General features: G+C 39.0%; 1 protein-coding gene across 4 annotated transcripts; it reads right to left on the bottom strand.

The window, feature by feature from the left end:
- Positions 1-19,736: 19,736 nt before the first annotated feature.
- Positions 19,737-60,388, bottom strand: FAR1 (fatty acyl-CoA reductase 1). 4 transcript variants are annotated; one of them, XM_074150011.1, is made up of 12 exons: positions 60,255-60,388; positions 48,196-48,390; positions 44,279-44,454; positions 41,944-42,123; positions 38,912-39,089; positions 37,817-37,861; positions 37,585-37,703; positions 36,943-37,010; positions 35,226-35,397; positions 26,684-26,813; positions 25,118-25,245; positions 19,737-22,705 (listed from the first exon to the last, which is right to left on the bottom strand). In XM_074150011.1, exons 2-12 carry the CDS (start codon positions 48,382-48,384, stop codon positions 22,543-22,545), a joined length of 1,548 nt encoding a protein of 515 aa, XP_074006112.1. In that variant the 5' UTR covers positions 48,385-48,390; positions 60,255-60,388; the 3' UTR covers positions 19,737-22,542. The 4 variants fall into 4 exon arrangements, with proteins under 4 accessions (XP_074006112.1, XP_074006113.1, XP_074006110.1 ...); XM_074150012.1 differs by having other exon boundaries at positions 19,742-22,705; positions 60,171-60,320; XM_074150009.1 differs by lacking the exon at positions 60,255-60,388 and adding an exon at positions 60,003-60,115 and having other exon boundaries at positions 19,742-22,705.
- Between the last annotated feature and the right edge of the window lie 11,701 nt (positions 60,389-72,089).

Below are 72,089 nucleotides of genomic sequence, written 5' to 3'. Positions count from 1 at the left end.
GGCTCGGCTTTTAAAAATGTTTCCAGTATTGCTGCCATCAGCAGTGCCAGTTCCGCGTCACTTCTATGGCTAAGCTCCACTTTTAATAGCAATTTAAGTGCAAGTCTCTTAGAAGGCGATTCAAATCCTAAATAAGGAACAACATCAGCAGCTAAATTAAGAGATTTCACAAAACAGAAAGCTTATCAGCTCATTTCAGATTTATGACAGAGTGGCAACACTTACTGTGCAGCAGCCAAAGAGGTCAGAAAGAAAAAGCATAGAAGGGCACGTTCTGTACAACCTGCTCCTTGTCTGGGATGACAAAACAGAAGTGCAGGGTTTCTTGTTCTACTATTCTTTGTTCTCCTATTTTGCTCCCTCTTTATCTTTCTCCTGAAGCTGTTATCTTTGCCCTGTGTGCAGACAGAGGCACTAATGACTTTGCCTGTTTCCCCTACTGGATAGTTGCTAGCACTCCAAAGACTCACAGCTTTGGAAGGCAGCCCCACCAGCATCACTCCTCAAAGAAAGGCAAAGGTCAAACCTTACGACTTGATCTCCATCCATGCATGTGCTCCAAATCTCAATGCAGGGCTGGCCTCATGTCCTGTTAGCATCCTGTACCTTTGCAGTAAGACAAATCAAAGCCAATAAATCAACAAGTGTCCAAAATGACCGTGTGCTTGAAATCTAGGCCTGATTCATGTTTTAGCAGGTAAAGCCAGTCCCTAGCCCCAAAATAATGGTACTAATTGATGCTAGTCAGTCTGGGCTGTCTTCTTTTGCTGTGCATTTAATTTACAAGCATTTTATACCCCAAAGTATGCTTGATGCTGTAGAAATACATATAGTTGCTTCTTCCTCTGAGATTACTAAAAAAATAAACACTCACACATACAAATAAGTTTAAGACCAAGATAAAGCAAAGAATATAGATAATATTGAGCATCAGAACCTTCCAGAATGGTTGCTCTGTTCTGGTTTTGAGCGATTTTTAAAGGGGGTCGAGAGCTGGTGAGAGAAAACACAGGCTGCTTTTGAGTGAAGGTTAGTGGACCATCGAGATCGGCAGACTGCAAGAAGTAACAAAACACTTTCTATTCTTGCTAGAAAAGTTGCTTCGTGTTGCTCCTCTTGTCCAAGAAAAGGAAGAAAGGTGGAAAATTTATTCAGTTAGTGACAACGTGAAGATTAAGAGAACAGGGAATAAGGAGTGGAAGATAAAGGGTGGGGAGGATAAAACAAGCAGCAAATGCTGGTTAGTAATTAACCTGGTGGAAGATCAGTAGAAAAGACACATTGAAATTGGAGGGTTCCTTGTTGGGTTTGGTTGTGGGTTGTTTTTCATATTTTACACACAATGAGCTGTGATTTCAAGGGTCACTGATTACCTCCGAACCGTTTGCAAGGTCACTGCTGGAAAACTGGAAAACCTATTATTGCAACAGAAGTTATATTTTCATATTTTAAACAAGACATAATATCTTGAAATATTAAACTTCATAGATCTTATCATTCATGTATTACATTTATGAGTACAGCAGTTCTTAACTGAAAGCAGATTTAGTTTTAATAGGGATTAAATGTATTTATGTTTTGAAAGTTGTGCATGAAATTTTGATTTTTCAGCAAACTTATTTTTCACCAGTTTTAGCCTACTGTAATTCTAATGACCTGATTCAAATTGTGCTTGAGTTTGATGTAATAAGAAAATCAAGTTTAATTCCCCAGATAAATCCATTTTTGCCTACCATTTCCCCCAAATGAAAGACATTAAATGAAAGATGCATATAAAAGACCCTGAATAGCACCAGCACAAAACTCACTTCAATGGTAATGTGCTTAAACCCACTACCACCACTCACCCACTCATTAAGAAAGGTTATATTTTCTTTTTTTTTTTTCCAGCCAAAGTCTTCATGTTACTTCAAAGATCAATGTATTGAAAACCTGAGGGAATTACCTCCTTGAAATTCTTCATTCCTAGAATCAAAACACTAAATAACTCTTCAACTCACAAACATATTTTTCCCTCTCCCTCTCTACAAATACAGTCTCATCTCAGAGCAGAACCATACTCTTCTGCTATGTTACACCTCCAGTTGGGATTCATGTGGTTGGGATTTATGTACTTTTTCAGACCAACAGAGAACATTGTTAAATTCGCTTGACCTCCTGCAAAAGACAAACCACAGAATTTCACCTCAACGTTCCCACATGAATCCTAGTTAAACTAGTTTTATAGTTTAGGATTATAACTAGGTTTGGGTAAACATTGAAAAAAAGATCTGCAAACTAAAATTTTGCAGCGTTAACGCTCAGAATGCTATCAACTCATTTTCCAGAAAGATTCATACCCGTGATTTTTCAGTTGCCCAGACATTTTTTGGGAGGCAGAAGGTTTGCCTGAAAATTAAGCAAATAAATATTTATAAAAAGGTCAGAGACAAAAGTTTTAAGCCAGTACCATTTTGAACCTATTTAATTTCCGTCTATTAATAAAACCAGTGCTGATGATTGATTGTTACTATACCAAGGGCAAACAGTAACTGTTGAAAACGTACAAGGCAAATGCTTCGCAAGTGATCCAAAAAAACTGAAGTATGTTGCCACAGTGCTTGTAGGCTCATGACAGCTTTAAACCAACCCAAGTTTAGGCTGCTACCAAGAGGGCAGTTGTGCCCCATCTCCCATGAAAGTGCTTGTTGCTGCCATTCTCCTTGTGGAAGCCTCCGTTCTGGTGAGGCTGTGTGGAGAGCTGAATAATCTTCTTTTTTATGTAGCTGGATTTGCCTTTATAGCTGGATTGGCTTCTTGATCAAAGCTGTTACTCAAAAATTGAATGCTAGTACCAACGCAAAGGAGGAGGAATGAATGCATGCACTGGACAGATCAGTCCATTACTTTAAATTCCAGTCTCTACTTGCAATTTAAAATACCTAAAGCAACCATGAAACTTCAGCCAGACCGGGTTTTAGACACAGTATTGTCCTAAAAACAGACCCAGAGTTTTCAGTTCTCTTCCAAGCTTTGTTACGACCTCCTGTCTGGTTTTGGTTAGTAAACACATCTCAGCTAAATGTTCTACAATATTTAAGTATCAACTATCACACTCTGGGATCATGAAGTCCCTTCTCTTAAGGTGTGACAATCCCTGAAAGGGCAAAGTATTTTTATGGACTTTTTAACAGCATAGCAGAAGATGAAAGATACAGTCACCTAGTAACTCCATAGTTCAAATAGGGAAGTTGCTACCACCGCTGCACAACTTACATCCACTCTGCATCCTCCCAAGTATTAGTCAGCCTAATACATCAGATTCCTTTGGATGCAGACTACCTTCTAAGACTTTGCTCTTTTGACATTTCCTCCCCCGCTCCCACTATGTTGCCATTACAGCTCTCCACATAACTGAAAGGGCTAGTGTTCTTGCCTCACAGAGAGACATTTAGTTATGTTTTATTGCTTCTAATTAACTAAAGTAAGGACTCAGAGGGAACAGTAAAACAAGAAAGGTTGGCTTCTGATAATGTTTTTACTTCAACTTGCTACATCCTCCCAAATTCTTCAGTTGACCCGTCAGGGCACAGAACAAAGTATACAATAGCAAGAATGTTCAAAAGAGTACTCGGTGAAATAAGAACCCACAGAACCCCCCCCAAAACATGGTTTCCCAGAACATTTGGTCTTTAATTCAGGCTTTTGGAGATGCATCAAGATCTATTTGAATTTCCTGTGCAAAAAAGGAGCACAACTTTAGAAGAAAATGCACTAAGCTCTTTTTCATTATGCAAAGCAAAGTGCAATAGTTGCTATACTAGCCAAAAGTAACCAGTAACCAAGAACTAAAAGAAACACCACCTTCTGGCCTTTTCCCGCTTTTCACAACAGCTCCATTTTTCTTGCTTTCAGAGCTCACCAATAGATGAGAATTGTAGATACAGGCTCAGTTACTTTCATCTGCAACGAGTAATGCTATGATACTCATTTTCCTTTTGTAGCTAAGTCTTCTCACGGGTGGAGATTTTACCTTTCAAAGTAAACAAGATCAAAACCAAACAAGAACAACAATGCAAACCAATGCAAAAATACTGCAGGCTATGAGAAGTACAATGTGTTAAGAGACAGGGCAAAGCTTCCCCTGGATAGAGTCCAGACTTACACCTAGAGCACAACCGATTAATTGAGAAAGGACAAATGAAGGAAGAGAAAGGGAAAAAACTGTGCTTATCTCAAGTGTTTGGCCTGAATCTCTCAAAACGCTTTGCAAGGGAAGATCGATACTAACACTTTTCAGCTAAGGAAAATCTGGCATATGAATTAAGCAAATCGGTGACAGTCAGAAGCATGGTTGTCGCTAAGCTTCCAAACGTATAGCATCCCCTTAGGAATATTTTTTTTTTGCTAATGAAATAGTCTGTAGCACAGTGGCAGCTCCTCAATGTAAACATAAATTAAAAAATAGACGAACACTAAAGCATTAGTTTTATGTAACTGTACTATTTTATTCTCCCCACTAACAATTACTGGTTTTGTTCTGCAGGTATCTATACCCTGTATTTAGCATTCATATCCAGAAGAGCAAAGCCTGAAACGCAATGAACCTGAGCTCACGAGGCATTGTACCACAGAGAAGTTGATATGAGCACAAAGGGTGTGAGGTCCCGGCTCCCCTCACTCACCACACACTTCGACTATATGAGATGTAAAGCACTGGAGAAAGAGGCTCTCCGTTGTCGCCAGCTGTCTCAGCTGTTCTGCACCCCTTCCTGCACAGACAACAGTTGAGTTCATCCCTCCCTCCCTCCTCAGTCTCCCTTCCATTATTGTATGCAAAGAAGAGCCCTAAGGATGCCTCATACAGCCAACTGATGTTGACAAGCACGCCAATTAACAAGCACATTTTTATACCATACCACACTTTGACAAGGACAGTTGAAGTGATCCTAGTGCAATCTGGCACGATTTGGCTGAAGACAATATTCATCAAGCAGGCTTTCTAGATTAGGAGATAGATCTTTTTTGCCAAGAATATAATTTCTTCTCTCAGCGTGACCAATGATAAAGAACAGAATGCTTTCCAATGTAAACAGTTAAACCACTTAAAAATATGTATCACCTATAACAATTTATCATTTATTCCCTCACCATCCTCTTGATAGGAATCATTCTGATACATTTATATTGAACATCTAGTAGGAATAAATCTCCAGCTCACCTACACATGTATCAGCCCATGCTTTACTTCCTGCTTCTCTCATCTTTGGGCCTGATACTAAGAAATCGTAACTGGACACACTAGATTTTCAATGCCTAAATGCCTATTCTGATTAAGCATTTCTATGACAGCTTTAGCATTTTATCACGAAACACAAACAAATCCTGAATATAAGAACAACCCTTTGTATAGCCTTTTGATGACTTCATTTTTATAATTTTTTTTTTATACCTGACACTATAAATGAGGTATATACCAGTAAGCGACAGATGCAAAAGTAACATCATTTAGAAGAAAGGGCCATGCAACCTCTTCCCTGTCATTGGTATGAAACAAATAGGAGTGAGACTACAGCCCTAACCTGCCTCCCCTCCTCAACTTTAGGTACTCTTGCCCCAGATAACCAAAGCTTGCTGGCAAATGTGTATGTACTATCTTCCAACAAGGTTCAAAACATTGCAAGCAAGGTATAAAAGGAGAATTTGTCTGCTACATAGAAGAAATTCATAATAATTACATCGAATCAACTGCAGTTCTCTTATTAAGTTGATGCATAACAGACACATGGCCCAAAATAAATCCAACAGTTACTTGATTTTTGGAGACCATAGTGAATACATTTTTATGTCTGGTTTTAACATGGCAAAAACACTTACACTACTACAGTGCTTAAAAGTATATGCTCAAAATACATAAATACACCATCTCAGGCAAGCAGTGATGACATTAATTCTTGCATACTTTTTCCAGAAACATACTGAAGACAAAAATGTATTATGTTAGCACGGCCATTCTGTCAGTACAATGTCTGTACGTCACATCACATCAAGAACAGGACATAAAAGGACGTCACTCCAGGTGCCTGCTAAGTTCAGCACTGGCAGTCCAAAACTCCTGGTGTCACCGTACAGCTTATTTCACAGAGTGAAAGGCAGTGTACCACTGCCTTAAAGATGGAACTGAGTCCAAATGGTAGGCAATTAGAGATGAATGATTTGTCAAACTAGCTTAAAAGTCCAGAAGAAGGAAGTCCAAAAGTAATCCGTGTATTTCCTCTTGATCAGTCAACAGAGACCAGCTTCCACTGTTACAGAAAACTGGCACATAAACCACGGTCTGTTTGCCCTTGGTCAGGCTTGGTATCCATGGCCAAATAATTTATTTTCAGGACCCAGGGGAAACATGCAATCACATAGGGAGAATCAGAGAGCAGGTTCACAGCCCTCAGCTACCGGTTTAGACGTGAGGTCAAGCCAGAAAAAGAACAGTGACAAAGCACCATGCTCATAAAGCCGTTTATATTGTGCCAGAACTGTAGGAAGGTGAATTTAAAAAAATCTTTGGGGCTACTTTCCAGGCTGCAATCTGGGTAGCAGAGTTTGGGTTTCTTTGTGAAAGATTGCAAGATTCACAGTCCTCACCTTTCAATATGGACATGGAGACAGAGAGAAAAAGAGAGCCAGAGAAGAAGTCTGCAACAAAGTTAAGAACAGAACTTAGTCTTCATTCTACTATCTGATACTACCAGAGTTAACAGAAGAGTGCGGACAGCACAAGCAAAGTCAGCTCAAGCCCAAAGAGAAAGCAATTTCAGAGAGATGGAGAAAGCTAAGCCAAACAGAATTGCTGAACAATGATGGGCTGTTTCCTTTATTAATAACTAAAACACAGCCAGTAGGAGAATCAACTGCATTCATATTTATTCTTTTTGCTGCCCAATGAATAAAGTAATCTTCATTCAAACTGAAGTAGGAAGTATTGTGTTCTGTTTTCAGCTCTGCCATAAGATGGCAGAGCAACACCATTTCTGTCATGGAGGTAGTTGATCTACACCCGACAGTTTGATATTGCCTGGTATTATAAATATGTAACTAGCTGTAGAAATAAAAATCAATTTTTTCCCCTCCATACTGCAAGACAAGCCTCATTCAAATCCAGTGAGATATCTAAAGTCATATTAGAAAGTCTAGTTCATAATCCTCTTAATAAACTTTGCAGAAATAAGTTTTAAACTGTTTTAATGATTGCAGGAAGGCTTAAGGAAAACCAAGAAATCTGTGACCTTATCTAATAATAACAAAGAACCCCATTATGAATCATGGTGACACACCATCAGCACAGATCTTGCTGTGTGATTTTTGTATGGCTTTTTCAGTTTTGTTTCTCATTCTCAATGTTGTGTGTACAAGGGATAGTAATTTGCAAACCCTTTCTAACCCATAGCTGTGTTAACATGCCCCCAAGTTGTGTTAACATGCCTATTTGCTCACTTTCATAATTAGCCTCCTGCTTCCAAGCAGCAAAAGCTTCGCAAGCAGCTTGGATCAACGCAACCACCTGCAATATCTTCGGCTACAGGGGATTCACGACTTGGGTATTACCAGCCAACAATGAAACTACAAGTTCTCTCCTCTAGGGAGAGGCGCAACATACATTGTGCTACAGTAAATACCATGCAGTAGGATGAAAGAGGGGAAGCAGAAAATTTTTCTACTGAAACTGAGGGGATTCCCCACCTCTGCAATGGTAGATGTGGTTCTAAAAAGTGAGTAGCAAATGAGAAGTCTGCCCTCAGTACTTCAAATGTGCAAACACAGGCCTTTGCAAAAATACCTGTCATGAGAAGAGGCCAAAAAAAAAAAAAAAGAGCCAAAGCAAAAAAAGCTAAATAACAGAACTACTAAAAAACCGTTGTTGTACTTAAGTAATGTGATCATGGATACTGTGAAGAAGAGACATAGATGTACATCACACATTTGCTTTTGGAAGGGATAAATTTCAACTCTCAGCAAGATTTGGCAAAGTTGCCAGAGTTTGAGGGTTTAGATTACTACTATCACATCTGCAATGACAGGCCAGAGCAAGCTCAAAGCAGCTCATTGCAACAAAATTATCATGGTAGAGCCTTAATAGCTTAAGAAAATGAATTGAAATTCATTTCCAGGGCCTATGTGAAACTTCAATAGGTAGAAAACTGAACTATACCACTGGTCAACTCTCTTGCGGCAACAGAGTCAGAAATCGGAGGCCTCTAATGACCACCACAGAACACTACAGAAACCACATTGTGCTCAAAGACAGGAAGTGGTGTTTGCCTTTCATCAGCAGATGCATGATATTCCACACAGTCAGCATTAGTTGAAGCTGCTAAATTCTTTCCACCCAGAACAACTGCAGTACAGGCTACCTAAGCTAGGCAGGAAAGTTTTAACATCAGCTCTCTCTTCAAGTCAGAGTTATTTCTAACATAGCGGTACGTGGCACTAGGAGACTGGTCAGTATGTTTATTCGTGGCTCAAAAAGACATGCAAGTTCAACCAACACAGACAGTGTTAAATTAAAATGAAGAACGTTTATTCTTAAGTTGATGTAAACAGGAGACAGAACTAAACCACCTACAAATTCTGTACATGCTTAAGATTTCATTGCAATAGGGGTCAGCCATGTATTTGTGAGCAGCGCTCTGCTGATCATGCAAAATCTCTGGCCAGTTCTAAAAAAACAAAACAAAACCAAAACTAGACAGCAAATACTAACTCCCTGCAGATAAACAGCTGAAATGCACTGAATAGCAGTGTTTCTTTCACAACTTTGTGCACAATGCAACCCTTTTTATGTACGAAAGTGCCATGTCAAGCCCTCAGAACACTGCAGTTCACAAATACAGCAGAATACTGTCATTTTCTGCCACTGTGCTAGTTTATATTGAATTAGCACACATCACTTGCTGCACTGTTCCTTGCCCTAATGCAATATGCATGGGGTTGCATCACTAATTCATGATTTAGGAACTCTCTACCTTCTCTAGAGCAGAGGTCGGGGTAAACTGTAGTTTCTGATATCTTTTCATGCCAAAAAAGCCCCAACATACAAATCTTGAGTGGTAAAATATGTGTGTGGATAGATGGATGAAAGGAAATGGGGTAGAATAGATAAATCTGCAACCCAAGAACATCAAACCTCAGTGAAGCACATCTTAACCTCCAGAGTAACTTGGAAAAAAAAAAAAAAAAAAGGATTTCTGAGGCTGAAAGCACCTGTGGTGTTGAGAACAGGAGATGTAACAGGGCTGTGGACTAACATCACAAGCGAGCCAGTGGAAGCACTGCCGTTGACATTCAAGCTCTTACCAGCAGGCAACTCCATCAGTTTAGCAGCTTCGGCATCTTTTGCATGCTTTTCTCCACCAAGATGAACAGAGCCATTTTCTTTCTGCACTGTATTCCTATCTGTAGTGTTAGAGGTCCTCCACAGGTCTCGTACATTCTTTGGAATCATGAACTGTTCCCAGGCAGCAAGGAAGCAAACCAAGGTTTCCACGGTTTCAGACCCTCTCTCAATGTGCAGGAAGGATGCCAGATTCAGGACTACAAAGAGTTAATAATTCAAGTAGTCTCCAATATTTTCACTGTTACAGGCAGGAGAGAATCATGCAAGAAACTGGTGGTTACTTTAATAGGTGTGTTCAGTGTGAGTCATTTTCAAACAGCACATAAATCAGGGTTTAACACTGCAGTGCCATAGAGCCTATCCCATGGACCAGTATCCAACACCGAGCACAAGAAGCTTCTGGTTAGAGTCCAATTTTCTGTGCTTTCACAGCCTTTATCACCTGTGAGCTGTGTTTAGCCAAGGTTTTTCTCCTTCCTAGATCAAGTTAAAAATAAAGTTGGCACACACAAAGCAACTGCCTAGATTTCATAAATGTGGAAAAAAACTTGACAACAGAATTTAGGTACACTTTGGCTTAAAACTTCTTAAAATTGAGATTTTTAATTATTTCTTTTTAGTTACCCTCACAGATTCCTCACTCTGAAGTATCTGGTTTGCTGTACAAAATTCTACTATTAAGTGATACAATTAAATAAATGAAACCAGAATTTCATCTCTCAATTAATATTGCACGAGTGGCCATTGCAAATGTCACAATAGCAGAACAGCTAAATTAACTTAAAAACAGACAAGAAAAAAACCAAAATCAATTCCTTTTGCATGTGCGTTTCTGACCATATGGATATCCAGAGTACCTGAAGCTCCTTGAGTTCAAGCTGAGGCTAATAATCTTGACTTCTTGGCAGAACTGAGCCCAGAGGAGGCTCCGTTTTGCCATCACTAGATTGCTGCTGGTGCTCAAACTTCCCAGCAAGCACTGCAGTCTTCGCTACTGTAAAGCTCTAGATAGTAGAGCTTACAATCCTTGAAGTAATAAATGCTGCTTTTAGAATTCAAGTTTGTTGAGTATCAAATAATCTGCTGCAGTTTAGCTTCAATTAGCCTACCTCAAACAGCATCTGAGCTGGATCTTTTGCCTGTTTAGTCATTTTTCTCTCTCTGGAAAATTCTCCTTGATAAGAATAATCCTCTTACCCAACAAAATGTCAAGAGTGGGAGTGTGTGCGCAATAATCCTTGGAAAAAGAGCTGCTTTTGCCATACAAAGTGTCCTTGATGCAATATCTGTTTGAAACCCCTGGGAAGACGCACTTTGTTCTTCGTGTCTGCGCTCCTGAAGTTGAGATCAATGGCAGCAAAATCAGGCCTGGCCGGTTTGCCCAGTTCCACCCTGAAGGGCTTCATGCTGCAGACCAAGAGTTTACTATGGAAACACCAACAGTCTCCTGACAACAGTGGCTCTGAGCTACATTGCAGGAATTTGAGCAACTTGGAGCTGGTCATCAGAATTTCCTGTATTTCCCATCTCTGCAGGCAGAGCATTCAGAGTCACGCCAACAGTGACAGCGTGCAGTATTACCAGGTAACAGGAGAGATATAGGTGTGCGAAACAAAAGATGAGGTATCTGTCTCAAGGCATCTAACTGCAATTATATTACACAAGTGAAGTTAGACGACTGGCTAACAGCAGCACTGCAGTAATAAGGCTGTGTTTGACAGAAGGCACAAGTAAGTTTCCAGAAAAGGAGCACACAATAATTGCCATCAACATGCACTCTATTTATCACTGCTTACTTAACAGTCTGCCTGCAACAACAGTTCATTGTAAGATCCCTGTTTTAAAACCTCTTCTTTTGGCTTCCTCTCTCTATTCAAATGAGTCAGTTTATGTCAAGTCCATAAACTCACTGAAGCAACAGCATCTGCAATATTTAATAATATCATTATTAATGGTGTATCAGCACTTTCACTCGACCACTGCTTAGCTGTGCATTCAAGTTTGCTCTAAAAACTAACTCTAGAACACAGCTCCTACAGGGCTGTAGAAAAATGAAAACTAAAATTATTTTTTTTCCCCCTCAAATGTGTGCAGTTGCAAGCTCCCAGGTTGTTTTATTAACTGGGAGGAGGAAAGCGCTTTTCATGGAATGCAACTGAACTTGCTCCTCCTCTTTCACCTTTGCATTTATCGGTACCTGCTCAAGCATGTACAGAGAGTATTTTTAAGACTCTGATACCGTCTCTCTGCAAGTTCACTTACCAGTCGTCAAGCTTTGAAACCTAACAGTAAACAAACTAGACCCTACACACCTTAATGTCCTCAGAAAAATAGTTCTTATGACATGGGTTTTAATTTTTCAGTCTTCATTAATCCTCTCTATTCAAAGATCAATTGTTCCGGAGCAGAACTTAGCAACACAGGCACCAGCTTCTCTATGTGGAGTAACTAACTACAAAAATAGAACTATAAGGCTCTAAACTGCATACTTCATTTAATACACCTATAATGATGAAATGGAGATAAATCAGTTCTGTAAAGCGGTGAAAATCCTCTCGTACACCTTGCATTGCAAGCATTTAAGCTTTTGCTACAAAGACTGACATTGAAAAGCCATTCATACATCTGTGTACATGTTTGTGTGTATACTTATGCTTGTAGAGTTTACACAAAAAATAAGCTAATTATGTAATTTAGAGAGGATGATTTTTATTTGGAAATACTTAAGTTGGGGCTAGTATTTTAATCTTCTATTCAATATAGCCAGTATTGTTTGTACACTGTTAAACTTCAATGTATTTGAGAAGTTTTGACTGTATAGAGTATGTACTTTAGTATTTTTTTAAAAAGCTATGTTGGTAGACACGCACCACTTACAAAGTGTCCTGAGGCAGCCTCTTTCCTAAAGAAGTTAATTGCCAGGTAAGAGAGATCTGGGCTGTGTTTCCTACTTTCCAACAAACAGCTAATCTTCGGTCATTCTTTGCTAAATAAAAAGACGTGAAAGAACAGGAGTGTCAGAAACTCTGCTATGATAATGTTACAGTCTGAGGACATAAAGAGAGTAATCATGTGTCACTTCTTCAGAACACCGAGTGTTGCTTTTCTAGCAAGCTTACTAATGCACACAGTTCAAAACCTAAATGCAGTTAAATCTCAGCAGAGCTTAGCAATTAACATCACATGTATTCAATTTACTTTAGTTCCAAGACATCCCAGACAGTGGCCAGGAGTCTGTTGTTTAAAACCTGCAATACGACCAACATTTCAGTTACAGCCTCTGTACCTTTTATCTTTCCTCAGATACTTTGACAGAATAGAATTAAACAGCCCGAGAGACATCATCCTACATTAATTTTAACAATAAACTATAACCAGTTGCTGCAAGCGCAAAAATCAGTGTTTGCATTAAGTTAGTAAGAGAGTTTACTTTCAAAACACGATCTCTAAAGCAGTTATACTTTCCACCCTAAAGAAAAGGAACAGTAGAAATATTTTAAGAGCAGTGATTCATCATCCACTTTCCTTTTTAACTCTCACTTTCCACCTCTCTTTCAGACAAGTGCAAGTACTACCACAAGCCATGCAAGTTTTATTTAATCTAGCAGTGTAAAATTTGATGCTTTTTTTACCACTTTCCTGTTTCTTTTATGCACATGTACTTCTTGCTTTCAAAAGGTAGCAGGGCAGAAGGCTTTAGACGCATCTGAATAAGTAATTTCTGCAATAAGGATGAAACACTCACCAGCAGACACAAGCTTAAGAGTATTTAATTCTATAGCACAGCATCAGTCAGCAGCCCCAAAGAATTTCAAATAACGCTATATCCAGACTAGCTTCATGTCTTCTCCTCAGACCAAACATCGCTCTTTCATACAGGCAGCAGGAAGACCATGGCATCAACACAGCAAAAGGACTTAAGAAGATACTGGACTAGTGCAGTTTTGACACAAGCCAAGTACCCAACAGATGGCACAAGTTAGCACAGGCATTCTATATTTAGCCTTCTTGTAAAGCAGTTCTGTTTTGAAAATAGTAATGGTTGTTTCCTCTCTCATTTCCAAAAGGAGCCACAGATAGAACAAATCAGAAGTTATGAACGAAACCAGAAAAGAAGAGGAAAGTCTGGCAATACACATTGCTCTTTAGACACATGTCCATGTTTACGGAGATTATGAGACATGTACACATTAAAGACTTCAGAAATTTTTCAAATTATTATACAATACTTGCAAATTACTACGTATGTGATTAAGGCAACCGAGTAATAAAGAAACACATGGACTCAAATCTGCTGTGGATAAACCTGTTCTAAACAGTATTCTGCCAAAAAAGACTATTTCCAGGGAACACAAATCTATCAACAAACCAGAAGAATGGACAACAGAAACCATGTGCACTAAGTTCTATAAAATCCAAAGATTAATAGACAGCACAGTATCACAGATAGCTGGAAGAAAAAAAAAAAAGTAAAAACACCTGCAGTTTTTCACTTCACACATTTTACATTTAAAAAAAATATTTTTTTTATCTTACAAGTTGCAGGGCTGATTATATGCACATGAAATCACATTGATGTTTTCCTGGTGAGCTATGTCTAGGAATTTGCACTAGCCTCCCAGGCTAAGGATACTGATGTACTGAAAAGACAAAGCATAACACAAAGGAAGCTATTTGTCATGTATTTACTAGGACATTCAAGAAGTTCTACAAAACCCAGAAGTTGTGAAATATATTTGAACGCCCGCTAACACACTATATATGCCCCAACAGAAAAAAGAAAAATTGCTGCCTGTGATCAGAAGAACTACAGCTGCAAAAGGCCTGCAGTTGAGAACAAATGCTTTAATGAAAGGCAGTGAAGCAGAGGAAGCAAGCAGTCCCTCTGGAAGCAAGTGTTTACAAGTCAGCACGGAGGGGCACATGGATCATGCAGAAAAGATGAACAAATAGAGCAGCAAGCTCACCATGGGTCAGTTCCAACAAGTCGCTATTCAGAGGAACCTCTGAGACTTTTCTGTTCTCCCCTTGTGGAAACTGCTCATTTGTGCTTTCCTCCTACCTGAAGTCTGTGTCCCCTCTCCATCTGTGACCAACTTCCTTCAGAATCCTATGAAACTGCCACTGAAGAGAACAAACAAAAGCTTCTAGAAGAGTGAAAGAGAAGATACAGCAGCCACCAACCCCAAAAATTCCATGAAAGGAACTGGAGACAAATTGGGCAGGAAGACTAACAGCAGATGCTCTCAGTTTAAATTGGTGGCAGCTCATTCTTTCAGCATCACTTGAGGCCCACGTGAGCTTGTTCTTCTCCTACTCCGAAGCCTTAAGCAGGTAATGTGCAACACCTGTGTGGTTTTGCAACACCACATGATAATAACACATCTCTTCTAAACTCTCCCACCTGGGTTTCTAAGAAGGCCACCTTAAAATAGGAGCCCCTCAATGTTTCATAGGTGGGACAAGGAATTAAGAGAAAGATGACCTGTAAGCAGATTTCATGCTTTAAAGATTATAATCATTCATCAAGATGCAAGTCATTAAATTCACTTGTCGTGTTTTAATACCTTTCTAACATAAAATGTAAAAAACATTCTGATGTGGTGACAACAATGCCTCAGGATTTAGAAAGGGTATCACTTTAAGTATGCAGATGACAACAGCTTTCCACTTGGCATGTTTTTTCTAGAATTTTTTTTTTTTAAAGTGCCTGAAGAGATAGCCCTTTCAGGCAAGCTATCTTACCATGCCACCACATATCCAACTTACCCTTAAAGAAGTCTGACATAAGAAGGTTAATTACTAAACCTGCATGCCAAGCACCTGTAAAGCCACCATGAGTGAAGGGAGCATCTGTCTCCAGATTCCTCATGCAGCTTCTTTGCCAGCTACACTGGTCACTGCTGGCACACGGGGTAACAACTCCTGACATTTCAACCAAAGACAAACAAGAAGTGCACAACCCAAGAGTTCCTGGCAGAATGACTAGAGACAAGACTGCATTTAATTCTGAAACAAAGAAAGAAAGAAGTGCCAAGAAGAATTGGCTGATTTGTTTGCACTTGCTTTCTGGTCTTAGCATTTTTTGCTTACAAAAGTTACAGTAAAGTTCCAATTAGAAGTAAAGGTTGTGCTAATACCTATAAAATTACCTTGAAGAGAAAAGCGCCAACTGCTTCTATATTCTGTGGCTGTGAGTTTTCCCAGTACTTTTCTTTCCATCAAGTCTGATTAAAAACATTTTAGCTCATTAATTCAGACGTAACTAGGATTTCCTAGTTCCTAGTTTCCAGAGGTTTAACTCATATCGGTACTTTCCTCTTCTCTACAGTAATAGTAGAGACCAATATAAAATTGAGACCACTTAACATTTGAAAAAAAAAAAAAAAGAAAAAAAAAGAAATTGTTCTCTGTCTCTCTCTCAACCAGAGAAGACTGCTACACGGAAAGACTTCATAGAATACTATTGGAGCATAAGTCCCTAAAATATCTTCAGCCACCTAGCATTCTGTAGAATTTCAAGTCACATTTCATGATCTTTGAACTCATATATAGATGCTAAGCACCCATTTGCTCTGAAACGCAGAAACTGCATGGAATACAGAAGCAAGCACAGAAGTAGCTAATTCATCCAAAAGGTGACTTACTAGGCTAAGCGCAGCACATTCCTATTAAAAATGGATAGACTTGGTTTTAAATTAGAGTCACAAAGAGTGGAAGTTACCTTGCATGTTTTTCTTTCCAAATCAAATATTTAACAGAGGAAAACCACAGGTGTCACTGACAAGGAAAGATTAGTTGTGGCTTAAAACCACACACGGATTGAAAATGACTAAGACATGCTGTGCCCACTAAGTAACCTTACAAGTGCATAATTTAGACTGACACTACTGTCACAGAAGAATTAGAAGCTTAGCATTTGTTTCCAAGAATCGGAATTTAGTATTCTTAAAAAACTGAAGTGGCCGTTTCCCTGATATCTATAGTGCCTGGCATTAATGAAGTTTTACAACCAAAAGCACACAACCTTTTCAAGAGGCCTACCACTACAACTACAGTCAGTTGAGTGGGTGGCAAGAGCAGAGGAACCAATGGTAGCATCTGGGTGGGGGAGGAAAACAAAGGAGTCAACAGTTTTTACGAGCTTGTTTGCTCAGAGCAAACTAACCCACCATAAAATACTCCAAACATACCAGATCTTACTGAAGTGTAGTTAAATCCAGAGCTCTGGTCTTTTTAAAAAAGCCCCTTCAGCAAGGGGAGATTAAGTGTAAAACCCAAACATGGAAGCAGCCTACTGGATTATCACTCTTGCAACATGATACAGAGGAAAAAGGTGATTATCGAGTCCTACATTAGATTGTGTTAAGTAGCTGATTATAGACAAATGGCCTGCTAGTAGACAAACTGAATGCCCCGGGAGGAAATCAGTTTATGGGTCCTCCACTTGTATTTGGAAGAGCTCTTTCACTTGCAGGCGTAGAGAAGGATGCATTAACAGTCAGAATAATTTACATTGTTAATTCACAGTTACTCAGTGAAAGCTCAACAGCTTCAGGACTGCACTGCTCTGGCCTGAAGTAGACTTGAATCCTTACCTGAGTTACTAGGCGTAAGATTCTGAAAGTATGTACTGTGTGCTTTATGCAACAAATACCAGGTCCCTGACCTGAATTGGGAGAGCCTTTATGAAACAGGAACAGTAAAATGGATTTGAAAGATACAGGCAAACAAAAAAACTAGTGTCTCTCAAAGTAAAAGTAACTTCACACAATTGGAGAATTATATATTTAACTATTAATTTAAGTACAGCTTAAGAATTAAGCATATTTAAAAAGTCCTTGAAGGAATATGAAGCAAGAAATTGTACAGCACAGCAAGTTGATCAGCAAATTTCCACTCTTCCTGCTAAGGTCTGACAGTAGCCATTGAGTCCTCTTGTTCTAGCCTATGCAATTTGTTCAAATTTAATTACCTCCTTGAAGTACTAGAAAATTTTTAAAGCCTATTTGAACAGATAGGGAGTCTGTTGATGGGAGCGATTAACATGTATTTGTGGGACACACTGCTGTGCCTTATGCCATGTAAATAACTTAACTTGCATGATTTCTATTCTGTAAATTGCAAAGAAAACCTCATCTTCCCAGACTCCACAAACTTTCATACACTGTTAGTGATGTTCCAAACATCACTATCTGCTGCTATCCCTCTCCAAACTGAATCTTTAAGTTGAATGAGCACTAGCCTAGGAGAGTACATTAAGTGAGAAGTGCTGGACAACAGACTTGCTCACTTAGATTCAAATTAACTTCTTGTCTGATTTACCTGTTTGGACCACAAGCTTTATATACAACACAGATCATGAGCCACATGACAATACAGTGTCAATACAGCCTCAATTTCACATATATACTAAGAACAATTATTAACAATATTCAGCCTGCTCCCATAATTTAACCATTTCCTTTCATTCCCACAGGTCTTTCTCTCCCCACCCCACAATGTGACTGCTTTTGAGAAGTTCCTGCTTATTTTAAGCATTTGCCTTATGATTCTGAATCATACCGAGCAAACTGTATAATAGAGGAAAATCAAGCCTCCTAACTTTAGATTCTTGAATTCCATCCAAGTTCGGTACCTAAAACATTAACAACTATTTGTGTCCCTAGACATTCAGTTCTGAGGTAATTTTATCAGGAATGAAGTAAACTCAGCATCTTATCCTTTCATAAGGATAAAAATATTCAACTATACAATGCTGTCTTGAATCTGGATTAAGGCTGATACAATATATAAAAATTAACAGTGGGTAAGTACTGAACTATTTTCACTTAAGTGGTAAATGAGATGTTTGTTGATTAAAATGAGAATACCACAACTACTTTCTGACACTCCCGGTGGTAGACTGAATTGCTCTTTCTACACTAGAGATAGGGCACACGCAGAGGATGCAGTGGAAACTCTTACCATATGAGGCAAGGGCAATTTAAGATTTTATGTTCATTCTACATCCCATAAAATTTTAACCAAGTGGTGTTTTTAATTTTTTCATTTCAAAGAATCATATGTTAAGTTTATACTTTATTTTTTCATATGCTCATAAAGAAGCAAAACAGGCCTTGCTTCTACATGTCAGAATATTAATTTTTCAGAAGTGATAATGGCTACAGAATTACCATCCTGAATGGTATAACAATTTTAAGCTAGAATGAAATTAAAGGCTTCTGGTAATAACCACTACACTTGCAACTAATGGATATAACTGAATCAAAAGTAAAAAAAGACTCATTCACCCTACCTAAAGGCCATAGCTCTAAGCATTCCGGTTTTATTCAGTGCATTAATGTGTGGGAAGTTTTGCTTTTACCAATTAGTCATGGTTTCTCCTGCTTCTCATAGTAAGAATAAAAGCTGCTCAAAGCTGTCATTGTTCCATATTCCAGGAAAGACAGCTGCATAATTACTAATTATCTATCAGTGAGTCATATTTGTTGCAGAGCAGGGAAAGCCAAAGTGAATCTCAACTCTGCACTGCAGAAGAGTACTAAGATAACATTAAGGAGGAAAGGATTTATAAATATCCTGAAAGTGGATGCAGGGTTAAATTTAGTTCAAGATGGCAGAGAAGCAGCTCACAGTTTGGTTAAGTAACCTTTAACTTGCAGTCATCTGCAGACAGAAAGGAGGACAGAGTTGCCTGAAGTAGTAGTAAAGGAAAGGTTATGTTTTAAAGCTGGTAGACCCCAAACCACAGCTTACAGATCATGCATGATCTCTAGAACTGTGCTCTTGACAAAAGGAGGACAAATCCATGAAAACTGAAGATTCCAAGAAATTAAGTTTAAAAACAAAAATATCAAGCCATTTTGGTGATGCACTAACTTACTGCTACCTTCTCCTCCCTCACCACAAAATGCAGATGCTACAAATAGCTGTAGTTGCTTGCAGTTCCTTGAAATGTTAATCTGAGAGCTACTACAAAACACAGGACCCTTTTAAACCCTATGAAAAAGCACCCATCTATTTATGTAAATTTGAATCTAACACTACAGAAGAACAGGCAATAACAGTGAGGAGAAAGCTACGTGACCTACAAGGAAGTCACCATGACCAAGCATACCCCACCATGTGTTTTGATATCACCCCATGAAGGTTTAGATGGTGGTGGGAGTTGTTGGCTTCTTTGTTGTGTGATTGTGAAGGTTTTTGTTGTTTTTTAAAATGCAGCATTAGTCATTCACTTGGTTTTCAAAGTTTCTCACAAAGGAAAGAGCATGTTTGTGTATATTAAGATGGCATTTATACTATACAGTTTTCTGCAAATCAGACTAAAACCATGCAAAAATACAATAAACACTGTAACAACACTTTCAAGGGATTTGTTTATTTTTGGTTTACAAACAAAGGCACCCAATATTTCTGTTTATGTCTTATAAAAGCTCATAGATTTAGCATTTGTTTCCAAACACCTGTTCCTACAGCAGAGAAAAACATTACAGGAAAATGTAATTTTTTTTCCTGGTCCCAAATTTAAATACCAGTAACTGTTAAGTGATCATGTTGTTTCAGCCTACTCTTCTTCCTATTTAACCAACTGGAATACCTCCTGTAACTTGCTAGGCAGTACAGCCAGTCTAGCTTACTGTATCAAAATATAGTTACGGTGTATTTTTGATCCACATCCGTTATGTGCAAACACTGGTATGAAGAACTGCAAGAGAACAGGGTTCTGATATGGAAAAAATCCCAGTCATTTCAGATAGATTTCACAGACTAACCACAGGAAGTGACAAAACTAATGTAATAAATGTGACACTGAATCTATTGTCACTTAAATGGGAGGACTGATGAATTTGTGCAAGATACCAATAGGTCTCCGAAGAGGGGAAAAAAACTGGATTTCTAAATTGGCAAATGTTTGAACAGTAGAGCTTAAATATCCCTATGTTTAAAGTAATCGTTTTTCTTGTTATTTATTCAAAAGACTAGATTTCTAACCAGTGTTTTGGACCAGAAAAAAATCAGTTCATTGGCTTCATAGTTCTCAGGGCTAACAAAACAACAGTAAAAGCATCATGTGTAATGGTTATAAACAACTAAAATTCTTAAGTGAATTGCTTCACAGAATCATTTTCAGAATACAATGTATTTTTCTTTTGCAAACTTCAGCCACATGCCAACATGGGACAAGGGATGTCATTGGATAGTAGGCACCTCTGAGAAAAAGTCTACAATGCAGGAATGCTTAAGCATACTTTCAGGTCTAGTAAGATACTTGGGGAGGCAACTAAAAACGTAATAAACCTAATGTATTTGTTAAAGTGAAACATCTTCAATCACAGAAGTGATAATTTATTTTCAGCCACAGTCAGAGGTCTCTCACACAAGGTGTGGTCCTAGACCATTTAGGCTTTTCATTACTAGCTTTGTATATACACACCACAGGTAATTTTAAAAAGGAATTACAGCTTACCTACTTACTACAGAATATTTAGCTCCAACAAGGAAGCCATTATCTTTTCAAATTGAGATATACACCTGCATGAAAGGTGTCCTCCTTAAAGTAAGAGTTTTCAAAAGAAAAGCAAAATAAGTTCTTTACATATTTAATTCAAATAGGACAAAAAAGTACCAAGGGCAAGAATAACACAGATCTTGTGTAATTAAGTCATTATTTGCCTTTCCAAGCAGATTCAAGAACATATTTGTCAATATAAACTGATTTTAATGAACAAACACTGGCCCAGGGTGCTGGTCAGAGTATCAACAGAGGCACATTACAGTGTTTTCAGATAGAATTCTGTGCAACCAAAATCTAAAGGGATCTTCATGTGTTGCCTTAAACAAGGATTCAATCTTTTCTTAAAACTTGCTGTTTTTACAAATGTTTTCCCTACTGAAACAAAGTAACATGCAGAGAAAAAAAGAATTTTTTTTCAGATTTAAACCTAGTAATTTAAGTTAAAAGATAGATGGAAGAATTGGTAACATACTTTCATTTTGAAGCAAGGTGCATCTTGCTCTGCTTGCCCAGTGAAATGAGAGGCTTTACTGGGGCATGGATGAGAAGGTGTGCTTAGACATTGGTGTTGTCCATGCATCAAATTTCACAGCTCGGAGACTTAAAAAAAATAAATCATTAATTCATGAAGCATTTGCTAACATTGCTTAGAATTAAAAAACAGGTATAGCTCTTAATGTAAGTCTATAGTTTGTCCAACTACTATTACCAGTAATATAAATAGCAACTAAGCATAATAAATTCCTTTCAAATACATTTACCTTTTGAAGTCAGAAGTGTAACAATCAAGTGTTGGCTCTATGTTCCCAATAAAAATCATTAAAAAAAGAGGACAGTCAATGACTTTATTTTTGCCCCCCTCATTTCCTTTTATCTACTCAATGATAGAATCAATTCTGCTTTCAGAGAAGCAAATTGCTCATGCTGACATAAATGCAAGTTGGATGCAGCCAGTTTTGAGCACAGAACTGAATTGCTAAGCGCATTCTGAAGACCAGATCGGACAAAAGGCCTTTCAGTAATTAAGGAAGGTTGGTTTGGTTTTGTTTGTTTGGTTTTTTTCCCTTTTTTTCTTTTAAAGCAAAGTAGGTACCATTGTTGCATCCCTATTTTGAGAAGAGGGAAGAAGTGGCAAAAAGTAAAGACAAATTACAGAAGTCCTCAAATAATTTTTTTTTTTTTTTTTCTGGGAGATCCACCATCATTTATACACTTTTGCAACTTGCAAAACCCTTTGTAATTTAGAAGAATTTCAAATAGGTCTATAGCAACTAGTAACTCCTAAGTCAATATTCATCTTGCTTAATGTGGAGTAATACTTAAAAGAAAAAAATCATATTAAGGCAGATTTCAATCAAACGTGTTCCAAATTGCACAGTTATGTTGGTCAGTGGTCTAAAGTGTTTTCCCCAGGTCGAGTTAAAGGTACTTAAATGCTTGTCTAATGCCAATTCAACCTGGCACTTGACCATTTTATTTTTTCTGTTTCCAGGAAGATACACAACTAACATTACATATACCATACCATATATTTTGCACTCCAATTTAAGATGAAGTTATGCTTTTACAAAGTGTGAGATGACTACATGTTACAGGCTTTGTGCAGTTAGACCACCATATGCATAGATGTCCTAATGCTAAATTCTTTTCTTCAGTATCTCATAGTACTGGAGGCTCTGAAGTAGGAGAGGAACTTGTAACACAGACTAACCACAAAGTACCAGATATTTCTTGCCATTTGTGATCTTGCAATGAAGATACGCCAGATCAGGATCACAAGAACTGTATTGAAGCCATAGCGTATATTCCTTAACCTAAGGAAAAACAAAAGAAATAATTAAAAGGGTACCAAGACTTACAGGAAAAAAAGAACACTCTAAAACTTAACTTCTAACGTAGAATTTAATTTGTTCATCTATTCATCTCCAGATACATTATAAGTGGTATTAAGCGAGTGATGGAAATAAGCTGTTAAGCGAAGGACCAAACAGAGAAAGCTTTTCCATAGCTCACTGCTGCAAAACTGGAACACATGAAAACTACAGAACAGAGCCAGCCCTGTAGCTAGCCACATGTACTTTCCGCTTCACAGCTACTTGATAAAAACCTCTTAAAGCCAAGGTGACACACATGGTAACTTATCTATAGAAGGCTGCCATCCACCCACAAAACAAGGAAATATTTAACACTATGAACACCCCTCCTTGCTTCCATGTATTTAAAACTTTATATGTGTGTATATATATATATATATATGTAGAAGTAACTCCAACTGCTGCTGACAGGAAAACACAAAACATCATAGGAATTTCCAGCCACAGAGCCCAGAGTCTTCACTGCAAATTTTGAACTCATTCCTTCTTAGGGAACTATATTTAAATATTAGGAGAAACTAAGTGTCCTTTTAGAGCAACTGTGAATTTTTGCAATCTTCTCACATGTAAAGACGGAAGCTTCAAGACAAACAGCAACCAGAATTCGTTCAGATTTCTCTAAAAAAGAGCAGTCTCTTTGGTTCAGTAGATCATGACAATTTATATTTTAAAGGCAGTTCTTCCTAAGGAAATCCTCACTGCCCTTATCTTGTTTTACAGGTAAGCTGGGTGCTACTATAGCCAGACCTTCCTCTATATACCTTATTTATAGGAAAAGCACTCTAAATTTTTGTATTACAAAAATAAAGCCCACTTTTTTTATTTGAGGAAAAATTCTACTCACAGAATCACAGAATGATGTGGGGTTCGAAGGGACCTCTGGACATCATGTAGTCCAACTGCCCTGCCAGAGCAGGGTCACCCAGAGCAGGTTGCACAGGAATGTGTCCAGGCAGGTTTTGAATGCCTCCCGAGACAGAGACTCTACCACATCTCTGGGCACCCTGTTCCAGTGCTCTGCCACCCACAAGGTAAAGAAGTTCCTCCTTATGTTTAGAAGGAACTTCCCATGTTCAAGTTTGTGCCCATTTCTTCTTGTTCTGTCACTGGGCACCACTAAAAAAAGACTGGCCCCATCCTCCTGACACCCACCCTGAAGTATTTATAAGCAACTACTCAGTATTTCCTAGTGTAGCCAGGTCCCCTAGGCTGCCACATCTGGTTAATATTGAAGCAGTAGACTCCTCAAGTTCAGATTACTTAGAGTTAAGAGCTAGATGGTAACAGAAAAGACCAACCTAATACTTCATAGTAAATCTATGTTAGAACCTAAACCTCTTGCAAAATAATTCACTTATGAACTGAGAGCTAGGGGCAACTAGATGCTACTCCAATACAAGACTCTCTCATGTTATTTTTGGTACAATCCTTTGTACAGAGAATGGCAACTATATGATAAATTCTATGCATTTTTAACAGCATCTAAATTAAAAACACCCCAAAATCAGTGAAGGACACCTCTTCAGCTATCCCACCATTATCAAAGATTACTATCTTTCAAAAGTATATCTGGGATCATAACATATGCCAATCCACTCTACAACTGCAAATGCTTGTCTTTAGAAGAACGACACAAGTAATGACCTAGACCACTTCTCTTTGTGCCAGCAGGACAGCAGATGTGAAGTCGTATTGCAATACAAGATTAATCACTTTAATTTCACTCTTTGAAGAGACAAATCAAAGTCTACAACAGTCTTTTTGAATCAGTCAAGAACAAAAAAAGGGCAACTGAGCCAGTAAAATTCTGGACAGTAACAATGCATTCAAACCGGAGGAGTTAAGCCACAGATAAAAGAATAACAGAAGTCATCTTAGAGCACCAACATCAAAGCTTCCTGCTCTGAGGTGGAGAGTCCATGCCTGTTTACTTGCCCGCTTCAAAAGATCCCATTCCCAGAAGAAATAAGGAGGTTTAATAGAACAATAGTTAACTGAACAAGCCATTCTGACCTTGTGTTACTGTGTACCATTTTGCCTTGCAGAAGATACTTGGGTAAAATCAGAAACCTGGATTACAGTATACACTAGTGATCAGAGCTACAACCATAATTGCAGACTAATATTGTAACTATTAATACTGAGAGCAACTCAGGAGCAACAAATGGAACAAGAAAGAGGACACCCAATTTCTTTAGAAAACACTTCAGACCACTGGACTGGAACAGAATAATTCTGGGGGACCTAAACAAGTGCTATCAAGAACAATTAAGTCTAACAGGGAAGAGCAAAACTTCAAGGGCAGAAAAACACAGAAAATATAAACAGAGGAAAATAAAAATTTATACTCACTTATTTAAGTGTTTCCTAGCCGCAGGGAGGCCAGACATTTCTTCATTCAGCACATATTTCTTTGTTCCCATGCAGTAATTTTCCATGTATTCTGCCCAATGTAGTTGGCGAACATCAAAATTAAATATCTGCATAAAATAAAAGCTTTCACTGTTAGTTGTTTAAAATTCAGCTCCTATATATAATAAAGGAAAAGAATAAATGCCTTTACACCAGGTAACATTTTTGCACCAAAGATAAAATGGAATTATCTTGTCCTTAATCATAACAGTCCAGATTTAGAATCCATTTTTGAGTCAACCACCAGCTTCTTACACCATCTCTTCCAAATTTCAACCTTTTCATACCTTATTTTTCCTCCTCAGCAGTAATATTCCTCCCTCCACTGCCAAGTGCACTGTTTTCCCATTTCATCTGTCTAGAAGGAATTCCGCTCTAGAAATAACTACTATCTGTTGTTTCCCTTTAAGCAACATAATAATTCTAATATGCTACACAATAAACACTGCTTTGTGCCAAGTTCACTATTTGATAAATGCAGAGTTCTTTTACCTGTGCTTATAGTTGTACAGCTATCTTTGTAAAAGAACCATATAAGTATCTTCCTCAATAGAGGAAGTTACTATGGTAAATTCACAACTCATTTTTTTTTCACTGAGGTACTCATTGCCTATCTCAAGATTCGACAATAACAGCCATTTCAGTCCCAATAAACACCAAGATTTTCCTAGCAGGTTTTTAACTCTGCCAATTTTTTTTTTCAGCTAAGAGAATAAGCAAGATCATTACAGGATCCCAAGCAAACAGTTTTGTGCAGCAAAACTGTATTCTGCTTTGAAAGTTGTTATACATATACTAAATCCCCAAGCTCATGCTTTCAAATAAGCTACCTAACAGCAAGGCAGGGGTGTTTTAAGGTGTGATGAAATATAAACCCACTGCAGTTCTGAAGACTATCCCTCACAGTGAGTCTTCGTAATTTAGCATTGTTTACAAGTTAAAAGTCAATCTGTAGTTCTAGTCATGATATAAAATACATACATGCTAAACAGTCTTCTAGTACTGGTAAGTTATCAGAATCTCTCAATTAAACTTTATTTTCCGCAATATAACATCATAGCAAGAATGTAATAAATAAAATAAAGTTTCAACCACTATTTCAACTAGCTCTTTATTGCTGTATGCACATCTTATTGAAAATTCAGCTATTTGAAAATACTAACAGTCCAAAGCTCTGGGGTTGTTTTGGTTTATTTTTTAAACTTTTCCTGAACTCAAGTTGCTGGGCAGAGAGGAGGGAAGGGGTAGAAATCCTCTCCACACAAGAAACACCAAAAGCTATTCTATTTCCTACTTTTAGACAGTTTATTTAGAAGTCTGGCAGCTTTTCTTCAACTTACCTATAGAACTAGATTCTGGAAAACACTTGAATAGGAAAGACATTTTAAAGATGAAAAAACTGTTCCAAATGCATAAGGAAATTTGAGATTTTAAAACTGTAATAAATAAAAAAACAAGCTTATATTTCACTTTCAGTCTTCATGCCCACATCACATAGCTACTTGCCTTTTTGTCTTCGGCATTTAGCTGGTTCAATAGCATAGTCATATTTTCAGTATTCCAGATCCAAGATTTGCTTGTGAAGTATTCTAACAATGTCATAGCCTTATGAAGACGTGTTATTGTTTTCATCATCCTACAGTCCAAGGCATGGACAGGTTACAGTGGTAAAGATTAGTTCAAAAAAGAAACACAGACAGTAGATTGTAAATTTTTTACCCTCCAACCCCACACCCCCATGTGAACATATCCCATCGTGCTCTGTTCCCAAATAATGTTATCCTAGATCAATGGGGCATTTCTGCATATTATTAAAGTGGACTTCAGCTGTCCTACTTCCCAATGCAATAGTAAGTTTCTTCCCTAAAAAAAGAAGGGATAGTAAAACATCTTCTGTTGGTAATTCTTAGTTTAGGATACATACACAGAGCACTTTTTACTTCAGTACACTGCAATATTCAGCTGTACTGAACTATTTGACTTGATGAAAGTCACATTGCACAGTGCAGAACATATGCATGTGACAATTTTAAGCAAGGGAGTAAGTTTCTCTGATCTTCCTGCACGCTGTGCAAGACCAGATATCTGCAATAATACAAAATTGTTTTATTATGATCACTAAGCGATCAAGGCTTAAAACGATGAGAAACATGGCTTCGCCTCTTAACCCTACTGCTTCTGCAGCAAAGGGCAGGAAAATATTTAAGAGCACAGACAGACCATAGAAGATCCTGCCAGTTAGCTGATCAGTTCTATGCTACTTCAAAATATGCAGAAATACCTTTCATCATTCCTTATTATGCAGAGGAAGCAACTCTACAAAATCATCACTTGGAGTACAAAGAAATTATAAGGATCAATTTGGGCAAGTTTCTCTTTGATCAGACTGTTTGAAGTGGTCCCCAAAAAGATGTGAGTCATTCAGTCTCTCAGATGCAAAGTTCCCACATTAAGGACAAGAGAATTGCTTCACGTGTTCCAGTGCTAGAGATGGTCACTCAATTTTAATAATTATTAACTAGTACCACATAACCTAATGCTATTGAATCCCTGCTTTGGGTGCTCAAGGTATTTCCATCTTGCATAACTGCTCCAAATTTGATCCTTATAGCAGGACACATTAATCATTTTAAGCACAGAGTGAGAAGGGGCTGGGGGGAGGCAAAGAAAGCAGAATAACCCAGCAATAACAGGAAATGGCTTTCTGAAGTTGTTTTAGTCAATAAACTTTATAGAAGCAATAAAAACCACCGATTTTTCTCTGAAAGCTGTCTTGATGCATTCATACTTGTAGAACGGATGTAGCACATTGTTTCAGAAACTTTTCTAAAGAAAGTATTTTGCATCACATTAGTGTCCCCTACCATCACTAATGGCTGGCATCTCAGCATCTAAGAGAATATCAAAATTGCCTCTTTTGCTTCTCATGAAATACAGTAATACAAATTTTAGAGACCGCTGAAAAAGTAGAGTATCTCTAAAGAACAAAAAGCACAAATATTTTTCCTTAAATCCCATAGGAACCTATCTGAAGGCTAGTTCGGAGTCATATTCAAATTTTAGACCACCAGCTAATTTTATTAGTAGACATTTTAGATGCTTTCAAACACCCACTAATAGTTTCACCAGTTGGGCAAGGTGGCAACAGTGGGAGCTGAGTTTTTCCAGAATTCCTCCAATTGAAAAATAATTATGAACACAGACTATGCATCTAAAACACTCTGTGCTAACAAGACTGAACATTAAAAAAGTGTACTAGTTAAGTAAAAAAAAAAAAAGAGAAAAATTCAAAACTTTGAAAGCAAAGATCTCACCGGTCAGATAAGCCAGAAAGACCTCATAGCAAAGTGGCCTGGATAAAAATAGTGCCAAACAGTGCACAGTGACTAAGTGCTTCAACTTTTTCCAGAGGTCTGTCCACTGACAGCCCTAAGATTATTTAGCTTAGTTCACTTGCCCTTTGGTGCCTCCCCAATTTGTGTTCTTATGTTAAGCTAGAAGAGCAGTCGAGTTTTAGCTAGAGTGCTTAGACTGCTATAGTTTAAGAAAACTTGTGCCCCTGCAAAATACTAAATGGAACAAATGAACATCTTATTAGACAAGTGTAGATTTTTGAGCTTGTTACTGGCCACTGACATTGAATTTTTGCTCCCTTCTGTAAACAAAAACTAAACCGAATTTAAACTAATGCAAAGACTAACCTCTGCTGGGAATCTTGCCGTCTCTGCTTATGGATATGGTTTTAAGAGTATAGCTAAGCTGCTTAAAAAAAATATTTAAAAAAAAAAATCAAGTGGCTAAAGAGTTCTTCTACCTCAGCTGCAGATTTTTTTTTCCCTCCCTCCAACTCAAATTGGATTTAGTGACTGGCCACAGAACCAGCTGATTCAATTCATCAGTGGAAAATTGTTGAGTGTCGCTGATTCTTGATGTATCAGGCAAGAATCAAATGTCTCCACATTCTCTCAACTGCTAGATCAATTACAAAGTTTGGCAGAAGAGGACCAACATTCTTGGTGACAGTTTGGTAGTTTGCACTAAATCAACATGAAACTATACTTTTTTTTTTTTGAGTGACAGCCTCTCATTCAGAAATGACAGCAACGAGCGTCATTTAGTGGACATTTATGTAGCTCTGGCAGGCTACATTTTATAACTTTAATGGTACCATATTCCTCCTGCAAATGGGAACACACATCTCAAAAAAAAGCATGAATACATATAATGGAGCTTTATCTCTCAACCTGTAGTTTTGAAATATACACTTCACAGGTTTTCCCAGAGATAGCCATTGGATACAAGTCGTAAGTATCAAGGCCATATATAACCAGTCAGTATAATATCAAGCATTGAATCACACCTTCATAAGCTGAAGACAGATAAGAGTCACACCTGCTGATTATCACAAAGAACTGAACTTTAGCAGCAGTCAGCAAGTCAATGTGACAGTATGCAAGACTTTCACCTAGATACTAGGTAGAATTTTGCTTCTACTAGGCAGTCGTTACTGCCATTAACACAAAATACACGGCAACAGCCTGAGAAGCACATCACAGGAATCAAAAGTTTTAAGCAATAGTTAATTCAATTATCCATAAGTTAGGTGGGCATGTTTCTATACCAGACAATTGAAAGCGGCCCGACTTAAGGTTATGACTGCATTTTGAAGAAGTCTTACACACAACCTATTGTCTCCAGGCTAAAACCAGGTCTGATACTAAATACAGACTGATCCTTCAGTGTATCTACAGGCAATCTGCAAGTCTCTGCATAAGCATTAGAGATAGCTAATTATATATGTATTTTTAAAAGATTCCTCTAAAATACATAACACACAAATCTGAAAGCTTGTTTTAAGATTTTCATCTGGCTGTAAATTTTGAAGTGTAAGATATACTACTGGAATTCTTATCTTTCCAGCAGCTGTGGTTCCTTTAAGAGCACAACTTAAGTACTTCCGACAGGAAAAACCATATTAATCTATGCAATAAAAGTATACTCTTTACTCATTTCTGGTTTGTAAGACAGGAACTACATAAAAGGTGCTTCATGTTAAGTTTTAAGAAGCTTTACATGGAAATGACAGATATAAAATTATGACTTTACACCTCCCTACATACATCAACCACACCACCTTTTAGCTTTCTAAGAAGCAGTAATAAAAAATGAATTGCTTGAGAAATCCTTGAATTACAACTTTAAATACTTCATGCCACATTTTGTTCTTCCAGAGTAATTGGAAATATCTGCTGGGTGTGTATTTTTAAAGGCTTTAAAATTTCAAATAAACCGAATTGTTCCTAAATAACATACGATTCTGTTGTGCTAAGCACTATGTAAAGTTACAAGAGAGAACCATGCCTTATATTAATAAAACAATTAATTAAGTTTTGCTATGCAACTAAGTATATGTGGCAAGCTACTGACAACTGACAACTATTTATGCAATTGCACAATGCTATAACAGTCTTAAGTATTTAGTATAAAATATTAAATGTTCATTATGCCAATCCTTATCTTACATATTCTTTCTATAAAATCTGGAAGACATACGATATGCATTATTTATTCCTTCCCTTTCCTTAACTGTTATTATCAGAAAATTGTTACATTCAAGAACCTTCAACGAGATGCAAAACCAGCAAGATTTCTATCTCACTAAAAATATTGCTTCCACAATCAAGGTGCAAAAGAACTATGTCGTATCACAGAAAGATTTCAACGGGTAATTCTTCAAAACCCCTGGACAGGAAGATTTTTTTTTAATTACTATTATAAACATAATCCTTTACTTCTGAAGGGTCATAAGGCCTGATCTATTTCTTCCACTTAAAAATTTCTCATTCAGTTGCAGTAAAATATTCTCACAGTATGACAACAGCACAGTTAAACCTACACAGTAATTCATTGCTTATTTTTTCCAATACTGTACGCAATAAAGATCTCAGAAGTGTATTCAGGCTCAGCATAGAGAGGGCAGGCTACAGACCCGTCAAGTTAGCACACTATTTGAGTTTTCTTGTGCTGATTTTACTACATTTTTACTATACTGCTCAAAAGGCCACATTTTAGATTAAGCCAGCCATTCTTGACTCAGAACAGCATTATATTGAGTTTAAGGATATCAAAAAACGTTTGCAAGGCTTTAGAAGTTTCCTAGAACATGCTACCTGGTAATTAAAACGATTCTGTTGCCTGGACAGAATGACCACATCAACAATAGTGGTATATATATAGGGTACAATAATAAATATAGGGTACAATAGTATCCCTATACCATGACTGTCTCCAGCCCATCAGTTAAAGCAGCTTTCAAAGTACTTTGAGCCAGACTAGAAAAAAAACATAGAAGAGTAAAGATCTGTCTCAAATTTCTTTTATTATTAAACAACACATGAAGCCCATCAGATTTAACATGCACATCTTGCTTTTGTTTGCATCTGTGTATTTATTTATAGAATCACAGAATGGTTTGGGTTGGAAGGGACATTAAAGATCAAGTTCCAACCCCCCTGCCACGGGCAGGGACGCCTCCCACTAGACCAGATTGCTCAAAGCCCCATCCAGGCTGGCCTTGAACACTTCCAGGGATGGGACATCCACAGCTTCTCTGGGTATCCTGTTCCAGAGTGTCACTACCCTCACAGGAAAGAATTTATTCCTAATATCTGATCTAAATCTCTGCTCTTTCAGTCTCAAACTGTTACGTCTCATCCTATCACTACACTCCCCCATAAAGACTCCCTCCCCATCTCTCCTGTAGGCCCCCTTTAGGTACTGGAAGGCCATTATAAGGTCTCCCCAGAGCCTTCTCTTATCCAAGTTGAATAACCCCAGCTCTCTCAGCCTGTCCTCATAGGAGAGGTGCTCCAACCCTCTGATCATCTTCCTGGCCCTCTGCTGGACTCATTCCAACAGGTCCATGTCCTTCCTGTGTTGAGGACTCCAAAGCTGGACACAGTACTCCAGGTGGGGTCTCACGAGAGCAGAGTAGAGGGGCAGAATCACCTCTCTCAACCTGCTGTCCACACTTCTTTTGATGCAGCCCAGGATGCGGTTGGCTTTCTGGGCTTCAAGTGCACACTGATGGCTCATGTTTTGCTTCTTGTCCTCCAACACTCCCAAGTCACCGGGTGCTCTTCAGGGCTGCTGTCAATCCATTCTGCGTTCAACTGTATTTGTGCTTGGGATTGCTGCAACCCAGGTGCAGAACCTTGCACTTGGTCTTGTTAAACTTCATGAGGTTCACACAGACCCACCTCTCAAGCCTGTCCAGGTCCCTCTGGATAGTATCCGTTCCCTCCAGCGTGTCGACCGTGCCACACAGCTTGGTGTTGTCAGCAAACTTGCTGAGAGTGCACACAATCCCACTGTCCATGTCTCCAACAAACATGTAAACAGCACTGGTCCCAGTACTTTCCCCTGAGGAACACCACTCGTCACTGGCCACCACTTAGACATTAAACCGTTGACCACAACCCTTTGAGTGCAGCCATCTACCCAGTTCCTTATCCGCCGAGTGGTCCATCCATCAAATCCATGACTTTCCAATTTTGAGACCAGGATGTCATCCAGGACAGTGTCAAACACTTTGCATAAGTCTACCTAGATGATGTCTGTTGCTCTCCCCTTATCTACCAAGGCTGTAGCACCATTGTAGATGGCCATGAAATTTGTCAGGCATGATTTGCCCTTGGCGAAGCCATGTTGGCTGTCACCAATCACCTCCTTATTTTCCACATGCCTTAGCAGAGGTTCCAGGAGGATCTGCTCCATGATTTTGCCGGGCACAGAGGTGAGATTGACTGGCCTGTAGTTCCCCGGGTCTTCCTTTTTTCCCTTTTTGAAAATGGAGATTATGTTTCTCCTTTTCCAGTCAGCAGGAACTTCACCAAACTATGACTTTTGAAATATAATAGAAAGCAGCTTAGCAACTTCATCTGCCAGTTCCCTCAGGACCTGTGGCTGGATTTCATCAGGTCCCATGGACTTGTGCACCTTCAGGTTCCTTAGATGGTCTTGAACCTGATCTCCTACAGCAGGTGGTTCTCCAAACTGCCTTCTTCACTTGCTTCTACTGCTCCTATTGAAGACTCCATTTTTTAAAAATGCTTCAAAACCTCACACACTATATAATGAAAACTATATTCCTGTAAGTGGGCTGGCTATCAAATTTCAAAGCTTTTCTTTCACATACATTTGAGTAACCTTCATGACTGAACGACAGCTTGTTTTAGTTGAAACTCGTATCTCTCCTTCAAACTGGAAACTTGTGCATGATAGGAAACTCACCCACCCACTGTTACGTTAAACTAATTGGGAATGCTCATATCAGTAATACTTCACAGGCTAGAAAATACATATTTAGTGTCACCAATTGTAATAGTACTGATTAAAGTTCTGAATTCCATCTTTGGATACCAAGTGTTATAAAATATACATATTTATTTTTATATGTAAAAAAATATAGTGTTATATATAACACTAGGAGTACTCTAAATAGCATGATTATTCACAGCCTTGTTTTAGTATCACTGGTCAAGTATTTAAAGACTAGATGCCTTTTAAAGACTGACAAGATTCTGGCAGCACTACTTCCTAGCCATTTGAAAGACAGTAGGTTGGCATTTATAGTCTAATTATTTTTAGTGAGTGATGAAGTCTTCATATCTGTCAGGGAATTCCTATCAATTTTTATTAAGAATAACTTAAAACTGGAAAAGAACCTAAAACTATGAACTTGTATGTTCAATACCTTCTTTTGATCTGAAGACATCTTTTTAAATTGGGAAGATTACTATACAGGAACAGCCTCTTGCCACTACTGTCGCTGTGACTACTACACTATTGTAGGCTTGGAACAACAGAACCCAAGACAGTTTAGACTTTCTGCTACAAACCACTTACATGGCTTCCTTCTATTGATCCAGTGCCAAGCCTGTTACAGAACTTTTCCCCTCCTTGTAAGACAGAGTTAGACTACAGGACAATGAATGAATACTCACTTGTCTTAATCCACTGTCACCAGTGGAGCTATTAGACAGTCTGAGGACAAATACTTTTGAAAACATAACATAGGCAATGAGTTAAGTTAATATGGCTTGGCAAATCTGAAACAAATTTAAGTGACATCTTATATTCCTTCTATGTAATTTAGTCTATTTAGCAGAGCTATGCCATTTCACCACTTCAGAAGTTAACCAGATACTAGTGTAAATATTATAAACTGAATGGAATGTTGAGATGATACAAACCAACATATCGGATCAAGTTGTATCATCAGGAATAACCCACAATTATTAACTCCATCTCCCATTCCATTTTCAGTTTATAATAGCAACAACAATCTTAATCCAAGCCGCTAGAGTTTAATGACTGACTAGGATTCTGATCCAAGACATCTCAGACAGCATTGTCGAGCCAGTCGTTAATCTCTTGAAACCACAGAAACAATTGGATTGTTATTGCTTATAGTTAGTAAATCTAGATAGTACCCATGCCATGTCTTCTTTGCAAGTCTCCACCACCTGATCAGCAAGATATTTTTAGCCCTCTCCTTCTTACCGTGGTTTATGACCTGTCAATATGAGCCAAAGATCATGCAAAACCACAGTTGTATGGCTGACTGCAATCAGATAGAGATGCAAGAAGGGGTTGGATTGAAAAATGAAGTCAGGGTCCCTTATTGCACTTTCTAATGGATTTATCCTGTAATTCAAATTAATGTGGTATTCTGTAGGAAAAGATAAAGGATCAACATATTTTGAATATTTATTATTCAAGAACAAACATCACTAGCTAGATCTTGTATTTCTGTTTACCTTGACTACTCAAACCCCCAAACTATCCAACAAAAACATCCTCATTTTTGCTAGAAAGTTGAAAGTCACTTTGAATTCAAGGACCTGTTCTCAGAAAAAAAAAAAAGGCTGAATTTTAGTCACAAAGCATTCAGGGGAAGAAAAAAATAATTAATATACATCATAGTGTAAGCACAGCTTTGTTTAAAAGTCAGAGGAACAGACAAGACAGAGCTAGTCACCATTACCTTGGACTTCTTCCAGTAATCCTGAGGTAGATATCATACAGGAATGCTGGGGCCTTATGGCTTACAGCAATCCAGTAATGATATAAAAGGTGATTGGAAGTTAGATTTACATTGGGCCGTCTGAAGGCCTGTTCGAGAGGATTCCTCTTGAAAGTGGAAATTACATGATATTCTGAGAAAGAAAAGTTGCGTAACAGCTTTGATAATAACCATGTAAAATTCAATGGTTTTCAAAGTACATTACAGTGTACAATATTTACGTCATTATGTTACTTAAATAACTACCCTAACTCTCCTACAATCCACAGAAAACTAAAACAAAGTCATAAGCTTTTAACCTAAAATACTATTGAACCGGTTCTTATTACAATCAAGAGGTCTTTTATGCCTTCATCATCCTGTATCATTTTATTGTAGCTTCTCTCTTTCTGTTCCTCTTCCCTACCTTAAAAGTAGTTGGCTTCAAAAATTCACAGCAATTTAAATTTATACAGCATGTAAAGCTATTTAAATAGTCATCTATATTTCATGAAGGCTATTCTGATCTTGTGTGAAGAATAATTTAAAAACAAATTGAGGATTTTGCAAGCATCTGAAGTGTACTTCAGATGACACTTTTTAAACAACTTATCCATATTTAAGCATTAAGAAGAGAGCAATTAGGATGAGACTATGTGAAACACCTGCTGACAACTGAAAATTCTGTATGTGACAGATATGCAGGATCAGTGTCTTAAGAAGTTATGCTGAAATTCATTCTCCTTTTAATCATCTCTTGTAACTTTATGCTTTCGTTTATACAGTGTTTCAATACCTGGATTCAAACTGGGATATAAATGAAGTCAGCAATCTTCCAGGTTTCGCTAAAGCCATAAGGTTTATAAATGTAGATACATATAAAATGGGCAAAAGCAAGTAAAAAGCATGGAGAAAGCAGTAAAGAGAAATAAGAGATTTAAATATTGAAGTTAACTGAAAGAAAAACAATAATCTGATCTTAACACTATTTCTAAAACAATTTCAAAAAATTGAAAGCTAATACGCAGCTTTAACATGCCATCCTGCTCGTATTGCTATTTATAACAAAAACTATTACAAAGCTTTTGGCATGTGCGTTGTATTTGAGTCAGCATATCTAAGAGTTGAAAATAGTTGGCCGTACTTTCTTAAAGATTACTTTTCCCTGTACATGAATAGCTGAAGTCTCATGTAGCTATTTGAAGATTAAAAAAAGCCAACTCAACCAACAATTAACTTAAGCCAAACACAACAAAGAGCTACAGAAGTGCAAAACTGTTATCATACCTCTCAATTATGCAGATGCACACAACATCTAGTTGTGGGTTCCATGTGTATTTAGTAAGGTTGGCATAAAAACCCAACATCACTAACTACTGCTCCATTGAGCAATGCTTTTCTCTGCACACTACCCACACTCTGAAGATTAGGTCATGGCAGCACCAAACAGAAATTAGTTTGTTATAATATATAAACGCCAAGAACAAAATGGAACAGTGATAACACTGCAAGGGAAGACAACAATGGAAGATAATGAAAAAGCACAATACACTGCACAATTGAGAGGTATGGCTATTATACTAATTTCAATGATAAAATGAAATATGACCACCGATTACAGCCTGTGATTTATTATTTGACCTTATTTTTCTATTAACGTTTCTAAAAAAAAAAAAAAAAAAAACAAAACATGGCATACCAACTTCACCCCAGTGGAAAGGATTGGTGCCACCTGTTGTACAGTTATATACCATGACTTTTCTTGGTCTATGGAGAAAAAAAGACAGCAAGTTAGAAGACAAACAGCCTTTTAAAAACACAGGCAACAGATATACCCAAATGTATACTTTCCCTCAACAGCATCATTTACACAGAGCAGAAAGCATTAGTCTCACATTAAGATTTTTTACTTTCTATATTATCTTCCAGTATTTTTCTCCTCCTTTAATTATCACATTTCTTCTCTCAGAGGTGGCATGACCTATGTTACCATACATAGTATTGATTACAACAAGACCCAGGAAGTAATTCTCAGGCATAGCCAGTATCAGTAGATGACGTCTTCCTCTTTGGCATAAGGAAGTTAAGTTAAACTCAGAGGGACTAACACTGTTAGAACCTTAGATTCCTTTGTCCTGGCGGAGTAGCAGGACACATTAGAATCTTAGAATTGTTTTGGCTGGAAGAGACCTTTAAGATGATCAAGTGCAACCATTCACCTAGCACTGCCAAGTTATGACTAAACCATGTCCCTCAGTAGAAGTTCAATACAAGACTGATTTATTAAAATGCAAAATATAATTTCAAAATATGTAGTACTGTCTATTGTCACCTATTATACCTATTAACTCCAGAATACCAGGCTGCAGCCAGTGTCGCATTCACAACAACATCTACTGGAACAAGATCTGCTACTGCATTGTTGGAAGCTCTCATTGTTCGAAGAATTCCTTTTCCTGCCTTAAAGAACAAAACAACAACAAAAAGAGAGACAGAAGACACACCAGTAAAACATATGAAGCTTTGCTACCTTCCAAAAGGAGGAAAAAAATTTACGTATATTCATTACTTACAGCAATGAAGACACCACTAGGTCCATTGAAGTTATCAATCCACCCCTATTATGAACAGGAGGGAGGGAAAGGATTTGGTTAGAGTATGCTGAAGTCAGCAGTTTCAAGTGAAAATCTGAGAAGCTTCTAAAGTGTAAGGGATGGAGGGAAAAGAATACAGACGAGAAAGATACTAATTTCCATGTTTCCAAATGAAGTTCTTCCATAGCAAAATCTGGTGATGTAACAAGTTGCTGTGACTCAAACAAGAGATCTCCCTGTAGATTCACTAGTCCTTCAAAGTGAGGTACTAGCTTGTTTATTCTTAGTGAATAAACTAACTGCAGGGCATGGGCTGTAAAAATATATTTATGTTGGAAGTATTTTTAGACTAGCTTCTAGCACCTCACAGAAGGCAGATAAGTAGTTTTGCTATTATTAGATTTTTCATTTTCAAATAGAAGACATTCTTGCTCAACTTTAATAACGCTATTTAGATACTATATACTTATTGGCCTGACATGAACATTGTACATACTCAAGAAGGTATGCAAAGTAATTATATGGATTTTAAGGGCTCAAGATACCTTCAGTCTTAAACTGGAAAAGCTATTTCACCACCAATTTCCCACATAAGAGGAAGCATATAGTATATATATCAATATAGTACACAGAACTTATGCCATCACCTGCAAAGTTTACAGGGTTTGACTAGAAGAAGCAGAGCTAAAACATCTTTATGCCCTGCAGTCCCCGGTTCTCTTAGTCACCTTTTGCAGATACTGACATACCAAAGCATCCTGAAGAGGGGAAAAACCGATGAATATACATTGACTCATGAAGTAAAAAGCTGACAATTTATTTCATGTGTGAAATAGCATCTCCCATTGTGACACAAGTGTGTTGTTCTATGATTAGAATTAATTTACCCCTAAGTTTCACATATAAGAAGAAAGTATTTGACAGCTTTTGTATTAGAACTGTTATCCAGAAGCAACCAAGCCACAGCTTCATGGTCTTAATAGATTTTCCTCTATGAAGGTCACTAGATAAACAGGGTGTCAGTATGTACTACGGTTTACAGGCAAGATGATCAAGTGAAAATTAATGACTTACAGGAAAAGGCTCCTTCCAGCTAGCACCAACAATAGATGGCCTTATAATGGCTGTGTTTAATTTTGCACCTTCTTGTTGTACTACATATTCAGCTAAGGCTTTTGTATATATATAAGTATTAGGTCTGTCGCCGATCAGTTTTGGAGTAATATCATTCACTAGGCCATCATCCATCCACCTAAAGACAGAATAAGAGGCAAGTGTAAATTGCCACATGCTGCTTCACCGGGGGAAGGTACGCGCAAGCAAAAGCAGTATGCAAAAAGGATAAACAGATAAAACAAAAAATAATTTGGAAAGTAAAATTAAAAATCTAATCTCTTCTACAAAACACCACCACAGCAAAAATAAATTAAAAGAGAAAAAGAAAAAAACCACACCAAAATCACCAAAACCTTAGCATTCCCCTAGAAACGGCATTATCACAGAGGAACAAGAAATTATGTGAAGAAATTCAGGTAATAAGTCAAAACTCACTTCTGTATTCCATGTTTCTGCAACAGCCCCAGTATCTGTCACTAAACTAGTACACTTAAATTCTAAAAATCAAGCTGAGATTTAAACACCAACTTCCACAGAAGTTAGCATGTCACATACTTCCTTCTACTCTGAACAGCTGGAAGTTGTAAAACATTTCCATAAGTATTTGCATATCAAACAATAAATGTCTACTGACATCTTATACTGCGTTTAACTTTAAAACCACGTAGCCTCCTAAAATATCATTCACCAAAACATGTTAGGGGTTTTCTCTTATTTAAGCTGAAGGCCAATCCAGAGGCCAAAAAAATCAAGTTTAGTAGAGCCTGCCTACTACTCATTTTGATTATACACTACTATTTAAGTTAATGTGTCAACTACCTACGTATAACCCTTCTGAAAAGGGATCTTGAGGAAGAATGTTATATTTGAGATTCTACAGCAGCAGTGTAGTTATGCTGGTTTGAGGACATCGCTACCACTTTATAGAAGACTATCCCGACTGCTCGTTTTGTTTCAATTTAAACCATAAAACCTAGGCATTTGAAAGTAAGTGCCAAGGGGAAAAAAATTTAAAAATCTTTCACCAGAACATATGCCCAGTCCCAAAAGTGTTTTGGAACTATTTTATAAAGTGTACTGTAGAAAATAAGTAAATTCATGAACTTAGTTAAACATTAAATCATCTTTTTTCTTCTGTTGTTAAAGTTGCCATGATTTTTTTTTTCTCCTTTGAAGAAAATGAGGATACAGACTGAAAACAAGTTTCTCAGTAATAAGAGGAGGATTGCACATTCAGTGTCCACTGAAATAAGCATATTGCTATTTACTTTTTTGCCTAAGTAATTCATTTATTACACAGTAACTATAGCGCAAGTAGTACATTCCTTTACAATAATCCTATCACCTAAATTCTCAAACATGAAGTGCAGGCACAGCACTTTGGGACACTGGTATACTTCTCCTCAGTCAGCATTAAGTGATCTAGAAAGCGATGCCACTGCAAAGGAGTCCTAGCCACATTAAGAGTATCACCCTCCACCTTTGTGGTGTTAAGCAATCACATACCACCTCTGAAGCAAGCTGCAGCACTGAGTTTCTCCCCTTAATTTAGTTGTCTTGCAATTTCATCTTGCTTCCCAATTCATTCAGAAGTTTGTATTTAAAATTGTAATAACCATCAGTCATAGCACACTAGCACAACAAGGATGTGCCTCGAACTCCTGCTAATTTGGTGTTCTCCACTTCAAAACAGGACTTGGATTTTGTTTGCTTCAGCCATCCAACATCTGAGACACATAAATGGAATTTAGCCAACACTGTTATTCACCAATGTTCTGTTACAATCAAAGCTGATCTGCATCAGAATTCCTTCATGATACAAACTGGGATGGGAAGAGGGGTAGTAAAGCCCAGAAAGGGACACAAATCTGTTTCTATGTGTCTCAGTCAGGTGTTGGCTAGAGAGATCACTTTTGTATAAGTTTACAAAAGCCTTCCCTCATTGCCATGAGCTCTAAAATACAGATAGCTGCCCAAGCCCAAACCAAGCAGTTTAAGTTCTATTTATCCTGCTTGTGAAAAGCAAAGATAAACAAAAATATGACTACTTCAGAGTATTTCATTTGAATGTGTATTTAAAGTTGACATTATTAAAACAGGTTGGTCCAATGGGCATTCTAGGTAGTAGCTCATTTGTTCTTAATGTTAGTGCTCTTCTATCTATAATAACAAGTTAAAGATGATCTTTTACTTTTTAATTAGTTATTTTTAGTTTCATACTTCTCTTACAGGGGTGATACTTTCACAGGGAAGAAGGGAGAGACCGATTTAGAGTTGAGAGATTATTATTTATCACATTACACTTGACTTGTCCCATATTTACCACCTGTATCAGAGTTTGACAGCTACTAAATAAGGCCTCAGGACACCTAATATACACAGAAAAAGACATAGAATGAGTAACTTCCCCTCTCACCTCCCAGTAATGCCCAATTCAAGACTAAAAAGCTACAGAAAACAGATTTTTAATGTTTGCGGTCTCTGAATACCTAACAGAACTAATTCTACAGTTGTGTTTCTGAGCAGTTAAGTAGTATTATTTCAGTATCTCAGTCTGATCTTGCAATGGCATTTACGTGGATGTAGTGGATGCTGCTATTAAAGGGGACTATCTTGGTTTTATCCCTTTCCTTCACAATGCCAGTGCTAGCACACTTGTAACAGCACAGCTTTTTTGTTTAATAGCTCCTGATCCAGCTCATCATATAGCTGAAAACCTGCCACTCTCAGCATATAGGAGGCATCATGAGTAGATATGAGCATCCCACTCCTCCGGTACAACTCCACATCTAGCTCAGCTGGAAGTGACCATAAAACCTTTGCCCATCTTCTTTACAGAAAAGGGAAGTGCCCACCATGCTGTCAGACTCACAGGACAGCACAAGCTAATTTCTTCATCTTTCAGGTTCCTAACCATTTTTCGGTACTACATTACTAGGAAACAAGTGGTTACAGATTACTGAAGTAGCTTCATAAAACATAACACGTACTCGAGAGAATCTATCAGCTTCTTGGGATCAACAGGAGGTGGATAAACTATTTCCTCAATCTGTTTTCGATTGCAATATGCATAGGCAGTTGAAACGTGCACAAAGACTTCCAGATTCTTCATTCGCTGTGCCAAGAAGAGGAGCTGTTGTGTAGCAATCACGTTCAACTGAACAGCATCTCTGTTAATTAAACAGAAATTTGATTAGCAAAAAGCAAGACAAAAAACAAGCAAAAAGAAATAACTAGCCAATTCGCTCCTAAATGCCTCAATGATGGGTATATAAAGTATTCCTAAATTCTCCACACATACCAGAAAAAAGCCGTATGGACAGCGTCCTAACTTTCTCCTTAGAACAATAAGCCACAGCCTTAATCTAGAACATCTCTCATAGGAAATAGGAAAGGGGGACCGCTATCCCAAAGCAATTAAAACCAATGGAAAATGTTACTTCTGAATAAATTAGTGGGTGTGGGGGTTTTTTTGGTCAATTAGGGTTTTTTTGTTTTATGTTGTTTGGTTGTTTTTGGTTTTGTTTTGGTTTTTTTTTTAAAAAAACACACTATTGTTCTCACTCTTCACTGCTTCTTTCAAAAAGTCAGAGGCAGGAGTCAACAATCAGACCTGTACACACCACTTTAAGGTACAGAAGCATATAGGAAGTACACAATAGGAAAAGTTCCAAAAGAAGCCCAAGTATTTTGTTTTCTTGACTTTATTCCTACCACTGGCCCCAACTATTCTGAACTTTACATTAGTTGTTTCTGTCAAATATCTGATGAAGGCTGATCTAGGTGGTCTCCAGATTTGTAAGGTTCCTCCAAACATTCCAGCACATCTGATAGGAAAGAGTTGAGGACAGAGCACCAAAGAAATGCTCAGATTTTCTAATTCGCTGAACAACATACCAGGCCCACCAAGAAGCAGAAACTACCAGAGGTTTTTTATACCAAAAGCCCATTCCAGCAGTCTTCCAAACTCTTTTAAAGTCCCTCTGGGCTTTTGTCAGGCTGGTAGTTCCTTAACATTTCAAGACCGTAAAACAGTGATAAACACAGGCTCCCTTATGACATTTTGGCAGGCAGTACAGCGTTCTTAGACAGGTAGTGCCAGCCTTTAACAACTGAAAGAAAATCTGAGTTGAGAAGTGGTTTACCTCAAGGTTGCTTTACTACCTCTATCCCCCCATAAAAATTAGAGCTATTCCTGAAAGTCGTTTACCCGAATTGTATATTTATACCATTGTTTCAGCACTAAATCCAGTCACTGTTTTTGTCAAAAAGCAAATACAATCTCTTCTTGCTTCTGGTACTCCTTTCTCTACTATTTCCTTGATAGATTTTCTGTACAACATGGAAGTCTTCAACTTTTAGTTTTTATGTTTATCCCTCTGCTTCTACTTCTCCCTACTCCCTCCAATGTAAACCTCTATTCTTCTTCATGAAGGACTTTCTGAAGACATGGAGAAAGCTGAGTAGTATTTTAATCTTCTGTTTGTTCATCAGATAGAGAGCAAGTGCTAGAACCTTCTCCACATACAGTTTTGCCAAAAAGTTATCCTCTGAAAATGTGCATTCCCCTTCTAACAAGGAAGGCTAAAAGACTAGTTTCTCTTTTACACATTAGGAAAGAAGCCCTAATATTACTAGCAAGCACAGTACATATAGCTACAGCTTATTCATATTCTTTCTACCCATCCCAGAGATCAGAGCAACACATGATGTTAGGAAGACTCAGAATAGCAGCATGTTCCCTAGTCAATTCAACAGCTTCCCTTCAGAAATACTTTGAAATTCAGGCACAGGGATTTAGTTTAAAAAAAACAAAATGCCAGAAAAAAGCCCCCCAAAAACCCCAAAACAAAACACAGCAACAAGCCAAACCATGCACCCATCCCCCCCAAAAACCCCAAACCAAGAAAACACCACTCAAAGCCTGGAGGGGCCTAGGGGCCTATAGCAAAACTACAAGAATAATTTATTTAGTCTCTAAGTGCTAATAACAGATTTGTCTTTTTACCTAAAGCTTTTAAAAAAACAAAATGAACGCTTCCATGTTGAATAGCGTAATTCTAACCTCTGGCAAAGCAGGTCTAAATAATATGCCTCTATCTTCCTATGAAGACCAAATGAAAACCCAATAGCTTAAGATAAGTTTTGGGGAAAAGATTATTACCTAAAGGGACATCATGAAATTAACCAAGCACAAAAATAACAGAGTGCATGAAATAGCCTGACAGGCTGAGTATTTGAAAGACTGTGCAGACATCTCATTTACCCCCTCCCTTTGAGTACCATTGGTTTACCAAACCAGAGTATGTTGAGTTTTAGACTCACCTTAGTGTTTCATTGAATCTGACTGTAGCAGCACAATGAAATATAATATTAGTGCATTCTATAAGTTCTTCCTTGATTGGTTCACTAAGGTCCAGTTCAGGCTGTGTAAGGTCACTCGTAATTACTATTATTTTTGCTTTGAAGTCTGGTTGCTCCTCTCTCAGCCTGTCAAAAAGCTGTCAAAAAAAAAAGACTAAAATTTCAAACTAAAAGCCAGTGAAGATAAGATAAACGTTTCATTTGAGTGAAGAAAACCCCTACATTTTCCACCTATACGGAGTTATACCTCCTTATTTCTCAAGATCATCAGTAACTTAGAAAAATGTGTTAGGAATATTACAACGTTACTGACTTCCCATGAACATATTCGGTGATGAATTTTTGCACGCTTTATCCCACACACTGAAAGAGCAGTATTGCATGTGTTGGATAGAAGGCAGCAAGACTCCAATTTGCACTTTAATTTTTTTTTACTACTTATCCCTATCCTTAAAACCAGATCTCCATCAATATGTCAAGAAAGAACGAATGGTCTCTATTAGACACCAAGACCCAAAGAAATTTTGAGTAGCAGTCTAAATACTATAATCTCTATTCTTTGAGCAGAAGGAAAAAGAAAGTTCTGCCCACTTCCCAAGCTTGATAATAACTATTCAAATTCTTATAGCTTGCACACGTCATACTGGGTTTTAGGTTTAGAAAGCTTTCATCAAGCTTTAGAAATTTGCAGTGATTTAAGAAATGCTATCCTGCAATTATGCCAGTTTTGGGGAACTTCCAGATTAAAAAAATTGGTTCTCTGGCTAGTTAAAAGAAAAAAGGCAGGGTTAAATGCTGTATACCATGTTAGTATATCTGATCAAGTCTCATCAAATTGGTGTTCAACTATTTGCACTGAAAAAATCTCATCCATATTATGTTCCATCATATATTCTCCTCATAATTGACTGGGCTCGAACCATGTGGCTCAAGACATGCAGATAAAAATTCTTGCCTCATCTTATTTATGTTCATTAGTATGCAGATTTTCCTGAGCAAAATAGTACTGTGGGAATAAAGCACTCTTGAAAGTTTCACAAGAGCAGACCCCTCTTCTTAATCGTACAGGGGCCAGTATCCTAGCAACTGCTTCAACAAGTCAACTAAAATGTATTAAAATCACAGCAGTACTTTTCCCCCCCACTTCCAACATGCAGTTATACCAAATGCAAACAAAGAAACTTCCTTACAGAATGAAGATAAGTTAATTAATTTTCAACTATAAATTAAGCCACCTAAAGGTACAGTTTCATGACTCTTAAGGCAATACAAGTTCATACTGCTACTAAACAGATTGGTCCCTCTCCTAACTTCTTTATTTTCGCATTTCTTCTCTTGCACTGGCAACAGCAAGTAGCCTGACAGCTGTGCAACCATACCAGCTTGGGGGTCCAGCTGAAAAATACTTTTTTTGGTAGATATTTTTCCAGCTTTTTTCAGGTGTGGCCACCTAAAGTAGGAGTGGTAATGTTATAATGAGATTATGGGATGTCTCCAGGGACAGAGGTCTTGAATTGATTTCCCAAACATGAAGCTTCACCTTAAAAGGACCAAAGCTGCCAAGACAGCATTTAAAGCCTCTGCAATTCTGCTCTGCAAACAGTGCTTACCTTAGGGCAGGAAACCTCTAATCATTTTGAAAATAAACTTGCTGGTTTTAGTTGGAATGATGGTACCTGCTGCCAGGGAACTGAACCAGCTACCTTTTAACCACATTAATGCGTGGAATGCATTACAATAGAAAAGTGGTCCCATCGATAAGCACTTAAAGAACCAGTTAGGTATTTTTAGTTTGTACGCTGTTTCTGTTCTAAGCCTTTTTACATCCACAACCATACATTATTCCTATGTATCTCATACTAGCACTGACACCAGTACAAAGGGCAGCAAGAACAAACACCTACGGCACATGGCAAATTAACAGAGGAATTAGATATCTGAAGTCCAAAGGAAGTAGAAACCTCAACAGTTTTTGGCCATTTGCAGCCCAATTTAATTATCACATCCACCTGTTCAGATTTTAAACTCCTCAAGAAACAGAATGTCCAAGCACCTGTAGAACACTTAAGTTGTCCAGTTGTAAGGGCCCTACCAGTGATTTTTCACAATTTGGATGGACTCATTAAGACAACAGATCCTACTAAATTTTTTTTATAGTCTTTTGGAGGAATCTTGATTACATTAATGTCAGTTAAACAATACAATTTCAATCTCCTTTGTCGAACCACATGATGAACACAGAACAAACATCCGGCCCTATCTACACCTCTGCACAGATGTAAAACACCATCCATTTATGTTCTTACTCTAGGGACTAAGATGCAGAACTACTTCAAGCAGTAGTTCTGCTTACCAGGATGTTGTTATCTCAGCAGAAGTCTAATTTGGACTCAAAGTTAAAAGCCTTTTACAATACATGAGTTTCCCAAAAGCTATACCGGGTCTTAAGTCTTACTGAAGTTTAAGTCAGCCCACACTACTGCTACTCTCCTCGCTGCCCAAATATTCCCCACTTCTTATTTGGGTAATAGTGTAGGCAAAAAGGGGATCTAGAAGCTCTTCTGTTCTCATCTCAGTTTAGTCTGCAGATCTTTCCCTTGTTTCAGGGAGTGACAAACTCAGGGGTTTATGTAGACAGAATTTGCAACTTGATTTTAAGACGGAACCCCACTGCAACTCATTCTGCTGCATTCTATGACATTGCATGGGACTACAAGCAGATGCTTTTGAGCAATGAGTTACTGTTTTGACATGGTTACAGGAAATAATTTACTAGGGACACAGGGATCCTCATGCCTGCGGTAATCTTAACTAGTCAGAGTTGTAGCAATTCATTGTCTTATTTTAAACAACTTACCCCTCCTAGCCTAAATGCTTTCATAGTTTTGTATTGATTCCCTTTTAACACCTTCTAGGGACACATTTTGTAGAGACTACATAGCATCAACATATTTCCTAAGCCTGAAAAATTAAATTGCCAACTCCTGTGTCCCATAAGGGAAAGACCTGGATAGAAATAAACCAAGTCTGCTTTAGCAAAGTTCATCCTAGAAACCTCTCCCCTTCTTGTTCATCCTTCTCATCATAAGTGGGATACTCTCTAGTAGAGAGATGGGTAACACTAATGGATCATTCTGCATATAGTAAGAGTGTCCAGCCTAGCTCACCAGAATATCAAGGTAACGAGTGTTTTTAGGAGGAAAAGTATCCCACCTAGCATGCAAAGAAAATAATTTAAATAGCCACTTTGATAATTACACATCAAGGAATTTCAGTGCCTTTCCTTTGTTGTCACAGGTCTATAGCAATATGTACAACTAACAGAAATTCTTAATAGAATCTATTAAGACAAAAATTTCTGTTCTGTTTACAAACATAAGTATTTAAACAACCTGTTGAGATCACATATTCTTGCTCACTGGTAAATCCAACAGCACATTCAAGAAAAAGGAAGAACTAAGCCTTATCTTACAGAAAAAAAAAATAAGGCACAAGGAGAAAAAGTGACTTGCTTGAGATCTACAGAAGGGTCTCAATCCCATCTTACATCTCTCAGTCCACATGGGCTCCTGCACTTGATTATATATTCTCTTAAAAAGTTTTAACTCCAGTGCTCTACTTCTCAATTCTGCATTACAGCTGAAAATCCTCCTTCTGAATTAAATACAGGATAATTTTCCACTACTGGCTTTACTAGAGACTAACAGCTTGAAAACCAGCTACAGAAGCTCTGCCAGGTCTTGGATTTTGTTTCTGTTACAATGAAAAAACATTTACCAATAGTATTTTGCTTTAGATAAACCAAACTTGTTCTCTAAATGAAATGGAAACATTATAAAGAAGGACAAAAATGTACTCTGTGAGCATATGACACATACCTTACAGCTGGTAATTTCTTCTATTCGTGCTTCAGGTGTCTGCCCTACTTTGTGTCTTACCAATACATACACTGCTTTCACTTTAGGACAAGATCTAAGCAGCTTTTCCAGAAGCACTTTTCCCATGAAGCCTGTAGCTCCTGTCAGGAGGATGTTCTTGCCTTCATAGTATTCGGGGATGGAAACCATTATGACCTTAACAAAAGTTAAAAACAAAAGTATATTAAACAACTTCTAGGAGTTCAGATTTGCAGAAGATACAAATAAACAGACTAGATGCAAACATTCAATCTCACACCTGAAAGAAATGCTTAACAGCCTTTTTTTTTTTTCACCTACAACCAGTACTTAAAGATGTCTTTTTTCACTACATTCCAAGAGAGTCCCACACGGTCACTACAGTCATCCCGGATCTTCTTGTGAAGTGCCCCTGTTAACAGGGTCTTAAGGAATTAGACACTCAGCCTAGCAAAATAGCTCAAATTCAGTCTATTTTTACCTCTATGTGCATAGTCCTTTACCACTCTAAGTGGCTGTTCCATGTAAACTAAAGGTCATATCATTAAAATATAATCACAAGTAGATACTTCAAATACATTGACAGAAGACAGGGAGCCAGGCATCTGTCAACTGATGGCCCTGGTATTTTGCCTATGTCAGCAAAGTCCCCTGTCAGTGCTAGGCTGAGCCTTCCTACAAATTGTGCTAGGCCAGAGAAGGTATAGTTAGTTGCTTAGTATGGGTATACTGATTACAAAAAAACCCATACAGTTTCACCAATTATGTAGGTTTCCAACCTTTTCATCGATTAACTCCATTGGGTTTTTCCCCCCCCAAATAAGTGATTAGAATTCTCACACAAACTAAAGATTTGAGTTCGCCAAATATACCTCCTAATAAAATGAAGGGCAAGGGATTGTTACTCAAATCCAGCACAAAGCTCAAAAGTGTTGTAGGTTTTTCTTCAGTAAGTTAACTATGACAATTATTATTTCTTTCCCCTCCCTTCATCAACCACTTGGAAATTATGCTGAATTCTAGATATTGGAAACTAAAAGACTTTCTAAGGACAAATATACTTCTGTTTCTCACACTAATGTGGTCTTTGGTCCATGACCTTTAGAACTCACTTGTGCCTCAGGACAGAGTTCACACCATTCTGTTAAAACCAATATACCAGCATCTTTACCATAACACTTAAACGGTTTACTTCTACTGTAGAAGATTATAGCATATGGATAAGATTCCAGCATGTTTTACCAATCTTTCTAATTAGACTTATAGAAGTAATAAGCTAATGTACTGAAAGCATAGTTATATTCTCCTTTAGCAGATCCACACACAAACCATTATGACCCAAAACAACCAAAAGGGACAGATTCTGTAAGACCATGATACTAAAAATAAAAGCCACGCAACAACAACAAAAAAACAACCCAAAAATTAGTTTCCTTAAACACAGATGGAGTGTTTCTTAAGGAAGAATTAACAACCCTGAATACCTGAACAGGATGAGAGCCTTCCTTTACCTACTACCCAAGAATAAAGGAAGACAACTTCTAAACATGCTTAGTTCTTTTGAAACAGCAAGCTACTGCAAGCAGGAACACAGCAGGAAATACACACAAAATTTTGTACGTTAGGAGTGAACAACTATAGGCTTATTTTGCACTTTCTGCCTGAAAAGTATTTTGGAATGCATGTCTACAACATATAATGCTGTATCCTCAGTCCGCAAACCTCTTCATGTGGACAGAGTCAGTCTTTGACTATATAAACACAGCAATCTTGCTACAACACCCAGTACATGGGCTACAGTACAACATGCCTCTCTAAAAGCTAGAGCAATGAATAAAGTTATGCTGCCAGTGGAAGTATCTGTGTTGCTATGGTCCAGCTTTTTAGCTAACTGAAAAATCTGGTAATATTTAGGGTCATAAAAAAAAAAACAAACTAGAAGCCAGAATAGATCAGAAAGTTTCCTGCCGCAGTTTTTTCTGACCATACTCCTTTGACTATGAGGTTGGTATCAGATAAAATATAATTATATTATTCTCCTGAAACACAGAATATCAGATGTACAAAATATCCAGATCCAAAGCTACGATTAAAGTATAATGATGAAATGGTTTCAGTTAAAAACAAACAAACAGCACAAAACAAACATGAACATACATAACTACTCACATTCACAACTGAGAGGCAGCAACACCTATATGTCTGCAGTCTATGCAGGATAACTTCTTTTTTTCCAGAAGGATTAACAGAAATGTTTCCTGTGAGAAACTCTCAACACCATTTCCCTTTACCCTGCTCTCTGACAACCAGCCTCTGGTAAACTTTATTCATAACAATTTTCCACATTAAGTTTGTCTTCTACTTCCATCCCTCTAGAAGATTCCAGCTAGAAAACAGAATTTGTGACATTTACAGAAGTATATGTTGCTACCAAAGTTACAGCAATAAATACTGGGATTGTGAAGGAACTGCCTAGAAGCACCAAATTTGAATTGAGGGTAAAAAAAAAAAACCACGTATAGAATTTAGGTGTGAACGAATAAAGTCTGAAATCAGCAGCCTATGTTTGACCTACCAGAAAGAAAGGCTATCTCAACTGCAGGAAAAGGAAAGAATGTTCCCATTCTCCACCTACTTTTCCCTGCCTTCTCTGAGAATGCATCTCCACATGCCAGGTAGTACAGCATAGCTGGCAACTCCTAATTTCAAGGTCAGAAGGGACTTATCACACAGGTATAACATAATACCTGTGTTACCTTTTGAAGTTCTTTATTGCAGCAGTACTGAAGAACTACATCATAACTGTGTTTAAAAAAAACAACCAAACAACAACAACAAAAAACACAGTTAAGAAATAGATGTAGTTCCCAGTGGAAATTTAGTTTGACCTCTAATGCATAACAGGCTGGGTTAGGTCCAGAAAAAAATAGCTACCTTACAAGACAACATAGCCAAATCAAATTCTGTGTTTTAAGGTTGATATTTAAGTGCCAGCAATTATCCAGTTTTAGAGTGGAACTTGTTGCGTTGTTTGCAATAGCTGCTATTAACCAGCAATACACATTTTCACCAATCTTCCAATGACTTGTTAGCAGCTACCTCTTCAAATGTGCAGCTAGGTAACTCCTAACCAGCCATACGTATTTTCACCAATTTTCCAATGACGTTTTAACAGCTACCTCTTCAAATGTGCAGCTAGGTAACTCCTATCAAACACAAAATCATCTAATGCACACTTTGGAATACTTGAATCCCTGTATTGTAGCTGTTTTTTTGAGCTAATAACAGTCAAGAAAAAAAAAAGAAAACTGACAGCTGGAAGTATTAATAAGAGCTGTGTAAAGGATTCTTGCTCTAGAACCGGGATGATCAAAATTACCAGGTGACTTGCAGGGATAAACAGCCTTTGGTAGAGGAAGTGTCTGTTAAGCTGCTACCAGGAAACTGATGCTAGGATACTTCTAAATTCACAGGTTCAGGGCTCAACCAACAGCAATGCTTTGAAGATACTGCTTATTTGAAGGGTGCTGTCCCTTGATAAATCAAGAGCTCCTAAACAACTTCAGTGAAAAAACAAACAAACAAAAAAAACCCAAACCCACACTCCAGGATCCTAGCCAACATTCCCCATCTTGTAAAAAAAAGCTAGTGTCCAAGGCTAAGCAAGTGCTATTATGGAGCAAACAACAGCAACTCTGTTTGCTTTCACAGCCACCACAGCGATATTTAACTCATTGCTTCAAACAGAGGTCTCTGACTCTCAAAACAAGGACAATTCTGTTTTTAACAGGAAAAAATAAATTCTCAGATTTGTCCAAACACAGATCAAGATGGTTAAAAGATCTGCTTTTCAAGCACTAGGAAAACCTGCTGCAGTTCCACTGAACGTTTAAAAGCTAAATCCAGCAACTATAAAGAGCGTGCATGTATGTCCTTGTTAGAGATTAAATGGTCTGTTTTCTAGTTTATCACTGGCAAACACTAGGTCAACACCACACTCTCTCCAAATTCAATCATATTGAGATTATCACTCACAGGAAACAGAAAACACATATTTCCCAACCTCTCGTGCATCAGCAACTAGTCACAAAGTCCCACAAAAATACAGCCTGACAAACTAATTTCCCCTTTCCCTCCAACAACTTGAACCTAGTACTAGCAGCAGTACAATAGAAAAAAGCCTAAGAAGTGGAAGAAACATTTTTTGAATGTATATTCAAGAAATCAATTCCATCTAGTCATCAAATCTAAATGCACCAAGTATTTTTAAACACCATACACACATGCATCCACACCAGACAAAAATAATGACAGAAGTCCCTCATATAGAGCTTTAATTGCCACACTGCAAGGACACTATAGCGAGCCAAAAAAAAAAATAAACCTAGGAACTGGAAAAATCAGAGAGATTCAGCTAACAAAGGAAGTAATATTTAACTCATCTAAACAAGGTTACTGCCAGGAAGACAAGCCTGGGTCATATCATGATACCACGTCTCATTTTATTTGGTGCCTTATTGCCACAAAAAGTAAATCAATGAATGCTATCAGCAGAATGTCCACATTTTCAACCACCACAAGGGTCAATGATCTGCCCTATTTGGACAATACCTATCTAGCGTGTCACCAAAGCATGGTAGTTTGTTTGTCCTCACGGTCCAAGGTTATATCCATTGAGAAACCTTATCTGTGAAAGATACTATTTTAGAAGATTAGTAGAGACTGAAATGATAGAACAGAATATTTCCTGTTATAAAAAGCTTTTGGTGTAAGATATCCTTAAAGCATAACTATTCCAAACTTCACAATCACCTGGAAGATTTAGGATTCTTCCCACAGCTAGGAGAATGACAAGTCTGTGGTTTAGACTTCATCAACGTTCTTATCTACTCTCTGCAAGGTCATTTCCTTTACTAGCTGCAAGCCACAGGCCCCTGCAGGATAAACCTGCCAAGACAATTTAACACATCTCCAGGAGCTAGAAAAGACATTGCCAGATTTGGAAGCTAATTAGAGCAACTAAGTTTTGAAGAACTATCAAAATGGGTCCACTAATTTATTATTAGCTAGCCGGTCTTTGGCTTACACCTGGTAGTATGCCGGATAGTAAGTGTCTCACTACACGCTTTCCAGACAAATAGCTGCAGTGTATACCTACATGCCTTTACTGACGATCTCTACAAACAAGTGAAACACAACAAAACTAAATCAATCTGAAAGATTATGCCTATGTCATCACAGCTGCAGTGTAAATTCCCCCAGAAGACCCACAGCTGTATGTGGACTATGGCAAACTTGCGGCTGACACTCAGTATACTAGAGAATTTCTGAAAAATAACAATAGACATTTCAAACTAGTTATATTCTTCACTCTTTAAGACGTTAAGAGACTAATCTACTACCAAAGAGATTTGTCCACTGTCCCGGTTTGAAGTAAAACCGAACCAATTTTCTGTCTTGTAACTTTACATCCTAGCTAGGCCTCCTCTAACTCTCTGAAATTAACAGCATATTGTGGAGAAAACTGCTCGTTCTCAGAATGGTAAGACCAATGTTTGTGCTCCATGCCAAGGAATGGTATGCAAGGAGGCCCTTGCTTATACTTCTTGCCATAACAACCAAGGTCAGCCAATTTCATTATTTGCCCCCTTAGAGGGTCGGAAACGGAAAAAACGTAAAGAGGTCACATCAATGGGGAGAAGTGGACAGGAGAGGTGACCCAAACCTGACCAACTGGGGTATTCCATCCCATCTGCCCCATGCTCAGTATAAAGGCTGAGGGATCAAAGGGTCAACCCCCTTCCTGCGATGGCCAACGTCCAGAGAGGACTCTGTCTGTTCATCTGCCTTTGATCCCGATCTGTGTGTTCCTGACTCCAGAGCTGGAATCCAGTTCCCATTCGTTGCCGAGTCCAGTCTGGGACTTCCCCAGTGCCTGCCGTGACATGACTGTCATCCTGGGAGCTTGATACGGTTTTGTATATATTGTATCTATTTCATTATTTTCTTCTTTATTTTTATTTTAATATTAATTCTTCATTAAAGTAGTTTAGTTCATTCTAAACTTCTGAATCTCCTTATCTCTTTCTCCTCCTCTCTCCTCTTTTTTGGGGGGGGAAGGGCCATCTGTCGGTCTGGTTTTGGTAAAGTCGGCCAAAACCACAACATCCACTTTAAGTCATTTATCTATTGAGACACCATACCAGTTAGAGTAACTAATACAGTGACATCAAAGTTTACATAAGTAAATGTATAGACAGCCTTACGTCCACAAATAAAGTAGACTTGCTTTTAAAGAAACAATTCTGCTCCTCACTATTCTTAACCACAGAAATATGCTAGATACTGAAAGTTTTTTCCTGGACTGTATGCTCCTCAAGCTACATTCCTCCTGGATATAATACTACCTCTGGCAGCATATACATTCAAGGTAAGGAGCATTACTGAATTGAATTAGGCGAGACTTAAGTAATACTGCGTATGAACTATTTAACAGCACTACAGCATTCTGATACCAAGATCGAGATTGATGCCAGACACTGAAGTAGTTCTGTAACCTCCTTTAAGACAAAAATGCCAAAAAACAAGCACAGCATTTACTCAGCTACTTTTGGAAGACAGTGAATTTGGACCAACTAACCCATGACTACTCATTAATTTATTAGCAGAATTCAGCCCAACCCAGAAACTATTTCATTTGCCATTTGAAAACACCCTTGTGAAAACAAGATAATTTGAAGTCAGGGCCGTGCCTGAAATCACGAGGTCTTTAACCTCTTCGAATCCTTTAGTCTTCCTGAGGGGAACGTGACCTCAATGTGTGCCACTGCCGACTTGATCTCAGCAAAACTTTGTCATTAGAAGTATTCGATGCATGAGGTTACACAGATACTTCTTATGCACACATTCACAAACCTTCTGTCAGCCAAAATTCTGATTTTACTACAAATTTCCATTCACTTATGCTCTTATTCAGAGGCATTCTCTACCAGATGACTTTGAAATTACTTTTGAGTAATTTTGTTTGAGTCAAAGTACTGGAGTGGTCCCTTGACTTGCTGTAATTACATTTATCTTATAGCAAGTCCCTCCTCTGAAAATTAATTAAAACAAAGTAAAAGGATTTTACTATCCCCCTATTATGCTGTAAATTGATGTTTTTCTGATTTGGTTACTGTTTGGGCTTAGTCTTCAAGTGCGTGTTAAAGGGGAACCTCTTTTGATAGAATTAATCTTATTTCTCCAAATGCACAGAAAGCACATATCAGTTCAGAAATTAAGTTATGACAGTAAAGCACATACCACACAAAAGCGTTTACTATACTCCATCTCCAGTTCATGTGGAAACATGTTTAACACTTATATCCAGAGATTTTGCAAACAAGATTTAAGAAAACAAGAGGCAGGCAGGTTCAAGATTTGCTCAACAGGATCATAGTTCCAGATCATTTTATGTAAGTTAATTAGAAATCGGCATTAGAAATCTTACTTGTGCTTTTGGTTATGAAAGGACTACAAGATAAAGCCTCAGTGTTTATCAAGGTAGTTGCATAAATCATGACTCTTCAGTTAACCCTGAAAGGAGAACAAAACCTGTGTGAAGAACCTACCTAACATAACAAACAGAGCAACACTCACAGTTGACTACTACATAAACTACTAAAGCTACAAGATCACTCAATTCTTATTCATTGCATTAAGAAAATAAGCCAGAGGCATCAATTTAGCCTTCATACACGTATGTTGATACCCAGTTCAGGTTATCACTAGGAAAAGCCTCAGCAGAAGCAGGAGGATTACTGCTCCAGTTGTTACTGCGATACCATAATTTTGCTGGGAGGAGAAAGCCAAAAACCACGTAGAGGGAAAGGGGCGGGAGGGGGAAAACAAACAACACCCGAGCAGCTCATCAGTTTGTCTAGTGTCACCGTTAAGAGACAAATCCAGGTAGTTAAAGCCCAGATTCCCATTCCTCATATTGATCAGACAGGACAAAGGTAACTATCCAAAAAGCATACTTGCAATTACACTCTGTTCAAAACATCAGAAGGACAAGATAAGCTGAGCTAGTCTTTTACTAGAATTGCCTTGGCATATATGATTAAGTTTGTTAACAAAGCATTTACAACCAGAATACTTCATCAAGAACAAAAAACCCACAACTCTTATTCCTCCCTTGTTTTAAATTATTATGGAGCTAGAAGGCTTCAGTCTTACTTAACAGCAGACATTACACAAAGAATTTGAAGTCCTAAGAATCAACACCTCCAGATCCCTTCCATACTTTCCCATACCTTTTACAATTGAAAAAAACATAATAAATAAAAACCTGAAATTATCAACCTTGCTGATCCTCTCACCTCCTCTCAACTGAAGAGTTTCAGATAGTTTAAGGAAGATTTACAGGGGGAAAAAAAATAACCATCAAAAAATAATGCATTATTTGACAGATATATGTGAATGTTTAATACTATTCACTAACTATATGTCCATAGGAAAAACCTCAAATACTCTTGATCATGCTTCACCAAATCCCAACTTCTAGTGCCTCTGTAGTAAAGGACACCCATAGTAAGTATACTCACAGCTGGTGAGCTGATTGTTGAAAAGCTGTAGAAAGAGCTAAGATTTTAAACCCCTTTGTTAAAGTCCTACAGTCAAGTCCTCCATAACTATAACAAGAACCTAATTTCTTAATGTTTAGGTGAGCCATTTCAAAATTCTTCATCCGAAACCGCAGTCAAACAATACAACATATTAACATGGTGCAATTCAATGGCTTTCCAATGCAAATCAATAAAGGTATTTCCTCTCCTATTACGTTCCTGCAGAAATTCCCACTAATTCTTCTGAAACCTGAAAATATCTGATTTACCTGACAACTGCTCTATCAAGTTGCATTTGAAGCCTAATCACCTTCTTTAAAAAAACAACTAAAAAACAAAAACCACACACAAGTATACCTTTCCTTCTTTCCAATACATGTAGAACAAAACCCTGTCAAAAAAATAAAAGCCCATTTTCACAACTTCCTTATCTTTAAAAATAGCTTAAACACACACAGTTAAAGCAAGTCCTACTAACAGATTGCCTACTTGTCCTACAAAAGGACAAATACAAGTGAACACTAATTGAACAGGATGCATGAAACCTCTCTCTTCTCAGAAGAATAGAGGTTTATTCCGCTACATACTGATCACATAGATACTAAGGGCTCCAACCTTAAGGTCTGTTTACACTAATGCATGTGTTATCTGAATCTATCAATTATACCTACTGCACAAGAAGCCCTACAAATTTACAAACATCAAGCTGAACAATGACATGTAAAGGTTGGCGTGATGTAGTGAATATGTAGCTACCAACACCAAATGGCAGCTTAGCAAGATCTACTAAGCACAGTCCATCTAATCACACCCAAAGGAAGAAAGTAGTCTAATACGGTCACACCTTCTTCGAGAAAAGTTTGGAAAAAGCTTTCCAAAGAAGAACAGTTTTATAAAAAGGGTCCCACTATAAACCCTGGGTTGGAGACACTCGGAAGAAAAAAAGCAAATAGGAATATCTAGTCTATTCAGAGAGACAGTATTTGTAAGGACTGTTTGCAGCTTCCAAACTTTAGAAGTGCTGAGGCTAAATAAAGCATAGCTGGAGGACTGTATTACTGCAAGGCTCAGAATTAGCAACTGGGAGAAATACCATGGACGTACATAAAGGTACTAACAAAGTCTAACCATTAAAGGATTACATGAGGTAAGTCCTCCACCTACAGACAAGGTACCAACTAACCAAGCACAAGTTTTGATTATATCGGTTCCTTTTCTGAAGTTTTTGTTTGTTTGCTTTAGGTTACCCAGCAGCTCTGCTTCCTGCAGATAAGTAACAGGCATACTGTACTGAACACAGACACTCCTCAAACACTGAATATTGTGTGACAAGAAACTCAAAACACATACACAAAACACAAACACAATTTCTGGCTGGAGAAGCTAACCAAACGTGGAGTCACTGCAATGATACAGCCATGTCTTCAATGACACCTAGTACATTCTCTGGCACTTGCTTAATCTTTCTAAATTGCTGTATAACCATTTTAGTTTGTTATACATCCCTTCCAAGCAGTGGAAGCACAGTGCTTGTGAGGAACCATGAGTTCCTACAAGAGCTAGAACTCAGAAACAGGAAGGTGACAAAGGTCCCTTTGTGTATAGTAGTCAGGAGGAGAATCAGTTTGGCCTCTCAGGAGCTAAGGTTCTATGGATGGACTGATTTTCCATTCACAGAAGAAATGTTAGTACAGGTATTTCAAGACATCTATTACTCCAGCTTTCAAAGATGACTCTCTTAAGCAGAATCACGGCAGAGTCAGGAGCTGCAGTGTAAAACGGACAGTGATACTCTCTGCTCACATCTGGCTAGTAGGTAGCCTGTGCATTTTTAAAGTAAGGAACACTAAATATCAAATGAGGATAAATCCTTTGCTACTACAAAAGTTACAGTTTTGCTTCAATGCTAACTTTTTACTGGCAAGTGTCAGCTGCTTAGGATGATTAAGATGTGTATAGGTCGAGGTTTTTTTCTAGCTATAGAAGAAAAAATATTTATCATGTCCAAAACATCCCTCTACATTAGACAGTCACACTTAATGGAAAACAACTGCCCCACTGCGCTTCTACTGTTAAAACTGTCTCTAGTAAAGCTTCATTAGATCTGCAGTCCGGCATAAGGTAAATAAATAAAGACTAAGTACTTGCAGTAAGAAGATACAGATCTAGATTTACATATTATTTTGTAGTTCTGCAATAGCTAGGAGAAAAAAACCAACCAACATCAAACCTGCAAAGTCAGTCTTTCATATAGACTTGTGGGAGGTTTTGGGTGGGGAAATGCCTGATTTTTAAGGCATCTATATTTGAGGGCAGGGTATAAAAACAGGGTAGAAAGCTGAAGAGTAAAGATCCTAGACATGTATAGCTAATACATAATCTCCTAATTGCTGAAATAATGGTTATGAAGCACAGATGTGATACACAAACTGGGGAAGCTGGGGGTCAAGAAATTCTATCTACTACAATACAAATGCATGTCATGGATAGTAAAACTCCTACATGCTCCACTTCTGGTTTAATTATTATTGAAACAGTTATTAAAATATCAAAAACGTTTAGTTGCTAAGGCTTTTAGGTAGGTTAAATTAAATTAAAGGTTTCTATTTCCAAGGGATTCAAGCTGGTTTCAATTACAAGTTTGCTACCAGCGTATCTGCCATTAGGCAGACTTCAAACTTCACTCAAGACAGTCCTTCTGTAGACCCACGCAGCTCCTGCCCCACAAGGACTCCACGCCTCTACCCACAGTCAGGGGCTGCTGCACACCCTAAGAGCTATCACAGCTCTCCATCTACTATTCCTTGGCGCATATACCCACTGAACTGAGACTCCTGTTTGAAGAAACGGGCCGTTTCGGTTGTCTTCCCCATACATTCTTCTAAGCGGGGGAGAAACTCGTGGCCTCTTCCTGTAAGTCTATTCTTTGCACTAGCCGCAATTACACGGGCTCTGAGAAAAAGGAACTACCGTGGCGGTACGGCCGGAGCTGGGGGAAGCAGGAGCTGCTTGGCAGGAAGAGTCGGCGCACTGCTGTTCACAAGAGGCCCATGCAGCGACGGGCGGGAGAGCGAGGGAGAGGAGGGGGAGATAGGTGGTACCCTCCGGCTCCGGGCCCAGCGGCAGGTGGAGGGGGCCGCCGCGGACCCCGTGGCTTTCAGCCTGGCCGAAAGGGTTCCCCACCTTTTTTCTAAGCATCGATCCTGGCAACCGAGAGCTCCTCTGCCCGCAACGCGCCTCCGGCCTGGCCGCCTGCCCGCCACCACGACGCACCTCAGAGCTCCCCACCGCCCGCCCTCCCCGGCAGCCTCCCGGAAACGCGCGCCGCCGGCCGGCTCCCTCCGCGCCCACCTCACAGGAGGGGATGGACCCGCTCAGTCCGCAGTCCTCCCTGGCCTCCCCCCGGCTCCCCGCCGCAGCTCAGGTGGCCACTACCTGCTGCGGGCGGCACCCCTGGCCGCTCCTCGCTGCCCCACTGCCCACGCCGTCCCCCGCCGCTCTGAGGGGCTCGGACAAGCGGTCCTCAAAGAGCCGTTCCCGTTGGCCGTTACGCAGACAGTACCCACCCGCCTATTGGCTGCCGCCTCTGCCGCTCTTTAGGACGAAGAGGCCGGGGATTGGCAGCTCCCAGGAGCCCCGCCCAAGTGCGGCGGGTGGGGTGGCTGGGCGCGTGTGGAGGCGGAGGGGGGGTCGCGAGGAAGGGGGCGGAGCCGTTGGCGTTTGGCGCCGCCGCCTAGGGTTCGCGCGCGTCCCCGTACCTCACACGCCTCGGCGGCGGGCGGGAGATGGCGCGCGGGCCGCGCTAACGGCCGGCGCTGCGGCCACGGCGGCCACCCGCGGCCACGGCGGCCACCCGCGGCCACGGCCCAACACCACCATCGCAACCCTCGGTGGCGGCCTGTGAAACCGCTCCCCTGCTGTCTCCCGGCCCACCCGGCGCCACGCAGCTGGACAGCCGGCAGCTCGTCGCTTCCCCGGCTCACGCATCGGAGGCCACCACCGGAGGAGGCCGGCCGGGCTGCTCGAGGCGCCGTGGTATGCGTGTATAGGGGTGGCTGCTGTGTATGTCCCGACACCTGAGGTAGCTACCCATCAATTGCCACAGGGATTTCACTTGTTTCTGTTGAATATCGAAAACCTCGAAAAATACTAAGGCAATTCTAGTTGAAATCGGCCAAAAGGTCCACAACCGATGGAGACTGTAGAAGGCAACCACAGCCTCCACAGAAAGCACTCCCAGTTTCTGGGGGAGATTCAAGCCAAATGCCTGAGGACCCCATGCAGCGTTGGATGCACAATGTCAGTATTCTTACCTTATTAATGATACAAATCCTACCTGTGCTACAAAAATCACTGCACTCCGCTTACCTCACCGTTTGTTACCAAATACTGCTAGGCTACCCAGCAACATGCCATTATGCCATGCCCTGTCACCGTACGCCATTTGTTTCACAACTGAATATTGCACAGATGGACATGCATCAGCTTAAAAAAAAAATATCAAGCATTCAAAAGTCTGGAAACACCCTATATAAGCTTGCACAACCCATATTTATTCAGATCCCAGTGCATATAAAGTATTATCTGAGAATTGTTGTAAACACAACCTTTGCTTATGCAACTGCACATTACTTTTTCAGAATAGCTTCTGCCTGGTCCAGGCCATGAGAATGGGAGCTGTGCTCGCATAATCCACAGAGATTCAATAACGTATTTTATCCTTATTGTTAGATGTGTACACTCATGATTTATCTTCTCCATACTAGTTAAACCTAGTACCTAAGTACTTCTTGACAGAGAAGAGTTAGAATCACATAACTCTAAGCTTGTTATCATAATAGTTAGTGGACAGTTTTTCAAAGACACTATTGCTTGAAAAATAACCTGGTCATTGAAGCTGAAGCATTATCCGAGCATCTGCCACATAGGAAAACCAACTCAGGTGGTGCAAATCTCCCATATTCCTGCTGGAAAGTTTTACTACTTTGTTGTACGCTATTATGGCACCAGCGTTTCCTTTTTTTGTTCTAGTGAAAGCCTGACATATGATAGGCAGCCTTACTGACTGTGGGGATGAAGCTTTTTCACTTCAGACTCCTCAGTATGGAAGAGTCCATTGCAGCAGAGAGATGCAGATGCAGAATTGCAGTCATGAACTCTTCAGAAAATGTATTTTTTAAAAATCTGTATTGGGTATATGCAAATTAAAGTTTCTCGAATTGTTACAGAAGTTAAATTTGGGTCCATTTTTCAGAACTCGCTTTGTAAAATGTGTCTGTGACACCAAACAGAAGTAATGGGGGAAGATACCAGTAATATTTCAGTGTGGGCACAGCAGTGTCTTTTGTCCAGTCCGATTTTTGAAAACAGCTAAAAAATGGGGGGGCTTTAAACCTTGTCTGTAATAAATACCATATCATCCAATGATTGTCATAGCTCACTAATGATCAGTTATAACGGAGTGACAGTGCATTAACTGATGCACTTAATATAAATTGTTGTTTATAATAATAATTGAGCAATTTTGTTATCAGAATTTTAAAAGCAATTTCTTGGCAGAATAGGGGAAAACCAGAAAAATACATGTAAAAGTTATGTAAAATAAAAAATAAAATAAAAAATACATATAAAAGCATGTATTCTGTAGTCTGAAAATACCTAATCAGTGTGGTCTCTAACTGAGTGGCAAAGTACAGCATGAAAATTACAGATTTTCTTCATTTTTGTGGGTTCTATGACTTCTATACCTCTGATGAAAAGATCACTGTGCCATCATCATACATCAAATACGTGCATTACCACAAGCTGACTTAGTAGCAACACAGCAGAGCACAGTGTCACAAAATTATTTTAGATGCCATCAGAACATAAAATAAATACAGAGTATTCAGAGCCTGGTGTTGTCCGTTTGTGTTGATCATCGGTGCAGTATACGTTTCTGTTCAGTGAACTCAAAATATCAACATGTTGCAATGTACTATTATCTGTTTGAATTGGTCTTATACTGCACCAGGACAAAATGTCTTGATAAAGCAGAGTATCACAATGATACAGTGTGAGTTCACAACGCTGTAAAACTTCTTCGGGATCTCAAGAGCCTCAGAAATTGCAGGCATACCGTGAGACATAATGACCTGATTTTTTTTGAGATTACTCTTTCAGAGTCACAATTAATTTATCCCTTCTAAACTATTTATCAGCAGGAAAATATCATAGTGACATAGTGTCACAATGCATTTGCATGTTAATGTAGTAATATAGGGTTGCTTCTCAAAGAACCTACCAAACTGGTTATTCAAGGTTGCATTGTGAATTTTTCATCACAGAAAAAACTGAGAAGTTATCAACACAAACATGGTCTAGTCTGGGAACGCTGAATAAATTATTAAAAAAGCCCAACATAGACTTGCATTAGCTAATACTAACAAAAAAAAGTGTTTGAAACTCTATTACCCAACACAAAGAGGTAGTGTGACACAAGGTTGTAGAAATCTATAGGTAATAAACTACAAGTTCCTGCAAGGCCAAATCTTGGTTTATCGTCTGTGAGGGCACGAAACAAACGCCTACATACTCACAAATCAAAAAAAAACCAGAGATCCAGTTCATGTCTAAATTGGTCCATGTTTCTAAGCAATACTAGCAAGTTATTTCATTCACAGGAGACTTCCAGAGATAACTTCATTGTGTCTCTCCATTTTTAAGCAAGAGCAACAGTTGTGAGAACTTTGTGCCTTTTAATGACCAACTCACAGAAATCTTTAATTTTGCATCCACTGCCTGTAGTAGGTTCCCTGGTCTTCCTCATTTGGAAACTGAAAAAGGTGTTACTGGCAGAAGTGAGAGAGGACAAGTGCCAGACCGAAACCATGAAGTATCACTAGAAATGACAGCCATGTTACAGGGGCACAGTGTTCATATAGAAACTTTGTTTCTCTGTGCATAATCTCAGAAACAGAACTGTTTTATTGTTTTATTCAAACAATAGTTATGTATATTTATTCTAGTCAGCTGCACACATTATTGCATAAACTAAGGCATGTATTTACCACAAGCTAGCTACTTGTGAGGGCTATATGGATGCTCACTTCTATGTCTTGCTAAATGCAACCCATTTCATGAAAAGATCAGTCGACAAAAATTTTACTTTCTGTGCTGCCAGACACATGCGCACAGGCAGTTTCTGTTCAGCAGACATGCACTCTTGTAATGTTTAATTTGTGCTCATGCTGATAGGCGTTAACAGCCACCACGTGTGTATAAAGGGTGTATTTATGATGACCACTTTTTGTATTGTATTTATTAAGTTAGTGTATTTAAGCCATGACCCCCTACCCTATCACTACATGCCCTTGTAGAAAGTCCTTCTCCAGCTTTCCTGTAGGGCCCCTTTAGGTACTGGAGGGCCACTATAAGGTCTTCCTGGATCCTGCAGTGATCATGAAATGGTAAAATTCAAGATCCTCAGGGCAGCGAGGAGGGTGTGCAGCAAGCTCACTACCCTGGACTTCAGGAAGGCAGACTTTGGACTCTTGAGGGACCTGATTGGCAGGGTAACATGGCAAAAAGTACTGGAGGGGAGAGGGGCCCAAGAAAGCTGTTTAGTATTCAAGGATCACCTCCTCCAAGCTCAGGAGAGGTGCATCCCAAAAAAGAAGTCAGGCAAAAAAGCCAGGAGGCCTGCATGGATAAACAAGTTGCTCCTGGATAAGCTCAAAACCAAAAAGGAGGCCTATAGAGGGTGGAAGCAAGGATGGGTAGACTGGGTGGAATATACAGAAACTGTCCAAGTGGCCAGGAACCAGATCAGGCAAGCTAAAGCCCAGACAGAATTAAATCTGGCCAGGGACATCAAGGACAACAAGAAAAACTTCTATAGATATGTCAGGGATAAAGGCAAGGCTAGGGAAGATGTGGGCCCTCTCCAGAAGGAAACAGAGACGTGGTCACCCAGCAGATGGGAGAGGCTGAGTTACTGAACGACTTTTTCGCCTCGGTCTTCACTGGCAAGGGCTCTAACCACACCGCCCAAGTCGTGGAAGGCAAAAACAGGGGCTATGAGAATGAAGAACTGCCCACAGTAGGAGATCAGGTTCAAGACCATTGAAGGAACCTGAAGGTGCATAAGTCCATGGGACCTGATGAAATCCACCCACAGGTCCTGAGGGAGCTGGTGGATGAAGTTGCTAAGCCTCTTTCCATCATATTTGAGAAGTCGTGGCAGTCTGGTGAAGTTCCCGCTGACTGGAAAAGGGAAAACATAACCCCCATATTCAAAAAGGGAAAAAAGGAAGACCTGGGGAACTACAGGCCAGTCAGCCTCACCTCTGTGCCAGCCAAAATCGTGGAGCAGATCCTCCTGGAACCTGTGCTAAGGCATGTGGAAAATAAAGAGGTGATTGGTGACAGCCAACACGGCTTCACCAAGGGCAAGTCATGCCTGACAAATTTGGTGGCCTTTTACAATATTGCCACAGCCTTGGTAGACAAGGGCACAGCAACAGACGACATCTACCTGGATTTATGCAAAGCATTTCACACTGTCCCGCACAACATCCTGGTCTTAAAATTGGAAAGTCATGGATTTGGTGGATGGACCACTTGCTACATAAGGAACTGGGTAGATGGCTGCACTCGAAGGGTTGCGGTCAACGGCTCAATGACCAAGTGGTGGCCAGTGACAAGTGGTGTTCCTCAGGGATCAGTACTGGGACCAGTGCCAGTTAACATCTTTGTTGGAGACATGGACAGTGGGATTGAGTGCACCCTCAGAAAGTTTGCCGATGACACCAAGCTGTGTGGCACGGTCGACACGCTGGAGGGAAGGGATGCCATCCAGAGAGACCTGGACAGGCTTGAGAGGTGAGCTTGTGCGAACCTCATGAAGTTCAACCAAGCCAAGTGCAGGGTCCTGCACCTGGGACACAGCAATCCCAAGCACAAATGCAGGTTGGGCAGAGAATGGCTGGAGAGCAGCCATGAGGAGAAGGACTTGGGAGTGCTCGTGGATGAGAAGCTCAACATGAGCCATCATTGTACACTGGCAACCCAGAAAGCCAACCACATGCTGGGCTGCATCAAAAGAAATGTGGACAGTAGGTCATGGGAGGTGATTCTACCCCTCTACTCTGCTCTTGTGAGACCCCACCTGGTGTACTGTGTCCAGCTTTGGAGTCCTCAACACAGGAAGGCCATGGACCTGTTGGAACAGGTCCAGTGGAGGGCCATGAAAATGACCAGAGGGCTGGAGCACCTCTCCTATGAGGACCGGCTGAGAGAGCTGGGGTTGTTCAGCCTGGAGAAGAGAAGGCTCTGGGGAGACCTTATAGCAGCCTTCCAGTATCTGAAGGGAGCCTACAGGAGAGGGAGGGCTGGAGAGGGACTCTTTATCAGGCAATGTAGCGATAGGATGAGGGATAATGGTTTTAAATTGAAAGAGGGGGATTTAGATTAGATTCTAGAAAGAAATTCTTTACTGTGAGGTTGGTGAGGCACTGGAACAGGTTGCCCAGAGAAGTTGGATGCCCCATCCCTGGAAGTGTTCAAGGCCAGGCTGGATGGGGCTTTGAGCAATCTGGTGTAGTGGGAGGTGTCCCTGCCCATGGCACGGGGGTTGGAACTTGATGATCTTTAATGTCCCTTCCAACTCTAACCATTCTACGATTCTCATCAACGAATACCTCAGGTTCTTCTCTTCAGGGCTGCTCTCAATCCATTCTCTGCCCAACCTGTATTTGTGCTTGGGATTGCTGTGACCCAGGTGCAGGACCTTGCACTTGGTCTTGTTAAACTTCATGAGGTTCACACAGACCCACCTCTCAATTCAGTCCAGGTCCCTCTGGATGGCATCCCTCCCCTCCAGCATGTCGACCACTTGGTGTCGTCAGCAAACTTTCTGAGGGTGCATTCTATCCCACTGTCTGTGTCACCGACAAAGATGTTAACCGGCACTGGTCCCAGTACTGACCCCTGAGGAACACTGAATTTCACTGAATTTTTAGAGTTGGAAGGGACCATAAAGATCATCTAGTCCAACTCCCCAACACCACTCATCACTGGTCGCCATTTGGACATCGAGCTGTTGACCGCAATTCTTTGAGTGTGACCATGCAGCCGATTTCTTATCCACCGAGTGGTCCATCCATCAAATCCATGTCTCTCCAATTTTGAGACCAGGATGTCATGTGGGACAGTGTCAAATGGCTTGCACAAGTCCGGGTGGATCTCTGCTGAAGATACCAGATTGTAACACACATTCAAGTATGGACAAATGCAAATCCTACCTTAGGAAACTACATCATGATGAAGCAAATGTTATGTTGAAGTGATTCCTATTGCTATTGTGAAATGGTTATTCTGCCAGCATCTCTGGCCAGAGCCTGGAAACTGTCCGTAAATGACATGGCAGCAGATACAGCAGCACAAAGAAGAAAGGATCAATCTGGTATGTGCTCATCTTTCGGCTCTTAGGCACAGTCCCAGTAGCCATTCTGAGAGTTTTTACTTTATTTCCACCTGCCTAAGATGACTCTAGAATCTCATGTGAGTCATTGAGAGATATGACCTGGAACATGATCAGAAATGAAAAATTAGAAAAATAGCAGAAGAAGTAGGAGAGACATCACATTCAGAAACTGTGGAACTTCCTGTAATGAACGTATTTATTTACATAGAGCCACAAGTCAACAATAGCAAAAATTAGCAAAAAAAGATAGCGAGGGCTCAAGAACACTGAGTGTAAGATTAGTATTTGCAATTAACTCATCTGTGACGTATTTTTTGTCTGAATTTTACTTCACGCTATCAGAACCATACAGACCAGGAACAGACCAGGAACCATATATGGTTTAAGACACTACTGTGCTACTGTGATTCTAATATAATATTTGACACTGATAAAGCCATCACCACAATGCTATATGCAGTTTCCTGATCATTTATTTATGACATGTAAGTAGCACTGGAAAAAAAAAGTTGAATATCAAGGAGAGCAAAACGCTGCCTTTGTTTCTTTTGTTCTGTTTCCTTAAGTGTCTGCTACTGGGCATACTTAGGGTAACATTGAGAAAAGACAATATTGGCTCAGTTTGGGAGTCATTGCCTTCACTAATATCCAATGAGCAGATTTACAGCCATTGAGCAATGTAATCTAAGTTGCAAGATGCCACCGATGCTGAGACACCTCTGTTAAGATTAATTTCTCATCAAGCGACGAACTACATGAAATCTAACACTGAAAAATGCTTTCTTGAGATAAGTTACAGTCAGTCGAGTCACATACTAGAGAGCTGCTCAATCTTCACCTTAACATTAGCTATATTAGACTGTAAGATTGTTTCTTGGGAACACGGTAAACTTAAACTCCACCAAATGTACTGTTGTAACACTTTCTGGCAGGAAATTTATTGTAAATAATACAGTTAAAACTATTTGTTTTCTAATTTGACGTACTATGGTTCAAAGCTAAGGGTATGATCAAAACTAGTTAAACCAGTTTAGGAAAAGTCCAGGAACTTATTTCAGCTGTGTATTAAAGCTGGTTAGAATATTTAGAGATATCTTTGGATTCAAAACAGAGCAAACACCTCATGAGAGGAAACTTTCAATTTTTTCTCTCCAAAGAAGTAATACAGTTTTTCATCAAGTGCTGCTTTTGTATTTTTCTAATGAATTAACTGATTGAACATACTTATTTAGTGTTCTGAGTGTTTTTTACATTTAATCCTGAATATAGTTAATGCATATTAGGTATTGGTGTACAAACTGGGTGGGTAAAAAATATATTGTTTCCAATTGAATGCATTCTGCTATCTTGCGTATGTTTTCCATGCTAATGTGCTAATTGGTTGGGTTTCGGTAGCAGCTGTTAGGATTATAATGTATAGTCACTAAAGATTACTAAATTGCTACATCATAGGATGGAAGAGACCTCTGGAGGTTATCTCGTGCCCTCCCATGCTCAAAGGAGGACTACCTAGAGCACATTCATCAGGGCTATGTCCAGTTTGGTTTTGAGTGTCCAAAGACAGAGACTCTACCCTCTCTCAGCAGCCTGTGCCAGTGTTTTACCACCTTCATAATAATAATTTTAAAAGGTTTTTTTTTATATAAATGGAATTTCCTCTATTTCTGTTTGTTGCCTCTTGTCCTATCACTAGATACCGCTGAGAAAAGTCTGGCTTCATCTTCTCCACTTCCCCAACCAGGTACTTATACACACCAGTAAGATCCCCCTGAGTCTTCTCTTCTGACCAGGCTGAACAGTCCCAGCTCTCTCAGCCTGTCCTCACAGAAGAGACACTCCAGTCACTTGATCACTTTCACGGCCCTTTCCTGGACTCACTCCAGTATGTCCCAGTCTCTCTTCTACTGGGACCCCAGAAATGTCTCACCAGTGCTAAGCAGAGAGGAAGGATCAACTCCCTCGACCTTCTGGCAGTTCTCTTCCTGCTGCAGTCCAGGAGGCTGTTGGCCGCCTTTGCCATGAAGGCACATTACTGGCCCATGGTCAATGTGCTGTCCACCCAGATCCCCAGGGCCTTTTCTGCAAAGCTGCTTTCCACCTATTCAGTCCTGAGTCTGTACTGGTGCATTGGGTTATTCCTCCCCAGTGCAGGGCTTTGTGTTTGCCTTTGCTGAACTTTATAAGGTTCCTGTTGGCTGATTCTTATCTTTTGCTGCATGACTACACACAGAAATCATTTTTCCTTTTGCGTTCTTGCTGCGTCACTTAAAAGCAGCAGAAATGTCCATTGTGAGATTCAAAATCTGAAACAATTCCATACTCCTTATTTTGAAAAAAATGATTAAAATACCTTTCAACAGTACTGGCTACCATGCTGAGTCCTATCAGCTCAATATTAGTGATATTTATGTTTGATATTTTTTCTCTTTGTTATTGAAACTTTCTGATGTAATTGCATTTTGGCATACCACATTTTAGTACATTGAGTATACCGAGAAACCTGTGGGTGATAGGAACAGTTGCTGGGAATGGCTGCTATCTATGAGGAGTGCTGTAGGGTGAACCAATCCTTTAAGAGGAAGGATGGAGGCTTAGTTACAACGTGATCGTGTGAGGCTTAGGTCATCATACCATTTAAGAAATGTGGCTGTCTGGATCATATGACTAAAATAAAACAGCTCAGGAAAGAACGAATTCCATGCAGGATAGACTTGTTGAAAGGAACCAGATATTAAAGATGTGAAAGTTGTTGCTCAATTAGGAACAACAAAAAAAAAAAAGTTTTTTTGGCTGAAAAAAGTTATAAGACAGGTAGCCCTGTTATAAACATGGGATTAAAGGGAGCCTAATGGGCTTATGGTTCCGGTGCCCAGCTATCACAGGCACTGGGTCATAGAAGTCCCTTTGTAAAGTGATGGGGTTCCATTTTTAACACAGCTGTACTTTGCTTCTTCTAACCTTCTTTTAATTGTCCTTTAATTTGCAGTCTAAATGCATTTACCAATATTCACCTTTGTTTCTCTGCCAGCACTTGCCTTTTTATCCAATAATCCATTCCCACAGTGATACATTTGTAGTGAGCAATCTTATCCCATTTCAGCTTTCATTTTATTGGACTAGAATAGCTATTTTTCTGTAAGCTTTCTCTTGTGTAAAGAATCTCTTTCTTAATCATTCCAGGAGCCCATCTTCACATCTTTTTCAGATTCAATTTATAATTTTATATAGTGTTCCAGATGACGTTGCACTGAGATCTTACACAGCAAAAATTTTTTCGTACATCTACTGAAAACAGATCTCTTGATAGCTGCTTAAGCTTATATTTGTTTTTCTCATAACTAGCTCAGGTCAGCAGTTCATAAAAAGTGTGACTTTGATGAGTTTATTTTGGTTTCCTCTTCTGTTATGTAAAACTATTGAGGTTTTAGCACAGTGTTGTTATTTGTTCCCAAGCACAAAACTACACGTTTCTATATAAATAAAATTTCTTCTCAATTCTATTAGTCTTGCCTATAGGCTCTTTTAGTATTAAATTTAATTGATAATCATTAATTATTTGTGTTGATGATGTTTCTTCACTTTATCAGTGAATTTCATTAGAATGTATCCACATATCAACATTATTTGTGGCCGTTTCCTTTTGTGTCAGCTCATTTCATGATTCACTTTTCCTCTTTATCTTATTTATTAGTTTTTCATATCAAAATATTAAAGTCTGCTTACTTCTTTTGCTTAGTAATTAGATAACATACCCTAAGATTTGCTACCTTTGAATTAATGGTCAGTTCTCCCTTGTATTTCTGTTTTAGTTACCCTTTTCTTGCATAAGCTTCATAATTTGTCCTCAAGGACTGATTACACACAATCAACATCTAGCTCACATAAACAAGAACAGTCATTTCTCTATCTATATAATTATATAAACTATACAAGTTCTTGCCTTATTGCTCACAATAAGACAATAACTTCATAATTTTTGCTGTCATTCTATTAAGCAGTTTAATAACCATTAATATAAGCAGTGTATCCTCCATCAATGATATTTTCTCCAAAGTGATTTCTTTTTAGCTTAGTGTTTCTGATTTCGTACGTTCAAAATAAGTAATGTGTTTCCCATGTTTAGTCTGTACAAAATAAGCCATTTCATGCTTTCAGCTGGGAAACAAAATAGGATCTCTTCCTCAGTCATATAATCACTGTCGAAAGTCTGCAGTTCTTTGGTGTTTATTGGATCTTTTATTATTTGATCGATATGTTGCATTATATTTACTGCAACTTGTCACGGCAGGGGCAGATCAGAAGACTGAAGCAATCAGTGCTGAGGCCCCTCTTCATCACAGGAATATGGAGAGCTGGGAAAAGCAAGCCTGTCAAATACAGGGTACTCTTCTGTTTCCTATGATGTCTGTCCCCACAGTGCCCAGGTTCTCAAGAACAGGTTTCAGTATTGGAAGAAATGTGACAGAGCTATTTCTGCCTCGACTATCTGATGACAGGGATGGGTGAAGTCAAGTTCTGAAGATGATGATCCACCTAGTAGTGATATGTTACGTCCATGCCATTGCCAGCATGATGACCTAAGAGACTGTGTCTGCTATGAAGTCTCCTGTGGATGCTTGTAGCAGGGCAATGCAGAATGGCAAGAGGCATCTTCAGAGGAGAAAGAGAGCAGAGAATTGAGATCCCTTATTTTTTGTGGCCTGGACTGAAAGAAGAGTGAGTCAAAAAACTTCTGCTTGTTCAGTTGACCCCAGGGATAGTTACTGGCTGAGGCCTTTGAGTGCAGACAAGGTATATCATGACTG

Source organism: Numenius arquata, chromosome 6, assembly GCF_964106895.1.
Source record: "Numenius arquata chromosome 6, bNumArq3.hap1.1, whole genome shotgun sequence".
In the NCBI taxonomy this organism is placed as follows: domain Eukaryota; kingdom Metazoa; phylum Chordata; class Aves; order Charadriiformes; family Scolopacidae; genus Numenius; species Numenius arquata.
Note: the sequence above shows the minus strand (reverse complement) of the source record. Positions and strands in the feature narration are given on the sequence as shown.

Bases quoted from the DNA above. Each gene is read 5' to 3' on its own strand.
- FAR1 (XM_074150009.1), bottom strand. The intron at 37,704-37,816 runs GTAAGTAATGAA...TTGTTCTTTAAG, and splicing joins CTAGTGGTGTCTTCATTGCT to GCAGGAAAAGGAATTCTTCG. The intron at 37,011-37,584 runs GTATAATAGGTG...TTTTCTCCATAG, and splicing joins TGGTATTCTGGAGTTAATAG to ACCAAGAAAAGTCATGGTAT.